The 72089-nt window shown below is 43.4% G+C and overlaps 3 protein-coding genes across 3 annotated transcripts; 2 read left to right on the plus strand and 1 right to left on the minus strand.

Annotated features, from left to right (window-relative positions):
- Positions 1 to 2751: 2751 nt before the first annotated feature.
- On the minus strand, positions 2752 to 33173 carry LOC311084035 (uncharacterized protein). The gene is made up of 14 exons (XM_084115867.1): positions 33031 to 33173; positions 31889 to 32458; positions 31520 to 31604; positions 30096 to 31146; positions 29931 to 30011; positions 29665 to 29836; positions 28689 to 28778; positions 28558 to 28601; positions 28156 to 28328; positions 25276 to 25346; positions 24949 to 25094; positions 24709 to 24853; positions 21568 to 21717; positions 2752 to 3374 (listed from the first exon to the last, which is right to left on the minus strand). The coding sequence occupies exons 2-14, from the start codon at positions 32297 to 32299 to the stop codon at positions 3099 to 3101; spliced, it is 2895 nt and encodes a 964-aa protein (XP_083971993.1). The 5' UTR covers positions 32300 to 32458; positions 33031 to 33173; the 3' UTR covers positions 2752 to 3098.
- Positions 33174 to 40938: 7765 nt separating this feature from the next.
- LOC311082631 (uncharacterized protein) lies at positions 40939 to 55720 on the plus strand. The gene is made up of 2 exons (XM_084113576.1): positions 40939 to 41192; positions 53659 to 55720. The coding sequence occupies exons 1-2, from the start codon at positions 40991 to 40993 to the stop codon at positions 54984 to 54986; spliced, it is 1530 nt and encodes a 509-aa protein (XP_083969702.1). The 5' UTR covers positions 40939 to 40990; the 3' UTR covers positions 54987 to 55720.
- A 3867-nt stretch (positions 55721 to 59587) lies between these two features.
- Positions 59588 to 64355, plus strand: sapcd2 (suppressor APC domain containing 2; the record flags this gene model as incomplete). Its single annotated transcript, XM_084115552.1, has 3 exons — positions 59588 to 60304; positions 63885 to 64017; positions 64352 to 64355. The coding sequence occupies exons 1-3, from the start codon at positions 59683 to 59685 to the stop codon at positions 64353 to 64355; spliced, it is 759 nt and encodes a 252-aa protein (XP_083971678.1). The 5' UTR covers positions 59588 to 59682.
- Between the last annotated feature and the right edge of the window lie 7734 nt (positions 64356 to 72089).

The following is a 72089-nucleotide window of genomic DNA, read 5'->3' on the forward strand; positions in this document are numbered from 1 at the left end:
CACACATACACACACACACACACACACTTTGGCACTTAAGACAGCAGCCCGAAAAATGCAGCATTGCTGGAAGAAAACAAAACTAGAGGTTTTTCGCATTTCATGGAAAGAAAGCATTATTGCATACAGAAACGCCTTAAAACCTGCTAGATCTGAGAGCGACGAGGAGCGATGAGGAACGATGAGGAACGATTAGGAGCGATGAGGAACGATTAGGAGCGATGAGGAACGACGAGTAGCGACGAGGAGCGACGAGGAACGACGAGGAACGATGAGGAGCGATGAGGAGCGATTAGGAGCGATGAGGAGCGATGAGGAACGACGAGGAGCGACGAGGAACGACGAGGAGCGACGAGGAGCGATGAGGAACGACGAGGAGCGACGAGGAGCGACGAGGAACGACGACGAGCGATGAGGAACAATGAGGAACAATGAGGAACAATGAGGAACAATGAGGAGCGATGAGGAACAACGACGAGCGACGATGAACAATGAGGAACGATGAGGAACAATGAGGAACGATTAGGAACGATGAGGAGCGATGAGGAACAATGAGGAGCGATGAGGAGCGACGAGGAGCGATGAGGAGCGACGAGGAGCGATGAGGAACGATTAGGAACGATGAGGAGCGATGAGGAACAATGAGGAGCGATGAGGAACAATGAGGAGCGATGAGGAAAGATGAGGAGCGACGAGGAGCGATGAGGAACGATTAGGAACGATGAGGAGCGATGAGGAACAATGAGGAGCGATGAGGAACAATGAGGAGCGATGAGGAAAGATGAGGAGCGACGAGGAGCGATGAGGAGCGACGAGGAGCGATGAGGAACGATTAGGAACGATGAGGAGCGATGAGGAACAATGAGGAGCGATGAGCGATGAGGAACGATTAGGAACGATGAGGAGCGATGAGGAACGCTGAGGAACAATGAGGAGCGATGAGCGATGAGGAACGATTAGGAACAACGAGGAGCGATGAGGAACGATGAGGAACAACGACGAGCGACGATGAACAATGAGGAACGATGAGGAACAATGAGGAACGATTAGGAACGATGAGGAGCGATGAGGAACAATGAGGAGCGATGAGGAGCGACGAGGAGCGATGAGGAGCGACGAGGAGCGATGAGGAACGATTAGGAACGATGAGGAGCGATGAGGAACAATGAGGAGCGATGAGGAACAATGAGGAGCGATGAGGAAAGATGAGGAGCGACGAGGAGCGATGAGGAACGATTAGGAACGATGAGGAGCGATGAGGAACAATGAGGAGCGATGAGGAACAATGAGGAGCGATGAGGAAAGATGAGGAGCGACGAGGAGCGATGAGGAGCGACGAGGAGCGATGAGGAACGATTAGGAACGATGAGGAGCGATGAGGAACAATGAGGAGCGATGAGGAACAATGAGGAACGATTAGGAACGATGAGGAGCGATGAGGAACAATGAGGAATGATTAGGAATGATGAGGAGCGATGAGGAACAATGAGGAATGATTAGGAACGATGAGGAGCGATGAGGAGCGACGAGGAACAATGAGGAACGATTAGGAACGATGAGGAGCGATGAGGAACAATGAGGAATGATTAGGAACGATGAGGAGCGATGAGGAGCGACGAGGAACGATTAGGAACGATGAGGAGCGATGAGGAACGATTAGGAACGATGAGGAGCGATGAGGAACAATGAGGAGCGATGAGGAACAATGAGGAACGATTAGGAACAATGAGGAACAATGAGGAACGCTGTGTTTGGAAACACAAGAATGCTGGGTAGAAGGAGAATGAGCGAGGAGAAACCAGAGAGAGAGTTAAGGCATCATCCGCTGAGCGCGAGCAATGACACAAAGAGGATTTCAGAGGAATGATGTCAGGAATTTTTGTGGCAGACGAAGCGAGAAGGAAAGATGGAGGTGAGTGCTGTTAGGACCCTTAATGAAGAAAAGCCTCCGCTTGCCTTTTTAATTACTCAACCAGGCCTGACGAGAGACCACAAAACCCTTCAGCCAGACAGACGTGCAGGAACAAAAACACTGAACAACTCAAGCTCACTCTCTCACACACACACACACACACACACATCACGCTCCACGGCTCTGGCACTGAGCTTCTGCTCGCATCACACTCACACACACACACACACACACATACACACTCACACACACACACACACACACACACACACGCACACACACGCACACACATACACACTCACACACACACACACACACACACACTCACACACACACACACTCACACACACTCACACTCACACACACACACATACACATACACATACACACTCACACACATACACACACATAGCTTCAGCTGTAGTATGTGGAAGCTATAAAACAGGTTTCATGCTTAATTTATGCAGCATTTCTCTAACACTATGTGTAATGTATGTTCATGTAGGTTTCTTGAACATAAGTTTATTCAGCGGCTCCTCAAGTACAAAATCATTAGTCTAGTCATATTCAGGATCACACATCAGCACTTGCAGAAGTCTGGGTCTATCTGAGGGGTGTTCACTCATTTTCTGACTCACTGACACTTTGATTGTTTTTTCCTCACAATCTGTTTATGTGTCAACAGGTGCGTTTATCTGATACAGGCTTTTCAGATCTTTATCACATCCTGAGCCTAAAGGCACCATCCATCACACAGATCCTCAGCTTCTGCTCTTAATCACGGGTTCTAGTTTAAATGGAAGGATATGAGATTTTCACAAACACTCAAGAGCCATTCAGCAGTGGCACTATCAGAGATCTCTTTATCACCATGATTCAAACATCTCTTCTTCACTGTTTACAGTGGTTCTGCTGACCACACGTTAAACTCTTACTGAAGTGTGATAGTTATTGTCCTTCATTTAAACATCTTGAGCAACATCTCCCTCTTGTGGACAGTGTGAAGAGGGTCAAATAATAAGAGCTTTGTGCAAAAATACTGTATATTTAAAAAGACTACAGTTGTTCCTATTTTTACCTTGGAAGAGATAGACTTTAAAAATATATTAAATGATGTCAAACTTTAAAGGGTTCAAGTGCTTCAAGCATGTCTTGACAGTTTGTGGGTAACAGTTTCCAAAAGTTTTCAAATCTCCTTGTTCCTCCGAGGAATGACGATCTTGCGATATGTGCGTCTCTCTGAGATGTTGCGTCGGACCTTCACAACGGGCTGAGGAGGCGTCTCTAACTCCAGAGATGGACTGGAGTGCGATCTCTTCATCCCAGGGTCTTCCTCGTCCTCCGCGTCCATCACTCCTGTCCACAATCCCTGATCCAGCTCCATCAGCCGGTCTCCCACCGGTGAGTCCGACAGCGTCTGCCAGGCCTCCAGCACTCTCAGGTACACCTCGTAACGAGACTTCTGTGAAACACACACAACAGAGACACCTCGTAACGAGACTTCTGTGAAACACACACACACAACAGAGACACCTCGTAACGAGACTTCTGTGAAACACACACACACAACAGATACACCTCGTAACGAGACTTCTGTGAAACACACACACACAACAGATACACCTCGTAACGAGACTTCTGTGAAACACACACACACACAACAGAGACACCTCGTAACGAGACTTCTGTGAAACACACACAACAGATACACCTCGTAACGAGACTTCTGTGAAACACACACACACAACAGAGACACCTCGTAACGAGACTTCTGTGAAACACACACAACAGATACACCTCGTAACGAGACTTCTGTGAAACACACACACACACAACAGAGACACCTCGTAACGAGACTTCTGTGAAACACACACACACAACAGAGACACCTCGTAACGAGACTTCTGTGAAACACACACACACAACAGATACACCTCGTAACGAGACTTCTGTGAAACACACACACACAACAGAGACACCTCGTAACGAGACTTCTGTGAAACACACACACACACAACAGAGACACCTCGTAACGAGACTTCTGTGAAACACACACAACAGATACACCTCGTAACGAGACTTCTGTGAAACACACACACACAACAGATACACCTCGTAACGAGACTTCTGTGAAACACACACACACACAACAGAGACACCTCGTAACGAGACTTCTGTGAAACACACACACACAACAGATACACCTCGTAACGAGACTTCTGTGAAACACACACACACAACAGATACACCTCGTAACGAGACTTCTGTGAAACACACACACACACAACAGAGACACCTCGTAACGAGACTTCTGTGAAACACACACAACAGATACACCTCGTAACGAGACTTCTGTGAAACACACACACACAACAGATACACCTCGTAACGAGACTTCTGTGAAACACACACACACACAACAGAGACACCTCGTAACGAGACTTCTGTGAAACACAAACAGAGACACCTCGTAACGAGACTTCTGTGAAACACACACACACAACAGAGACACCTCGTAACGAGACTTCTGTGAAACACACACAACAGATACACCTCGTAACGAGACTTCTGTGAAACACACACACACAACAGAGACACCTCGTAACGAGACTTCTGTGAAACACACACACACAACAGAGACACCTCGTAACGAGACTTCTGTGAAACACACACACACAACAGAGACACCTCGTAACGAGACTTCTGTGAAACACACACACACACAACAGAGACACCTCGCAACGAGACTTCTGTGAAACACACACACACAACAGATACACCTCGTAACGAGACTTCTGTGAAACACACACACACAACAGAGACACCTCGTAACGAGACTTCTGTGACACACACACACACAACAGGTACACCTCGTAACGAGACTTCTGTGAAACACACACACACACAACAGATACACCTCGTAACGAGACTTCTGTGAAACACACACAACAGAGACACCTCGTAACGAGACTTCTGTGAAACACACACACAACAGATACATCTCGTAACGAGACTTCTGTGAAACACACACAACAGATACACCTCGTAACGAGACTTCTGTGAAACACACACAACAGAGACACCTCGTAACGAGACTTCTGTGAAACACACACACACAACAGATACATCTCGTAACGAGACTTCTGTGAAACACACACACACAACAGAGACACATCGTAACGAGACTTCTGTGACACACACACACACACAACAGGTACACCTCGTAACGAGACTTCTGTGAAACACACACACACAAGAGATACACCTCGTAACGAGACTTCTGTGAAACACACACACACAAGAGATACACCTCGTAACGAGACTTCTGTGAAACACACACACACAACAGAGACACCTCGTAACGAGACTTCTGTGAAACACACACACACAACAGGTACACCTCGTAACGAGACTTCTGTGAAACACACACACAACAGGTACACCTCGTAACGAGACTTCTGTGAAACACACACAACAGAGACACCTCGTAACGAGACTTTCTGTGAAACACACACACACACAACAGGTACACCTCGTAACGAGACTTCTGTGAAACACACACAACAGATACACCTCGTAACGAGACTTCTGTGAAACACAAACAGAGACACCTCGTAACGAGACTTCTGTGAAACACACACACACAACAGAGACACCTCGTAACGAGACTTCTGTGAAACACACACAACAGATACACCTCGTAACGAGACTTCTGTGAAACACACACAACAGAGACACCTCGTAACGAGACTTCTGTGAAACACACACACACAACAGAGACACCTCTTAACGAGACTTCTGTGAAACACACACAACAGAGACACCTCGTAACGAGACTTCTGTGAAACACACACACACAACAGATACACCTCGTAACGAGACTTCTGTGAAACACACACACACAACAGAGACACCTCTTAACGAGACTTCTGTGAAACACACACAACAGAGACACCTCGTAACGAGACTTCTGTGAAACACACACACACAACAGGTACACCTCGTAACGAGACTTCTGTGAAACAAACACAACAGAGACACCTCGTAACGAGACTTCTGTGAAACACACACAACAGATACACCTCGTAACGAGACTTCTGTGAAACACAAACAGAGACACCTCGTAACGAGACTTCTGTGAAACACACACACACAACAGAGACACCTCGTAACAAGACTTCTGTGAAACACACACACACACACAACAGAGACACCTCGTAACGAGACTTCTGTGAAACACACAACAGAGACACCTCGTAACGAGACTTCTGTGAAACACACACAACAGAGACACCTCGTAACGAGACTTCTGTGAAACACACACACACACAACAGAGACACCTCGTAACGAGACTTCTGTGAAACAAACACACACACAACAGATACACCTCGTAACGAGACTTCTGTGAAACACAAACAGAGACACCTCGTAACGAGACTTCTGTGAAACACAAACAGAGACACCATGTAACGAACTTCTGTGAAACACACACACACAACAGAGACACCTCGTAACGAGACTTCTGTGAAACACACACACACAACAGAGACACCTCGTAACGAGACTTCTGTGAAACACACACAACAGATACACCTCGTAACGAGACTTCTGTGAAACACACACACACACAACAGGTACACCTCGTAACGAGACTTCTGTGAAACACACACACACACAACAGAGACACCTCGTAACGAGACTTCTGTGAAACAAACACACACACAACAGATACACCTCGTAACGAGACTTCTGTGAAACACAAACAGAGACACCTCGTAACGAGACTTCTGTGAAACACACACACACAACAGAGACACCTCGTAACGAGACTTCTGTGAAACACACACACACAACAGAGACACCTCGTAACGAGACTTCTGTGAAACACACACACACACAACAGAGACACCTCGTAACGAGACTTCTGTGAAACACACACAACAGAGACACCTCGTAACGAGACTTCTGTGAAACACACACACACAACAGATACACCTCGTAACGAGACTTCTGTGAAACACACACACACAACAGAGACACCTCGTAACGAGACTTCTGTGAAACACACACACACACAACAGGTACACCTCGTAACGAGACTTCTGTGAAACACACACAACAGATACACCTCGTAACGAGACTTCTGTGAAACACAAACAGAGACACCTCGTAACGAGACTTCTGTGAAACACACACACACAACAGAGACACCTCGTAACGAGACTTCTGTGAAACACACACAACAGATACACCTCGTAACGAGACTTCTGTGAAACACACACAACAGAGACACCTCGTAACGAGACTTCTGTGAAACACACACACACAACAGAGACACCTCTTAACGAGACTTCTGTGAAACACACACAACAGAGACACCTCGTAACGAGACTTCTGTGAAACACACACACACAACAGATACACCTCGTAACGAGACTTCTGTGAAACACACACACACAACAGAGACACCTCTTAACGAGACTTCTGTGAAACACACACAACAGAGACACCTCGTAACGAGACTTCTGTGAAACACACACACACAACAGGTACACCTCGTAACGAGACTTCTGTGAAACAAACACAACAGAGACACCTCGTAACGAGACTTCTGTGAAACACACACAACAGATACACCTTGTAACGAGACTTCTGTGAAACACAAACAGAGACACCTCGTAACGAGACTTCTGTGAAACACACACACACAACAGAGACACCTCGTAACAAGACTTCTGTGAAACACACACACACACACAACAGAGACACCTCGTAACGAGACTTCTGTGAAACACACAACAGAGACACCTCGTAACGAGACTTCTGTGAAACACACACAACAGAGACACCTCGTAACGAGACTTCTGTGAAACACACACACACACAACAGAGACACCTCGTAACGAGACTTCTGTGAAACAAACACACACACAACAGATACACCTCGTAACGAGACTTCTGTGAAACACACACAACAGATACACCTCGTAACGAGACTTCTGTGAAACAAACACACACACAACAGAGACACCTCGTAACGAGACTTCTGTGAAACACACAACAGAGACACCTCGTAACGAGACTTCTGTGAAACACACACAACAGAGACACCTCGTAACGAGACTTCTGTGAAACAAACACACACACAACAGAGACACCTCGTAACGAGACTTCTGTGAAACACACAACAGAGACACCTCGTAACGAGACTTCTGTGAAACACACACAACAGAGACACCTCGTAACGAGACTTCTGTGAAACACACACACACACAACAGAGACACCTCGTAACGAGACTTCTGTGAAACAAACACACACACAACAGATACACCTCGTAACGAGACTTCTGTGAAACACAAACAGAGACACCTCGTAACGAGACTTCTGTGAAACACAAACAGAGACACCATGTAACGAACTTCTGTGAAACACACACACACAACAGAGACACCTCGTAACGAGACTTCTGTGAAACACACACACACAACAGAGACACCTCGTAACGAGACTTCTGTGAAACACACACAACAGATACACCTCGTAACGAGACTTCTGTGAAACACACACACACACAACAGGTACACCTCGTAACGAGACTTCTGTGAAACACACACACACACAACAGAGACACCTCGTAACGAGACTTCTGTGAAACAAACACACACACAACAGATACACCTCGTAACGAGACTTCTGTGAAACACAAACAGAGACACCTCGTAACGAGACTTCTGTGAAACACACACACACAACAGAGACACCTCGTAACGAGACTTCTGTGAAACACACACACACAACAGAGACACCTCGTAACGAGACTTCTGTGAAACACACACACACACACAACAGAGACACCTCGTAACGAGACTTCTGTGAAACACACACAACAGAGACACCTCGTAACGAGACTTCTGTGAAACACACACACACAACAGATACACCTCGTAACGAGACTTCTGTGAAACACACACACACAACAGAGACACCTCGTAACGAGACTTCTGTGAAACACACACAACAGAGACACCTCGTAACGAGACTTCTGTGAAACACACACACACAACAGATACACCTCGTAACGAGACTTCTGTGAAACACACACACACAACAGAGACACCTCGTAACGAGACTTCTGTGAAACACACACACACAACAGAGACACCTCGTAACGAGACTTCTGTGAAACACACACACACACAACAGGTACACCTCGTAACGAGACTTCTGTGAAACACACACACACACAACAGATACACCTCGTAACGAGACTTCTGTGAAACACACACAACAGAGACACCTCGTAACGAGACTTCTGTGAAACACACACACACACAACAGAGACACCTCGTAACGAGACTTCTGTGAAACACACACAACAGATACACCTCGTAACGAGACTTCTGTGAAACACACACACACAACAGATACATCTCGTAACGAGACTTCTGTGAAACACACACACACAACAGAGACACATCGTAACGAGACTTCTGTGAAACACACACACACAACAGAGACACCTCGTAACGAGACTTCTGTGACACACACACACACAACAGGTACACCTCGTAACGAGACTTCTGTGAAACACACACACACAAGAGATACACCTCGTAACGAGACTTCTGTGAAACACACACACACACAACAGGTACACCTCGTAACGAGACTTCTGTGAAACACACACAACAGATACACCTCGTAACGAGACTTCTGTGAAACACACACACACAACAGGTACACCTCGTAACGAGACTTCTGTGAAACACACACAACAGAGACACCTCGTAACGAGACTTCTGTGAAACACACACACACAACAGGTACACCTCGTAACGAGACTTCTGTGAAACACACACACACAAGAGATACACCTCGTAACGAGACTTCTGTGAAACACACACACACACAACAGGTACACCTCGTAACGAGACTTCTGTGAAACACACACAACAGATACACCTCGTAACGAGACTTCTGTGAAACACACACACACACAACAGGTACACCTCGTAACGAGACTTCTGTGAAACACACACAACAGAGACACCTCGTAACGAGACTTCTGTGAAACACACACACACAACAGGTACACCTCGTAACGAGACTTCTGTGAAACACACACACAACAGGTACACCTCGTAACGGGACTTCTGTGAAACACACACAACAGAGACACCTCGTAACGAGACTTTCTGTGAAACACACACACACACAACAGAGACACCTCGTAACGAGACTTCTGTGAAACACACACACACACAACAGGTACACCTCGTAACGAGACTTCTGTGAAACACAAACAGAGACACCTCGTAACGAGACTTCTGTGAAACACACACAACAGATACACCTCGTAACGAGACTTCTGTGAAACACACACAACAGAGACACCTCGTAACGAGACTTCTGTGAAACACACACACACAACAGAGACACCTCTTAACGAGACTTCTGTGAAACACACACAACAGAGACACCTCGTAACGAGACTTCTGTGAAACACACACACACAACAGATACACCTCGTAACGAGACTTCTGTGAAACACACACACACAACAGGTACACCTCGTAACGAGACTTCTGTGAAACAAACACAACAGAGACACCTCGTAACGAGACTTCTGTGAAACACACACAACAGATACACCTCGTAACGAGACTTCTGTGAAACACAAACAGAGACACCATGTAACGAGACTTCTGTGAAACACACACACACAACAGAGACACCTCGTAACAAGACTTCTGTGAAACACACACACACACAACAGAGACACCTCGTAACGAGACTTCTGTGAAACACACAACAGAGACACCTCGTAACGAGACTTCTGTGAAACAAACACACACACAACAGATACACCTCGTAACGAGACTTCTGTGAAACACAAACAGAGACACCATGTAACGAACTTCTGTGAAACACACACACACAACAGATACACCTCGTAACGAGACTTCTGTGAAACACACACACACAACAGATACACCTCGTAACGAGACTTCTGTGAAACACACACACACACAACAGAGACACCTCGTAACGAGACTTCTGTGAAACACACACACACAACAGAGACACCTCGTAACGAGACTTCTGTGAAACACACACAACAGATACACCTCGTAACGAGACTTCTGTGAAACACACACACACACAACAGGTACACCTCGTAACGAGACTTCTGTGAAACACACACACACACAACAGAGACACCTCGTAACGAGACTTCTGTGAAACAAACACACACACAACAGATACACCTCGTAACGAGACTTCTGTGAAACACAAACAGAGACACCTCGTAATGAGACTTCTGTGAAACACACACAACAGAGACACCTCGTAACGAGACTTCTGTGAAACACACACAACAGATACACCTCGTAACGAGACTTCTGTGAAACACACACACACAACAGAGACACCTCGTAACGAGACTTCTGTGAAACACACACACACAACAGAGACACCTCGTAACGAGACTTCTGTGAAACACACACAACAGAGACACCTCGTAACGAGACTTCTGTGAAACACACACAACAGAGACACCTCGTAACGAGACTTCTGTGAAACACACACACACAACAGAGACACCTCGTAACGAGATTTCTGTGAAACACACACACACAACAGAGACACCTCGTAACGAGATTTCTGTGAAACACACACAACAGAGACACCTCGTAACGAGACTTCTGTGAAACACACACAACAGATACACCTCGTAACGAGACTTCTGTGAAACACACACACACACAACAGAGACACCTCGTAACGAGACTTCTGTGAAACACACACACACAACAGAGACACCTCGTAACGAGACTTCTGTGACACACACACACACAACAGATACACCTCGTAACGAGACTTCTGTGAAACACACACACACAACAGATACACCTCGTAACGAGACTTCTGTGAAACACACACACACAACAGATACACCTCGTAACGAGACTTCTGTGAAACACACACACACACAACAGAGACACCTCGTAACGAGACTTCTGTGAAACACACACAACAGATACACCTCGTAACGAGACTTCTGTGAAACACACACACACAACAGATACACCTCGTAACGAGACTTCTGTGAAACACACACACACAACAGAGACACCTCGTAACGAGACTTCTGTGACACACACACACACAACAGGTACACCTCGTAACGAGACTTCTGTGAAACACACACAACAGAGACACCTCGCAACGAGACTTCTGTGAAACACACACAACAGAGACACCTCGTAACGAGACTTCTGTGAAACACACACACACAACAGAGACACCTCGTAACGAGACTTCTGTGAAACACACACACACACAACAGAGACACCTCGTAACGAGACTTCTGTGAAACACACACACACAACAGAGACACCTCGTAACGAGACTTCTGTGAAACACACACACACACAACAGAGACACCTCGTAACGAGACTTCTGTGAAACACACACAACAGAGACACCTCGTAACGAGACTTCTGTGAAACACACACACACAACAGATACACCTCGTAACGAGACTTCTGTGAAACACACACAACAGAGACACCTCGTAACGAGACTTCTGTGAAACACACACACACAACAGATACACCTCGTAACGAGACTTCTGTGAAACACACACAACAGAGACACCTCGTAACGAGACTTCTGTGAAACACACACACACAACAGAGACACCTCGTAACGAGACTTCTGTGACACACACACACACAACAGGTACACCTCGTAACGAGACTTCTGTGAAACACACACACACAACAGATACACCTCGTAACGAGACTTCTGTGAAACACACACACACAACAGAGACACCTCGTAACGAGACTTCTGTGAAACACACACAACAGAGACACCTCGTAACGAGACTTCTGTGAAACACACACAACAGATACACCTCGTAACGAGACTTCTGTGAAACACACACACACACAACAGAGACACCTCGTAACGAGACTTCTGTGAAACACACACAACAGATACACCTCGTAACGAGACTTCTGTGAAACACACACACACAACAGATACACCTCGTAACGAGACTTCTGTGAAACACACACACACAACAGAGACACCTCGTAACGAGACTTCTGTGACACACACACACACACAACAGGTACACCTCGTAACGAGACTTCTGTGAAACACACACACAACAGATACACCTCGTAACGAGACTTCTGTGAAACACACACACACACAACAGATACACCTCGTAACGAGACTTCTGTGAAACACACACACACACAACAGATACACCTCGTAACGAGACTTCTGTGAAACACACACAACAGAGACACCTCGTAACGAGACTTCTGTGAAACACACACACACAACAGAGACACCACGTAACGAGACTTCTGTGAAACACACACACACACAACAGAGACACCTCGTAACGAGACTTCTGTGAAACACACACAACAGATACACCTCGTAACGAGACTTCTGTGAAACACACACACACAACAGAGACACCACGTAACGAGACTTCTGTGAAACACACACACACACAACAGAGACACCTCGTAACGAGACTTCTGTGAAACACACACAACAGAGACACCTCGTAACGAGACTTCTGTGAAACACACACACACAACAGGTACACCTCGTAACGAGACTTCTGTGAAACACACACAACAGATACACCTCGTAACGAGACTTCTGTGAAACACACACACACAACAGATACACCTCGTAACGAGACTTCTGTGAAACACACACAACAGATACACCTCGTAACGAGACTTCTGTGAAACACACACACACAACAGATACACCTCGTAACGAGACTTCTGTGAAACACACACAACAGAGACACCTCGTAACGAGACTTCTGTGAAACACACACACACAACAGGTACACCTCGTAACGAGACTTCTGTGAAACACACACAACAGAGACACCTCGTAACGAGACTTCTGTGAAACACACACACACAACAGATACACCTCGTAACGAGACTTCTGTGAAACACACACACACAACAGAGACACCTCGTAACGAGACTTCTGTGAAACACACACACACAACAGGTACACCTCGTAACGAGACTTCTGTGAAACACACACACACACAACAGATACACCTCGTAACGAGACTTCTGTGAAACACACACAACAGAGACACCTCGTAACAAGACTTCTGTGAAACACACACACACAACAGATACACCTCGTAACGAGACTTCTGTGAAACACACACAACAGAGACACCTCGTAACGAGACTTCTGTGAAACACACACACACAACAGATACACCTCGTAACGAGACTTCTGTGAAACACACACAACAGATACACCTCGTAACGAGACTTCTGTGAAACACACACAACAGAGACACCGCGTAACGAGACTTCTGTGAAACACACACACACAACAGATACACCTCGTAACGAGACTTCTGTGAAACACACACAACAGATACACCTCGTAACGAGACTTCTGTGAAACACACACACACAACAGAGACACCTCGTAACGAGACTTCTGTGACACACACACACACAACAGGTACACCTCGTAACGAGACTTCTGTGAAACACACACAACAGAGACACCTCGTAACGAGACTTCTGTGAAACACACACACACAACAGATACACCTCGTAACGAGACTTCTGTGAAACACACACAACAGAGACACCTCGTAACGAGACTTCTGTGAAACACACACACACAACAGAGACACCTCGTAACGAGACTTCTGTGAAACACACACACACACAACAGATACACCTCGTAACGAGACTTCTGTGAAACACACACACACAACAGATACACCTCGTAACGAGACTTCTGTGAAACACACACACACAACAGATACACCTCGTAACGAGACTTCTGTGAAACACACACAACAGATACACCTCGTAACGAGACTTCTGTGAAACACACACACACAACAGAGACACCTCGTAACGAGACTTCTGTGAAACACACACAACAGAGACACCTCGTAACGAGACTTCTGTGAAACACACACACACAACAGGTACACCTCGTAACGAGACTTCTGTGAAACACACACAACAGAGACACCTCGTAACGAGACTTCTGTGACACACACACACACAACAGGTACACCTCGTAACCAGACTTCTGTGAAACACACACAACAGAGACACCGCGTAACGAGACTTCTGTGAAACACACACACACAACAGATACACCTCGTAACGAGACTTCTGTGACACACACACACACAACAGAGACACCTCGTAACGAGACTTCTGTGACACACACACACAACAGGTACACCTCGTAACGAGACTTCTGTGAAACACACAACAACATGAAGCAGCCACTTTACTCACTGCAAAGTGTCTTAGTATTTTTGTCTTGTTTCCAGTCCAAATATCAAAAAATTCTTAAATCAAGAAGCATTTACTAAAGTAATAAAATGCCATACAATATTATGTCTTGCTCTCTGGGGAAATAAATCAAAATTACTTATAACAAATAAAATTATCTGCCAATGGGGTAAGAGAAAAAAAAATGTTCTTTCAGTTTGAATTAAGATTATTTTTCTAACCCCACTGGCAGATAATTTTGCTTTTTTAAGCAACAAATCACTTTATTTTCATTTATATCCCCAGAAAACAAGACATAGGCTAATTTACTCATCTAGTAAATGCATCTTGATTTTTTGATATATGGACTGGAAACAAGACAAAAATACTAAGTAAGAAAAAGCATGTTTCGCAGGGGAATTAAACCCTTGAGGATCTCTAAACATCATCTGAGGCCTTCTGTATAAAACTTCATAAAACTGTACAAACACCAGATCTGGCAGAAAACATCACAGGTAACTAAAGATGGCACGTGTATATACAGCTCTAAAGCTTTATTCCACATCCCTGAAATGACCATTAAAGGAACTTGCAATGCTGTTTTTAATATCTGTGTGTCCAGACATATGATACTTCTGCTTTCAACAGCACTAAAAACTAGCAAAACAAGAGGTAATAGCGACCCTAAATGTCTGATATGAGACAGACAAAGTCAAAGAAAAAGTTAATCGTAATGTTTTTCTTTTTAGCATGCAGGTTCATTCTGTTCATCAGGAATGGCTTCCATATGTTTTATTAACAGCTCATGTTAGTCTTGTGTGTTTACCATGGTAAACTGAACCCAAAACACCATTCTGTGTTTTGGGTGACTGTGGATCATACCAACTTACTAACTTGTATTAACTGTGACGAGTCTCCAGAGTGCACTTCAGCGTCGCCCTGTAATAACTTCTCATCATTAAATCAGCAGCCAGGAGCAAGTGCTGATCGGCCACACCTGTGCTTCATTAAGAAGATAGAATATAAGCAGAGCAAGAGAATGAAAGGGTGAGCTAGTTCTCCACTGCAGGAAATGCTAATAATGTGTTCTCTTTGTCTCTGCTTCTCCAGATTCAAGTGAGGATTAACTGATCAGCTCTGGCCTTCTAACGCTGGAGAGCCAAAGACCTTTTCTGCACCTTTATTACTTCATCAACCTTTGAGCACCGTAATTCCCACATTAAGATATTACTTTTTGTTCAATAAAAACCCTCCAGGGCGTGTGCACTGCAAGTTAGTTTGGTCTGTGTCCCCATTCAGCCCGGCACAGTGGTGGAGAATGCGGGCAAATTTTTGCTGAATGAGGTCACACTTTTAATGCTGATGACACCTCTGTTTACCTTACTGCAGAAACCACACTCTCTTTCATAATGGAGGAAATTATCCGCCGGCTTACTGATGTCAGCATTCGCCAACAGCAGTTTGTAGAACAACTCTCCGGCCGACAAGAACGCATGGAGCCTGCGCTTCAGCAATTAAGCCTGGGAACCGCAGGCTGTGTACCCCTTCCAGAACCCCGTGTCCAGGCCCAGCAGCTGTTCACAAAGTTAACAGAGCATGATGATGTTGAAGCTTATTTGCATACGTTTGAAATAATAGCTGCTCGAGAAGGATGGGATGAGGATGAGTGGGCCCGCATTTTAGCACCTCTTCTCATCGGGGAAGCACAGCGAGCCTACTATTCACTCCAGGCCCCCTCAAATGAGTCTTATGTGGATTTAAAACAGGAAATCCTGGCATGAGTGGGGCTTTCCCCAGTGTGTGCTGCACAACACTTCCATGAATGGGTGTATGACCTGCAACTACCTGCACGAGTTCAAGCCGCCCAGCTGTCACGATTAGCTCAACTTTGGCTTCTCTCTGGGAATCTCACGGCTGGCCAGGTAGCTGTAAGGGTGGTCATGGACCACCTACTTCGTGCATTACCTTGAGTTCATCGGAAAGCGGTTAGTATGAGGAATCCCACAACCCTTGCAGACCTCGTGGATGCGGTGGAGCTGGTGGAAGCAGCCCAAGCTCGGGACGCTGGAGAAAGAGCAGCCACGTTTCCCCGGAGGTTGCCCCCAGAACGGCGATCACCAGAGGGCATCTCAAGACCAGTAAAAAGGCCGGCAGCATCCATACCATTGGATGAACCCATGCCAACCGACCCACACCCACCCGATGCCAAAGTATGGCTAGCAGGTTGCATTGTCCACCGAGCAATACTGTTGGAGGCGCCTGAACGGCAAGTGCGAGTCGAAGGGAAGATTGTGAATGCAATTCTGGATTCAGGCAGCTCGGTGAGCCTGGTACAACCTCAAATCATCAAGGCCCGGCCAGGCAGGAAATCGTCTATCCCCATCACCTGCATGCACGGGGACACGCGTTATGTGCCTGCCGAAACGGTTACCATCTCTGCTGGATCGAAGTCCTAGCTGGTGGAGGTAGGAGTGGTAAAGGACCTCCCGGTCCCTGTATTGCTTGGAAGGGATTTGCCGGGGTTTGACCACCTGCTAGCAACCACCATACAACCAGCTAGTCGGAACAGGAGTCACCGAAAACAAAGGACCCACCGTCGGCCAACCAGTCCTGCAGGCCACCGACAGTGAGAGAAATGTTGAGTTCAAGTCCTTTCTTGAAAGAAATTATATCTGCGAGGATTTTCAGTCAGGATTTAGACCGTACCATAGTACTGAGACTGCTCTCATTAGAGTTACAAATGATTTGCTCTTATCATCCGATCGTGGTTGTATCTCTCTATTAGTGTTACTTGATCTTAGTGCTGCATTTGAGACCATTGACCACAACATTCTTTTAAATAGACTCGAACATTATGTTGGCATTAGTGGAATTGCATTAGCATGGTTTAAATCATACTTATCTGACCGTTATCAGCTTGTAGCAGTAAATGAAGAGATGTCTCATCGATCACAAGTTCAGTATGGTGTACCACAGGGCTCAGTACTAGGACCGTTGCTGTTCACTCTGTACATGCTATCCTTAGGAGATATCATTAGTAAACATGGAATTATCTTCCACTGTTATGCTGACGATACTCAGCTCTATATTTCTTCACACCCTGACAAAACTTACCAATTCACAAAATTAACGGAATGCATAGCTGATATAAAAAATTGGATGACTAGTAATTTCCTACTTCTAAATTCAGAAAAAACAGAGATTCTAATTATTGGACAAAAAACTTCCTCACGTAATAATCTAGAATACTGTCTAACACTTGATGGCTGCTCTGTTAAGTCTTCGTCGTCGGTTAGGAACCTGTGTGTGCTCTTTGATACCAATCTTTCATTTGAAAGTCACGTGTCTAGTGTCTGTAAACCGCATTTTTCCATCTTAAAAATATATCTAAATTACGTCATATGCTCTCATTGACAAATGCAGAACAATTAGTTCATGCGTTCATGACATCAAGGCTAGATTATTGTAATGCTATTATGGGTGGTTGCCCTGCACGCTTAATAAACAAACTACAGCTGGTCCAAAATGCAGCAGCTCGAGTTCTTACCAGAACCAGGAAGTATGACCATATTAGCCCAGTTCTGTCAACACTGCACTGGCTCCCTATTAAACATCGCATAAATTTTAAAATATTGATGATTACTTACAAAGCACTAAATGGTTTAGCTCCGCAGTGCTTGAGCGAGCTCTTAACGCATTATAGTCCTTCACGTCTATTGCGATCTCAAAATTCCGGCCAGTTGATAATATCTAGAATATCAAAATCGACTGCTGGCGGCAGATCCTTCTCCTATTTAGCACCAAAACTTTGGAACAGTCTTCCTACCATTGTCCAGGAAGCAGACACACTCTGTCAGTTCAAAGCTAGATTAAAGACACTTCTCTTTGACCTAGCATTCACATAATACATTATAGACTTCTATAATTCAATGTTAGGCTGCATAGATTAGGTCAGCCGGAACCGGGAACACTTCCCATAAATCCTGATGTACTCGTTACATCATAAGAAGAATGGCATCTACGTTAATTTTAGTGTCTTTGTTTATCCCGAGGTTTTCCCGCAGCCTGCCGGATCCAGGCCGTATCCAGATCCGACGAAGGACCTTCGCCTGGACCCGATGACAACGCAGTGCTGAAGTGCCAACTAGTCTCTCCCTATGGAGGATCCCTTTACCACTCTACAGATAAAGCGTTGTCGGGAAAATTCGTTTCGCGTACCTACCCCGAAGTGACAAAATAAAATTCTGTATCAATTTATAAGGAAAGACCAGTACTTTGTTTAGGCTTGGTTTGTAGGGAATTACAAACCTGCGCACATATATTCAAACGCACATAACTATAGAACCAATTCTTAATGCGCATGTGAACGCCATCAGTGTTTCTCACAGGTTCGCGTTTAAAGTCTGTGTAGAGAGAATGGTGTCGTCTTAGCGGCCCCTAATTTAATAACAAATGATCGTTGCGATGGAAGCGAATCGATCAAAACTAACTTTAGCTGGAAAATAACTTTATTAAAGAACCGCTATAAAGCCAAAACAATCTCTGTTACCTTAAATTATACGCTTATCTCTGTAAAGCTGCTTTGAAACAATCTACATTGTTAAAAGCGCTATATAAATGAAGATGACTTGACTTGACAAAATTCACCTCCTAATCTGTATACTGATTTCTTCCAACAGATCACTGAAGGGGGCTTGTTTGGACGCGAACAGCGAGAGGATGATAGGCTACGGAATTGTTGGTCACAGGTTAGGGAGGTGGAGGGAGAGCCCCAACATCCAGCCCCCCCATCCCTACCCACACTTCATAGTGAAAAATGGCCTGCTTTACTGTGTCGCCCAACGGCGGGGGGAGGAGAAACACCTGTTGGTAGTGCCGAAGTCCAAGACTGAAATCGTGTTGGAGCTAGCCCACTCACACCTGATAGCAGGGCACCTAGGGGTGAAGAACACAATTCAGCGTGTTTGAGATCGGTTCCATTGGCCTGGCCTGGACGCTGAGGTGAAGCAGTTCTGCCAAAGCTGCCCAACTTGTCAAAGAACATCACCACTACGACCTCCCCCCAAGCCCACTTATCCCGTTGCCAATTATCGAGGTGCCCTTTCAGCATATCGGGATGGACCTGGTGGGACCGCTGCCGAAGTCTGCCCGGGGCCACGAGCACATACTCGTCATCGTGGATTATGTAACCCGGTACCCTGAAGCTGTACCCCTTCGTAAGGCTACATCGAAAAACATTGCCAAGGAACTGTTTCTTCTGTTCAACCGGGTGGGCATTCCGGCCGAGATCCTGACCGACCAGGGCACTCCGTTCATGTCCAAGCTCATGAAAGACCTATGCCAGGTACTGCGAGTCAAACAGCTCCGTACTTCAGTCTACCACCCCAAAACGGACGGACTAGTTGAGCGTTTCAACCAGACTCTAAAGCAGATGTTACGGCGGTTGGTAGCTGAGGACGGACGTGACTGGGATCTCATGATCCCGTACATGCTCTTTGGTATCCGTGAAGTCCCTCAAGCCTCCACAGGGTTTACCCCCTTTGAGTTGTTGTTTGGGCGGCAACCGCTAGGTCTCCTCGACGTAGCCCGGGATGCATGGGAACGTCAGCCCTCCCCACATCAAACAGTGATAGAGCAGGTACGAGATATGAGACAGAAGATTGACCGAGTCATGCCATTAGTGCGAGAACATCTAGCCTCGGCCCAGCGTGCACAACAACGCCTCTATAACCGACCCGCTCAAGCTCGGGAATTCCAGCCAGGAGATCGGATCCTCGTCCTGGTTCCGTGTGCTGCTTCTAAATTCCCGGCGTCCTGGCAGGGACCCAACACAATAATTGAGTGGGTTGGGCCAGTGACGTATAGAGTTCGTCAGCCGGGAAGGAGGAAAGCAGATTGGATTGTGACAAGTCTCCAGAGGGCACTTCAGCGTCGCCCTGTAATAACTTCTCATCATTCAATCACATAACAAAAACTAGTTTGGGACTCTATTTAATAGCCTTACCTGTTTATTCATCAGTGTTACAATTTCTTACAATTTATGTGTACAATTAAAGTGGGACGGTACTTTTATGTGTGTTAACCATTTTTGAGAAATACCTTTGATTTTGTATTTCTTTGTCTTGTTTTTAAGCAAAATAACGGAGAGTTCACCCACAAAATAACCAAACTTCTCTTCAATTCAAGCTGTTTTGATGGTCATCTTGAGCCTGTGTGAGACTGTGTTTGAGAGAGAGAGTGAGAGTGTGTGTGTGTGTGTGTGTGTGTGTGTGTGTGTGTGTGTGTGTGTGTGTGTGTGTGTGTGTGAGTGAGTGTGAGTGTGTGTCTGCACCTCGTACTGCAGGTACTCCTCTCTCTGCCGGAGCTCCTCCTGTTCTCTGGCTCTGCTCTTCCGGCTCTCGGACCCGAACTCCTCCTGGAGAACACCCAGATCCCGTTGGAAGCTCAGCAACATGGACCCGTGCGACTGGATCTGCTTCTCCTTGGGAAGAAAGTGAAACCTTTAGTGAAACTAAAGAAATGAATGAAGAAGGAAGCTAGGTTAGAGATGAAGAGCTACGGTCAGAAGTAAACATCAGTGTGAAAGAGACGTGTGTGTGTGTGTGTGTGGACAAATCACTGCGAGCATCGACAGCATCGACAGCCAATCAAAATCACCCAACTTTAAGTGCGCACTACAGTTATGCTCACTGAACATTCATAGAACGCAACTGCAGTGCGCTTAAAATAAACAAACAATCGTACCCTCCTTGGTGGTGTGCTTGCTAATATAGTTATTGTTCTTAGAGTGAGCGGGCCTTAAAGGGACAGTGCACCCAAAAATGACCATTCTGTCATCATTTACTCTCCGTCATGTCATTCCAAACCCAGAAGATTTTCTTTCATCTTCAGAACAGAAATGAAGATATTTCATCTATTCATCATATAAAGCCACTGTGTCTCTTCAGAAGACTTGAACTAAACTGCTCCATTCATATGGATTTTTTTTTACCATCTCTTTATGAACATTTTGAACTATCACAGATTTTCAATGGAGGGACAGAAATCTCAATTTCATCAAGAATATCTTCATCGTTTGTGTTCTGAAGATTAACAAAAGTCGTACGGGTTTGGAATGAATAATTGATGACAGAATTTAAATTTTTGGGTGAACTATTCGTTTAAGATATTTTGGGCCTTGGTGTAAGTGTAAGCTGTAGTCGGCGCCGATAGCCTCGTGGGCAGCGCAGATATATCGTGCCGTTGGGCTTCAGGCTACCCGAGTAGCGATTGGTCGGTCATGAACGATAAACGAATCTTTAATATGACTCAGGACTACCGAGTTGTCTCAGAGAGTGATTCGTTAATTTTGTGTTGACTTCGCATGTGCAGCATCCTGGGTTCTGTACTGGAAACAGAAATGATTAGTTCGTCTCTCGAGTGTTCGGTTCCGACTCGGAGTCTTTCGTTCTTCCCGTCAGTCACATAGAGGCTAAGCTGTCAGTACCGGAAAGAGAAATGATTAGTTCGTCTCTCAATTGTTCGGGTCTCCTTCTTCTGATTCTTTCGTTCTTTTGTCACATGACGTGATGTGACAGCGCTGGACACATAAATGAGTTAATAATTCCCAAACTTTCTCATAAACAAGCGCACAGAGGTGGACGAAGTACACAACTTCCTTACTTGAGTGAAAGTATAGATACTACTGGTCAAATATTACTCCGTTACAAGTAAAAGTTGTAAAGACCTATTTTTACTTAAGTAAAAGTACAGAAGTACTTGTTTTTAAAAATACTTAAGTATCAAAAGTAAAAAGTAAATGTCAATGCATTGTTTTATTATTGTTGCATTGTTGTATGTAATACTTAAAGTACCGTATGGCTCTAAATCTACGCCTGCCTTCCTACCCTCATATCAATATCACATTTATTTCTAGAGCACAGTTCCAGTAGTGGGATTGAATGTGAGATTGAATAAGTGCACTCAATAACGTCCACAATGGTTTCGGACACCCAAATGGCTGTTCCCTCAAATATTGCCCTATTTAAAGTTTTTTGGCTTTTAGTATGAATATGTTAGCCTTACTGTTATCTATAAGCTAGTGTGCTCCAAAAAAGTGACAAAAGTCGCATTTAGAAGACCAAACCCAACGTTGAAAATGAAAATCAGGTTTATGTCAGAATCCAATGTCAGATTGACATTGATCTCCAACGTTGGACAGACGTTGTATTGTGGTTGAAAATGAAAATCGGGTTGACGTCAGAAACCAACATCAGTCGGGTTCTGACGTCAACCCGACTTTTATTTTCAATCAATATCCAACGTCAATCTGACGTCGGGTTCTGATGTCAATCAGATGCAGGGTTCTGTCGTCAACCCCACTTTCATTTCCAACCAAAATGCAACCCCTGCAACCAAAATCATCCACTGACTGATGTTACTTTCTACTCAAGGACCTTGACAGAATTGTAGTGGAGTAAAAAGTACGATATTTGTCTTTCAAATGTAGTGAAGTTAAAGTAAAAAGTTTCCAGAAAAAATAATACTCAAGTAAAGTACAAATACTCAAAAAGTGTACTTAAGTACAGTACTCAAGTAAATGTACTTTGTTACTGTCCACCTCTGCAAGCGCATTATCAGTTTTTTTTTTTAACAGTTAGGCCTAACTTTTAGTCTTAAATTCAAGTTCTTTTCCATATGAATGTGGTACTAAAGAGTTGGTAATGCTTTAAACTTTATCTATGATGGGGAAAATCACTTTGTTAAAGATACCTATATATAGCTAATAACAACATGCAGTTACATGACATAAAACCGAACAACTCGAACCCGAAGACTCGAAACGTGAACTTGTCAATTCTGTATCCGGTACAGACTGCATAGCTCAGTTTATGAGGATCACAGGATGAACGAACGACTCAGATCAGGAGGTGAGGTAAACTAACAGACTGCATAGCCTGAAGACCCAGATAAATGAATTAATCGTTTCTGTTTCTCATAATTTGGCCTTTTCCTTGCATTGCAATTTTTTTCTTATTCTAAATGCGATAAACATTTGATGTGTTTGGGGAATTTGGCTATTAACATATCATTTTAAATACATTCTGCTGAAATGAACGAAATTACTCGAAAAAAGATTTGTTCATTTTGAGGAACGAGATTCAAAGATCCGAGTCAGTAAAATTATCCGAACTTCCCCCATCACACCCCCTCTCTCACACCCCTCTCCCCACCTCCCTCCCCCTCTCACCACCTCCCTCCCCTTCTCTCACACCCCCCCTCCCCCTCTCTCTCTCACACACCCCCATCCCCCCCCCCCCTCTCACACACCCTCTCTCCCCCCTCACACCCCCTCACTCTGCCCCCCATCCTTCTAACCTAACCCTAATGTGGCTTAATTTCGTTGTGTTGTAAACTTATGTTTGCTTTTTAAATTTTGTTGTGTTGTGCACTACTGGGCCACCGTACCACCCAGACGTAAGAGAACAGTTACCAGCGTGAGGTTGGACTGTGTCGCAGGTAAGATGGGCCGGCAGAACCTCTTCTGGGACCCGACTGCAGCAGGGAACGGTGGAGAGGAGTGAAGCGCCGACACCAGGTTTATCCGGCCGATCCACGAGTTCATCTGCTCCGTGGACCTGAAGGACACACGATCATCACTCAGATCTGACTGTTAATGCTTCTGAAGAGAATCTGCACACACACTCACACAGCCTCAAACGCACACACTCACGCAGCCTCGAAGAGGAAGACTCTCCAGTCGGCCGTCTGCAGGCGAAACACGTGCGGGCGTTTGGTGTAGTTCAGGGCTCGCTCGGCCAGAGCGTGATGAACACTGACCACCTCCTCCGAGCTCTGGCAGTCCTTCCCGTAATCATCCTGGACACACACACACACACTGATCAACAATCTAGCTTTCACTGCTATTAGTATTGATGCTTTGGCAAGGTTGTATAAAAAGCAGACATCCCACTAAAGCACTGCAAAACATGACGACGTGTGTCATCTGTTTGTATTGACATATTCCTCATATCTACCATCATCAGTCTCTGGCGATTACCTTCTGCAGGTAAAGCACCATTCCCTTCAGCATGGCATAGAACGTCTTCCAGCTTCGCTTCCCCCACGGAGCTGCAAATCAGTTCAATTAGTGATCAGCGTGTTAAATGTGCTCTAGGGTGGTCAAGATGGTCAACTCATTGACTAGACAAAAAATGGCTAGTTAGTTTGAGTTTTTGTCTAGCGTTTCCAGCGGTGGTGATGAATTGTTGGACTGTCTGACTGTCAGCGGCTCGGTGAACATGGTGAAATTGTGTTTCTAAATACATCCACTGCCACTATAAGTTCATACTATCAAACAACATCATTTCTGTCTGGCTTCAGAGCAGTAATGCTTTTAGTATGCTTTTTTTTTTTTTGAGGACTGAAAGTTTTGTGGAATAAAATAATATAGTTAATTATTCTTTGTATTTGTTGAAAATCGATCAGTTAAGCTACCAAAGCAAAGAGATCAAAGGTGAAAACTAGCAGGGCTGGCCTCCAATAGTCGACTAGAAGAGGTTTGGTTGACCAAAATGTTATTAGTTGGTTAGTCACAGAAAAAAACTCCACAGGAAGTGGCGAAATCACACAGGCTGTGACGGACAGATCGTTAACGGCAACCCTAGCCTCAAATATGGCTTATCACTTGAAACATGTAAGTAGCAGCAACTTTACAAATACTCTGTCATTTTTGGTCATACATATAAGAGTAATGCAAACTGTAAAGGGTCTACTTTTATTTCTGTAAACTCACAATAACAACAAAAAGTTGTGCTTTTGTAAAATAAAGAAAACAGGATGCGTTTTCTGCTGTCCCGGTTTTAGTGACCCGAAACTCAGTGTAGCCTATACTTGCCTCACAGACATGAGAAATATACTGTATCTATAGAAAGCTTTATATGTCTTTTAAATGAACCAATTCAAATGGAAAATAAATATTCTCAGATTATGTAATCCGTATGAAACCTGCATGTAGGCGTGTCCACTAATGCGGAGATGATGAGTCAGCATCGTCAACTTAATCTCTGCAGCCGAACACACAGAAAACATTATCAATTAATTATTCAAATGTTTTGACAGTCTCCTATTCATAGGTAATCATTACGTTTGCTGGTGCGCTGTGGCAAGCTTTAAGCGTGTGTTTCAGTGCTGATTAGGCTATGTATTATATAGGCAATTAAAAGCTCAATATGATTTATGGCTTATTAATATAAACGAGCGATTAGTTGAATAATCGCTTAAATGGACGACTACTAGTCAACTAGTAAAATATTTAGTCGAGGGCAGCTAGACGCTAGGGACATGTCTTTACCAATATCCAGTTAGTGATTACTGAATTGTCCCTAGCTATAATAATGATCAAACAATTAAAATATACTCATATGGAACCACTGTTGTTGTAATTGTGGCCGCATCTGAAATGGGTCGTACCATTGACATTACCTGAGAAGTCACAGTAAATAAATGTCCCCCAGCAATGTCAAAATCAAACCGACGCACTGGAAAGAAATGCGTCTGAACGTTGTCTGGTGAACATGGCATCTTCGGAGCTGTTTACACTGGCCACTTCATGCGTTTTCTCAGATCGAATAGCTGTCTGATTATCAAAACGATTCCATTTACACCTGGTCACATAAATGTGTTTTTGCAAAACGGATATAAATCCGATCTTCAATTCCCGCGCTATATGCAGATTTAATGGAGTGCACGTCACCGAAAGCAACAGATATGAGCTGACCCAGACCTCCTCCTTAAGTGGTTTGAGCGATCGGATTCAAATCCGTCTCGGATGCGTGTCGGTGGGCATTTACACCTGGGCCCGTATCCCTAAAGAATTTTTGTGCAAAAAGTGGCTCCTAGCGGCCAAATTCTAAGAAAATTCTCAGAGTCATGACGTTTTCTTAGAATTTCCCCTAAAAGTGACACGAATATCCCAGTTAATATAAAAGCTATTCCTCAAGATTCCTAGCGCTTAAAAGGGCTCCTAAGGCGAGATCTGCTAAGAGCAGGGAAGAGGACTTTTAGTGGCTTAGGAGTTCCCCTAAGCAGCTGCACAAAATGGCCAACAGAGGAGGCAGGAGAGATGTCCTGCAAACACTGGATGACAGGGAATTATTGAGACGCTACAGATTGGACTGAGCCGTGTTACCCTCGTTAAGACCACACTGAGTTGTAACGTTGCAATTTCTACTTCATTAAGGACAGCCCCTTGAGATAGGCCATCTTGTTTTCAATGGGGTCCATATGTGAGTGAAAGTACAAAATATGCCAGCTAGGATATTAATATGAGCAAATAAGACACGAATCATTATTTGAACAGGGTGTAATGAGCTTAAGTTTTCACATATTTTAGATTCTAATGTTAGGCTATAACCCCTACAGCTTACTATTCATTTTCCAGATATTTTCTTGAATGTGAAATATTATTTACAATTACAGTCTGCATAAGATTAGAGTGTATAATTATGTTTATTGATTTGAGGGTACATCCTTTGCTCATTATCACCAAAAGTTCATTTTCATCAAACTTGTAGGATCAACCAATCACGGCTTTTGAAATGATGACTCGTACCTAACAACGGGGTCAACCACACCTCCTCACTAAGATAGGATTTTCCATCCATTCCTTGCTCAGAGTTCACTGAAAATGTTCTGGAATCACTTCTAAGCTAAAACTCCTGGCAAGGAATTTTTAGGTTAAGTTAGGAGCTCTCTGAGAGGATTCTCAGAATCTTTAGGGATACGGGCCCTGGTCTTTTCATGATCGGATAGCTTTCCGATCACAGAAAACTAATGAAGTGGCCAGGTGTGAACAGCCCCTTTAAGACCGACTACTGCATATATGTAGCTTTGGTCATATCTGTACATGTGACTTGACTTTATCCACACTGTGACTCACTGCGTTTGCCATCAATGTCTGCATGTGCTTTACGCTTTAAAAAGCCTTTCTGGAAGACCGTGGCCTTCCTATCGTGAGGGAGATCCTGGAAGGGGTTACTCTTCGATCGCAGGTGCCCGTCCTGGTCCAAGTCCTGCTCGAGCATCAGGGATTTGGCCAGAACCTCATCCTCTCTGGGAACAGAGATAATACAATACAATACATTGTTTATTTATAAAGCACAATTTAAAAACAACCAAAGTTGACCAAAGTGCTGTCAAAAAAAATAAAAAATCTAAGAATAAAACGCAAGCTGTAAAATAGGTGTAACACACAAAAGTAAAATCATAAAACAGCAAGTCAAGATATAAAGCAGATAAAGCAGCAGATCAGAAGTCAGATGCGCACTGCAGGTTTACTCACACGGCCCACTGAAGCGGATCGCTCTTGATGGAGCTGTAGAGACTCTGAAAGAGACAGAAGAAACCGAATCACTACTGACCACCACAGCAGTGAAGCTTATGATGCAACACATGAAGCTTTGGCAAACATACCTTCAGACAGTCCTTGCTGAAATTCTCGCCTCCATTCATGCCGTTCAGATTTGACACAAACTCAGCCATGGACATGGACTTCCCGACATTCTGACGACACAAGTAAAGGATTACTCTTACAAAGATCAAGTGACATCACAAGTGCACTACTCGTTCAAATGTTTGGGGTCTAAACTATCCCTTTTTCTATGTGGGTAACACGTGACACTCACCACTGCACACCTCTGCTTGCTTAGTTGGGGACACTTATTACTCTTAATATTATTGATCAGCCTGCCTTTACAGCATTGTATGAGAACTGAACTGAGCTGAACGATGACATTACTGTTTTCTCTAGAGCTGCTGTATCGATAAATGAACTAAGAGTGCATTTACACGACAATGATGTACTGAAAACGGGAACGTTTTTTCCTCTGTACAGATGAAAACATTATCAAAATTATTCCCGTTCAGACAGATCAGCGAAAAACGGCTAAAAACGCTGTATTATTCATGCCAGACAAGTAATTGGCGATGTCACTTTGTAAAGAAAGACTATGTGCACATACACACTCAAATGCATATGCCTAGAGACTAAACACATAATGCACATGTGCACGCCGTCACTGTTTTCACAGATTCACGTTTTTAAAGTTTACACGCAGATGATAACAGTATCGCTTTCAAAACTCGCTTTCAAAAACTTGCACTTTGAGACCTATTTAAGTGTGCGTTCTCAAATGGCCAGAACGCATTAAAAGTTTTCTGTTTTCAGTTGAAAATGGTGTCGTGTAAGCAGCCCCTAAGTTAATAACTAATGATTTTTACAACAGAAATAAATCAACCAAAAACTTTTGCTGGACAATGACTTTCTTCTAGAGCTGCTGTACAGCCCAAACTAATCTTTGTTGCATTATTTTCCTGTCATCACTGTAAAGCTGCTTTGAAACAATCTGTATTGTAAAAAAGCGCTATAAATGAAGGAGACGTGACTCACCTGTCCGTGTAGGTCTGAGTTGAGCAGCATTACGGCACAGGTGAGCGTGAGCACGGATCCTGCTGAGGAGAATCCCTCAGGATTACACTGCTGGAAACGAGAGGAGAAGCTATGCAGGACTCTCTCACGCTCCTGAGTCTCACCCGTCAGAACAACCACCTTCAGAAACGACCTAAGAATCAGGATGAGCCCAAAAACAGTTGAGCGATCTCTTGACGGAGATGCATGTCCTCACTGGTCAGATTTATTGGGAATGAGAAGCCTACCGCAGCGCTTGCTCCAGAGTCTGGCTGGTAAAGTCGAAGAACTTGAGGTACTCTTCCCCAACAGCACGACTGAACTCGTTGCTATCAAAAGAACAGGCAAATGAGAAGACTTGGTCGAGACACAGATAGTTTCATACACTTCATCAATGCCAGGTAAAGACTTACTCTTTGTCCAGATGCCTGACCACATCTGTGCGCTGAAACCCGTCCAGCCTGTAGAGCCTCTCAGCCAAGCGTTGAGCCTCGGCCCGGTTCCCCACCTCAGCACTGCCGTTCATGCAACGACCCACGGGGTTAGTATCCGGATCCTCCGCTGATGTCATACGCTGCTCTGATGTCATATCCTCCGCTGATGTCATACGCTGCTCTGATATCATATCCTCCGCTGATGTCATACACTGCTCTGATGTCATATCCTCCGCTGATGTCATACGCTGCACTGATGTCATATCCTCCGCTGATGTCATACGCTGCACTGATGTCATATCCTCCGCTGATGTCATACGCTGCTCTGATGTCATATCCTCTTCCGCTGCATGTGTCCGGTCACTGGACTCTGATCCTGGCGTCTGCTGGCAGGGTTTCTGCTCATCGGAACACCGGACCCGCTCCGGGGATTCCCGCTCGCCTGGCTCTCTCGGCTCAGGCTCTTGTGCTTCTGCTGGAAGCCCGTTTTCAGGCTCAACCTTTTGCTCTGAGTTTACCAGCTGTTCTCTATATTTCGCTCGGTCTAAGCCATGAATGTCATTACTCTGGCTCATCTCTGTCGCTGTAACGGATGTGCTCATCTTGTCTGGCTCTTGTGTCAGTGTTGATTCCTTGAGGTCCACCGAACCGTTGGTGAGGTCCGACAGCGGCTCGGGTGGATCTGTTATGGTGTTCTGTGACTGATCCGACTGGACCGCTGGAGGACTGGACTCTTCCTTCTCCACAACCTCCGGTTCTTCAATCGGATCCTGAGGACCGGTTCTTGCATCTGCTGATTCTCCGTTGGCTTCGGTCTCAGTCCACTCTCCTGTTTCCTCTTCACTGCCTGAATCTGTGCTTTCCTCATGGGTGAACAGCATTCTGGGAAGGACTAACATGCCGGGTTCCTCGTGTTCTTGCGACGGTGAGCTCTCTTGAACTGGTCGAATCTCTGAGTCTCTTGTGTCCATAAGGATCTGAGCACCATCAGAAAGATCAAAATGCACTTCAGCCACATCTGCTCTGGAATCTGATGGAAAAAGCAAAGATAAACACTTGCATTACAGATTTCAGAAGAACACTTCAGTGTTCTCAGAGTATTTGTGGCTTCTTTTTCTAAAAACACAAAAAGGCCTTCCAGAACAACACCCAGTCCAAACCTCTAGGAATGTAAAGGCTGACGGGAAACTGGTGTGCATGTGACCACATTTTAAAGGTTATGCAACGAGACACTTGAAGAGGAAGCCAAATCGACTGAGTTAGCAAACAGCTCGACATTCACAGCTGACAAACACATGGCCATTTCACAACCGTCAAACAATTACAACCTAACCCATTGAACAATATGATTTAAAGCACTTCTATACTGTAAATCACATCAGCTTTAAGCATTGAGACGTTACCTGTGATATCTGCAGAAGATGTGGAGGACTGCTCATGTGAAGCTGCCATCTGTGTTTGTGAATCTGATTTCTGTGCATCACGTGCCTGTCGGGCGAAAAACATCAGAACAGATTCACTTCACCCAAACTTTCAGCATCTTTTGGTCAAATCTAAACCAACTCATTCAAAAAATGTTCCAGCCTTAAATGGTGAACTAAAAAATGAATCTTTTCGTTTCAAAAGCTGTTCCTCTAAGGTACGAATATATTAAACCACATTCTAAAGTGCACACAAATATAAAGAAAGCAGGTCCCCGGTTACTGACACAAGAACATGTCTACCAGAGAAACCACACGGTCCTTCCGCTGCTCGGCTCAAATATACAGTACCTGGGAAGAAGCAAGCCTGACGTCCTCTTCTGACTCGGCTTCAGCCGGCAAATCAAACACGCCATCCTGATTCGGGATATAACTGAGGTCTGCGGACGGCAGATTCAAGGTCCAGTCAAATCCTGGTCCGTCAGCGTAGTCCAGTTCAGGGTGGGATCCAGGAGACGGGGGTTCTGCGGGAGTCTCTGGAGTTTCAGGAGCGTCCCACTGCACAGTGGCATGAGAGAGAGGAGAGACCGGGAACACGGTCGGAGAGAGATCGGACACATCCAGACCCACGAGCCTGTGATCGGACACATCCAGACCCACGCTCTTCATAGAGATGCCCTCGTCCTCCTGCTTCATTCTCTCGATGTACTGCTGGGCCTCCAGGTAAGGCTCAGATTCCTGATAGTCTACGATATTCTCCATAGTCTTCTCATTTAGATGGTCATGATGAGGAGTTTAGGAAGGGCTTGTGTTCAGTCTTTGTCCACAGTGATGAGCAGGGCGTCCATTTTGAGATCGACGTTTAGAAACACTGTTTCCTCCCACGTAGAACAAAATTTTCAACCAACAAGCTCCAAGAGACTGAAAGAGATTTCAGAAAACAAATGACATCTATATCATCATGAGCATTCATTCCATACAACATGTGATCCAACATTTAGAGTATGAAAACGCTCATTTCAGTCTAAGGTGCATCCGTAGAGATAAAAAAATGTCATTAGCCATCATATCCATGCTGCTCTGACACCACAAAACCACCACAACTTACAGCCGTGTGTGTGAGAACGCTGAATCTCTCATTTCTGCTATTTTAATGGAAGGTCTGCAGACCAGCTGCTTGAGTTCAACATTTACACAAAAGAAAATATAAACGGCACATTGCAATGGAAATTTCCTTATTATGAATTTCTCATTATTTATGTCCAAACGACAGGACCAGAGTGAGTGTTTGCAGTACTGAAAATAGTCTGTCAAAACCAGCCACAGAAATGAGCAATGAATTCATTTTTACATGTCATTCATGAAATCCCCCATAAGCTGCATGTCTGGTTTGCGTGTTCGCATTGCCCTTACAAGCAGCACACGATCAATGAGGTGATTTATAGTATCTAATGTGATGATGGTTTCAGAGAAATGTAGAGAATGAAGCTCACCTCAGCCGTGTCCTTCAGTAAAGCCCTCTGAACTCTTTTACAAGACTCACAGGGCGGATGTGCTCTGCTAAGAGTTTTGCTCAAGAAGCACTGAGACACATTTACACTTCCTGACCACAAACAACTTCCACTGACAGAGAGAGAGAGAGAGAGAGAGAGAGAGAGAGAGAGAGAGAAGAGAGAGAGAGAGAGAGAGAGAGAGAGAGAGAGAGAGAGAGAGAGAAGAGAAGAGAGAGAGAGAGAGAGAGAGAGAGAGAGAGAGAGAGAGAGAGAGAGCGAGAGAGAGAGCGAGAGAGAAGAGAGAGAGAGAGAGAGAGAGAGAGAGCGAGAGAGAGAGAGAGTTTATGTGTCTGCTAAGAGTGAGATTAAGACAGACTGTTAAACGGAGAACAGTAAACCGTTTTCTTGCAGCTCAGAATGACTATAATCATTATCTTGAACACAAGCACTCTAACCCTGACAGACTGATGAAACACGAACTGACCCTGATAGAGAGAGAGATCAGCGCATCACTTCCTGCTGCTCCTCACATCACCTCACACTTCCTGTGCTGTAGATCAAGAGCATATGAAAGTGCCAGATTATCATGTTTCTTCCAGTGACATAAACTGAGTCATTATAACACAGATTAATCTTCATATCTGATCATCTGTGAAGGTCAGACTGTGTTTAAACAACAACACTATATTCACTAAAGTTAGAAACGCACAGTTAGTTAAAAAATCAAGTCACCCTCATTTATACAGCGCTTTTAAAATTATAGATTGTTTCACAGCAGCTTTACAGTGATAATAGGAGATTACAGTAACAGAGATTGTTTTGGCTTTACAGCAGCTCTAGAATAAAGTTATTGTCCAGATAAAGTTAGTTTGATTGATTCACTTTTCCGTCGCAAACATCATTAGTTATTAACTTAACCTAACAGAAAACCCTTAATGAACCCCTAACCCTAACTCTTACACAACACCGCTCTACAACAGTGCCTGGAGCTCGAGAAACCTTGAAACAGGTTCCAAGGTGCAAGCCTTGAAAGATTTTGGGAAAAAAAGGTTATCTCTGCGCAAACTTCAAAAACTCAAACCCGCGAAAACGCAGACGGCGTACACATGCGTATTACGTGTTTAGTCTATAGGTATGCGCGTTTGTGAGTGTGAGTGTGTGTCCAGGCGCTGGTCATTCATCAGATCTGGATACGGCCTGGATCCGGCGGACTGCGGTAAACCTCGGGATAAACAGAGACTAATATTAGCATAGATGCCATTCTTCTTATGATGTAACGAGTACATCAGGATTTATGGGAAGTGTTCCCGGTTCTGGCTGGCCTAATCTATGCAGCCTAACATTGAATTATAGAAGTCTATAATGTGTTATGTGAATGCTAGGTCAAAGAGATGTGTCTTTAATCTAGCTTTGAACTGACAGAGTGTGTCTGCTTCCCGGACAATGGTAGGAAGACTGTTCCAAAGTTTAGGTGCTAAATAGGAGAAGGATCTACCGCCAGCAGTCGATTTAGATATTCTAGGTATTATCAACTGGCCGGAATTTTGAGATCGCAATAGACGTGAAGGATTATAATGCGTTAAGAGCTCACTCAAGTGTTGTGGTGCTAAACCATTTAGTGCTTTGTAAGTAATCAGCAATATTTTACAATTTATACGATGTTTAATAGGGAGCCAGTGCAGTGTTGACAGAACCGGGCTAATATGGTCATACTTCCTGGTTCTGGTAAGAACTCGAGCTGCTGCGTTTTGGACCAGCTGTAGTTTGTTTATTAAGCGTGCAGGGCAACCACCCATAATAGCATTACAGTAATCTAGCCTTGAGCTCATGAACGCATGAACTAATTGTTCCGCATTTGTCAATGAGAGCATATGGCGTAATTTAGATATATTTTTAAGATGGAAAAATGCGGTTTTACAGATGCTAGACACGTGACGTTCAAATGAAAGATTGGTATCAAAGAGCACACATACACACATACACACACACACACACACACACACACACACCCAGGTTCCTAACCGACGACGAAGACTTGACAGAGCAGCCATCAAGTGTTAGACAGTATTCTAGATTATTACGCGAGGAAGTTTTTTGTCCAATAATTAGAATCTCTTTATTTCAGAATTTAGTAGTAGGAAATTACTAGTCATCCAGTTTTTTTATATCAGCTGTGCATTCCGTTAATTTAGTGAATTGGTAAGTTTCATCAGGGCGTGAAGAAATATAGAGCTGAGTATCATCAGCATAACAGTGAAAACTAATGCCATGCTAAGGATATCTCCCAAGGGTGTGTGTGTGTGTGAGTGCGTGTGTGTGTGTGTGTGTGTGTGAGGGTAGCATGTACAGAGTGTGTGTGAGTGCGTGTGTGTGTGTGTGTGTGTGTGTGTGTGTGAGGGTAGCATGTACAGAGTGTGTGTGAGTGCGTGTGTGTGTGTGTGTGAGGGTAGCATGTACAGAGTGAACAGCAGCGGTCCTAGTACTGAGCCTTGTGGTACGCCATACTGAACTTGTGATCGATGAGACACCTCTTCATTTACTGCTACAAGCTGATAACGGTCAGATAAGTTTGATTTAAACCATGCTAGTGCAATTCCACTAATGCCAACATAATGTTCGAGTCTATTTAAAATAATGTTGTGGTCAATAGTGTCAAATGCAGCACTAAGATCGAGTAACACTAATAGAGAGATACAACCACGATCGGATAAGAGCAAATCATTTGTGACTCTAATGAGAGCTGTCTCAGTACTATGGTACGGTCTGAATCCGGACTGGAAATCCTCACAGATATCATTTCTTTCTAGAAAGGAACACAGTTGTGAGGATACTGCTTTTTCTAATATCTTTGACAGAAAAGGTAGATTCGAGATCGGCCTGTAATTGACTAATTCTGTAGGATCAAGTTTCGGGAGGGACAGACCAGGGCGGGACGGGAGGGACAGACCAGGGCGGGACGGGCGCAGACAGTCCATCGGGCGGCCAGGGCTCAGGAACAGGAACAGACACCTCCGGCTCAGGAACAGGAACAGACACCTCCGGCTCAGGAACAGGAACAGACACCTCCGGCTCAGGAACAGGAACAGACACCTCCGGCTCAGGAACAGGAACAGACACCACCGGCTCAGGCTCAGGAACAGACACCACCGGCTCAGGCTCTGGAACTGGCACCACCGGAACTGGCACTGGAACTGGCACCACCGACTCAGGCACTGGAACTGGCACCACCGGAACTGGCACTGGAGCTGGCACCAACGGCTCAGGCACTGGAACTGGCACCACTGGAACTGGCACCACCGGCTCAGGCACTGGAACTGGCACCAACGGCTCAGGCACTGGAACTGGCACCAACGGCTCAGGCACTGGAACTGGCACTGGAACTGGCACCAACGGCTCAGGCTCTAGAACTGGCACCACCGGAACTGGCACTGGAACTGGCACCACCGGCTCAGGCACTGGAACAGACATCCCCGGCTCAGGCTCAGGAACAGACACAGGCTCGGCAGGCGTGACGTGAACAGGCTCGGCGGCGGCCATCTTGTCCGAAGACACAGGCTCGGCAGGGGTGACGTGAACAGGCTCTGCGGCGGCCATCTTGTCCAAAGACACAGGCTCGGCAGGTGTGACGTGAACAGGCTCGGCGTCGGCCATCTTGTCTGAAGACACAGGCTCGGCTGGCGTGACGTGAACAGGCCCGGCGGAGGCCATCCTGTCCGAAGACACAGGCTCTGGATCGGCAGACATGCCAGGTCGCTGGGGTGGCGCCGGCAGGGCGAGCAGCTCGGGCGGGGCCGGCAGGGCGAGCAGCTCGGGCGGGGCCGGCAGGACGAGCAGCTCGGGCGGGGCCGGCAGGACGAGCAGCTCGGGCGGGGCCGGCAGGGCGAGCAGCTCGGGCGGGGCCGGCAGGACGAGCAGCTCGGGCGGGGCTGGCAGGGCGAGCAGCTTGGGCGGGGCCGGCAGGGCAAGGTACCAGGGCGACGCGTCAGGGATGGCAGTCACCTCCGGGATGGCCTCTGGGCTAGGAGCCGCCGGACAGGTCATTGAGGAGGCCCTTCTCCTCCTCCTCCGTCTCCGGACCACCGGAACTGGGACCACCGGATTCGGGACCACCGGAACTGGGACCACCGGACTCGGGATCACCGGAACTGGGTCCACCGGAACTGGGTCCACCGGATTAGCCACGGAGGAGTTCCTCCTTCTCCTCCGTTTCGGAACCACCGGAACTGGGACCACCGGAATTGGGTCCACCGGAACTGGGATCATCGGAACAGGAACCACCGGAACAGAGACCACTCCCCTGGCGATCCTCTCCCGATGACGAATGAAACCCTCCACCATCGCCTCAAAACTGACCCGATCAAAAGCTCTACAGATCAGCCAGTCCATCGGTTCATCCAGCGCATAATTAAACAGATCCCTGCAAGCCTCCTCGTCCAGGTTCAGCCCTTCAGCAGCGCGACGGAACCTCTGCCCGAACTCCCTCACCTCCATCCCCTGCTGACGGAGGGAGACCAACTCCTGAAATCGGAGAATCCGCTCCCATTGCGGACAGGAGACTGGTTGTGCCTCTCTTCTCCGCTGAGTCCTCATAATGGTCGGTTCGTTCTGTCACGGTAGGGAGGAGTGAAAAAGGTGCGAGGACTCAGGTGCAGGAGAATGAGTATTTATTAACAATAAAGAAAAACAAACACAAAACAAAACCCACGAGGGGGGAAAACATAACTATTAAATACAACACAAAACCAGAACATGAAACTTACTGCAGGATCACGGGGAACAAGAAACATTAGACAACGAACCGACACAGACTGCAAACAAGAGGGGACTAATAAAGGGAAACTAATCAAGGGGGAACAGGTGGGAGAACTCAAACAATAATCAGATAACAAGGGGGAGGGACCAGACAATGACATGAGCACATGGCTCAAAATAACAAAACACCCATGTGCAGCACAAGACAGGACAGGCATGTGACAGTTTTGTTCTAATAGGGTTGAAAAATAAGCAGATCTAGCAGCTTTTAAGGCCTCTCTGTAAGTAATCGAGCTCTCCTTCCATGAAATGCGAAATACCTCTAGTTTTGTTTTCTTCCAGTTGCGCTCCATCTCTCTGGCTGCTCTCTTAAGGGCCGAGTGTGCTCGCTGTACCACGGCGTTGGACTATTTTCTTTAATCTTCTTTAAGCACAACTGTGTCTAAAGTGCTGGAAAAGAGAGAGTTAAAAGTTTCTTTTGCAATATCTAGTTCTTATAAGCTATCTTGGATGCTGAGATGATGAAACTGATCAGGAAGATTATTAATAAAGCAATCTTTAGTGGCAGAAGTGATAGGTCTAACATATTTATAACACGGAGTCGGCTTTGCAGCCTTGGCTAAATGAAGTTTACACGAGACTAGATAATGATCTGAGATGTCATCGCTCTGCTGCAGAAAACGGCATCAACATCTATTCCATGTGATAATATTAGATCTAGAGTATGATTACGACAATGAGTAGGTCCTGACACCTGTTGTCTAACTCCAATAGAGTTCAGAATGTCTTTAAATGCCAATCCCAATGCATCTTTTTCATTATCTACATGTATATTAAAATCACCAACAATTAGGACTTTATCTGCAGCCAGAACTAACTCAGATAGAAAATCAGCAAATTCTTTGATAAAGTCTGTATGGTGCCCTGGTGGCCTGTGTACAGTAGCCAGCACAAAAAAAAAGCACAATATTAATGTGTTTTCAGGCAATAGCATTTAAATGGACAGTCTAATGCATCATGGATCATTATTTAAGTGTTTTCTTTTAATCTTCTCGAAACCGCAGATCATTAATAAGAAGCTGATAAAATCTATGAGCTGCAAGACTTGATGCGCAAAAGAGAGCATTTCTTCACATGCACAGCTTCACACACACACACACACACACACACACACACACACACACACACCCACACCCACACCCACCCACACACACACACACACTCACACACACACACACACACACTCACACACACACACACACTCACCCACCCACACACACACACACACACACACTCACATACACACACACACACACACACACACACACACACACACACACTCACACTCACACTGTCTCAGTTCTGCACGGAATTTGTTACAGTTTTAGGAATTAAAAACCTATGCGCCTTTTCAGGAAAGTGATCATATGATTGGCTGATGGCAAAAGCGGAAACACACCTGACACCCGAGGCCCCGCCCACCCAACGGCGTCACTCCTCAGTCAGCGGGTCAAACCATGACACATGTAAACGGGGATCTGCGGCTTCTTTGGACAATAAGCACAATCACGTTTAGATTTCTCAACCGATTTCAATGGTTTATGATCTGCGTGGAGAACAAAAAGGTTCTCCAATTATTAAGATTCTCGCTAGTTAGAGCTTGAAAATTATTATTTGTAATTATGAATTGTGATAACTCACGCGTGTCGAGCATAGTTTTGGTTTGTTTTTCTGGTTTAATAATTGCAGAAACGTCCGAAAAGTAATATAATTTAATGTACATGAAATTACCATAATGTATTTCGATGTGGAAATGTCTTAAACACCGTCATATTAGCGTTTTCTCTTGTTTCTTTAGCCTTTTCTCTTGAATCTCGTCACATGCAGGGCAATTTCAACTGAATGTGAAGATAATTTGCAGCTCAAAACCGCATTTATCTTAAGGCTATTTAAATGTATTTAATTTATTTCTATATAGTTTTCCTCCTAACCTTATGCTTGCAGTTTAACACACAAGTGTTTATTTTATTTTTAATACCTAAGCAATAAATGTCTTTATAGAAATTGTATAATATAGTGAAAAACAAATACAATTTCTCTTCATTTTAAATGAAGATTTAAAAATGTGTTTTATTGGGGTCTAAAAAGTTAAACTTTAGACTTTATTGTAATTGTATAATAGTACAATGAAATTATGTCTAGTGAATCTAAGGCATTAAGAGCTTAAACGATTCTCTATCCTGTGGGCTCCTCTAGTGGGCAACATCAATATCACAGCTTAAACCCCTAATTATAAGATAGTCCTTATAAATCCAGTAAAACATGTTACAACTATATAACATTTATGTGATATGGTGGAAAAAAAATAGTACAACTACAGTACAGTATAAATTGCATTAAATATAAGCGTAATATAAGGTCAGGTGTAATAGTTCAATATACAGTATGGCAGTTTTATTCTATTGCAGCTTATTATTTATATTATTATAAGCCTTAAAATACAATTGAGTAGGATATTAAGTATGAGTATGATATTAAATATAATAACTGAATAAAATGGTATATATAGCATAAATTGTATAATAATATAGTCAGTAAAATAAAAATAGTAAATAAAATAGTGAGTTGTAAATAGTAAAATAATTTAAAAGTATAAGTTGTACAGTAATAATAGGCAGTAGAGGTGCAGTCTCTGACAGGCTTTCTTCAGCCTTCCTTGAGGTTTGTGTTGGCCTGGTTCCACTGGCTAAAATGGGGGAAAATATATTTATAAATGAGCCACGATTAGATGACAAGCAATCCTAACACCTGCTGTTAGTAGAGATGAGTCGGTTTAGCTCTATCTGTAATTCTGTCCTGTCAGTCCTCTGATCACTGCATTATACTTACTTTCCATTTACATTAGTTCATAATATAAATTATAATATAAGCTCAGACTTCATAAGAATCATGTGAACATTATATTATCGCTTATAACGTCTCGCTAGATATTAATAGTTTGACTTGGTTGGCCAACTAGCTGTCAAAATAGTAAGGCACTTTTTCTTCACTTCACTTATGAGAGTTACGGCCAAGTTGCCCGGACAAATATGGCGGCGCCATTGAGGTGTAGTTCTCCTCCAGGCCTGAGGGGGCAGTGGTGAGTTTGGTGGCGCTCGCGGCGGCTCTCCGGTCACTGCAGCAGCAGCAGCTCCTTGTGTTTGTTGAAATGGCGAAGTTTGGCGATTTAAAAGCTTTTCTTGAATCTTCATTAAATGAAATCTTTCGAGTGACTGTCAGTGACATCCTGGATTCAGTGGAACAAACTGTCAGTGAATATCAGCATAAGATTCAGAGAATTGAGTCCGAAAACGATGATCTAAGAAAACGACTTTGTGCAAAAGAGAAAAGGACAAATCATATCAAAACAGGTTTGTGAAACTCGGAAAATGATGTCCGAGGAAATGTTATATATAAACTGCGTTGTTGTTTGGCTTGTGCAAATGATTATGCTGTTTATAAAAACCGTGTAACGTTACTCGTTCAATGGTTATCTTTTCATAAACGCTTCTGATGTATAAATGTAAAAAATATAACGTACGACAATAGGGTGAAATGTTATTTTCTAAAAACAAATCCATTCAGTGAAACATCCTAAAGTTGTCATTGTTGCAAAACATAACAAGCATTTAGTTCCCGTTCATCGGTCTCTCAGCACTGCGATAGCGTCGCTATGGGAACACCTCTGGTGTGACGAATATCTGCAGCCCTTATACGCTGATTTCACGCAGCCGTTATTTTGAAATCGAAAGCGAGGCTCCGGTGGGAAGAAAACCGGAAGTGTCGCCTTTAATCACAGGAGAGTCGTGAATGCGATGGCGTATTGTTGTGTTTAATGATGTTGTGTCAATTCTAAAACTGTACATACATTTCTTTCATACTTTAGACTATATACAGTGAAATTCATTTATAAATAAAATATTTTTTTATATAATTCAGAAAGTAAAAAAAGAAGCAGGAATGAACTATATACATATCCTATATTAGATATTAACATCCAATAGTGTAAATCGCGGCAGCAGCTTCAGGTTGGTAGTCCAAAGGCATTGTTGTTTATCTTTACTTCCGGGGTTCTTCCCACCGGAGCCTCACTTTCGGTTTCAAAATGGCGGCTGCGTGAAATCAGCGTTTAGAGCAAGTGCGCACTGCGATCATCTTTATAATATTGTGTTTGAACCTCCGTTTTTGCAGTAGCTCTGTATATCTCTATGGGATCGCTGTCCAGGAGTAATTAGCTTGTGAAGTGGATTTACTTATTTTAGAGTAAACGAAAGTTATCATGAGCATTGTAATGTTTAAAGCAGATGTCTTAAAGGTCAGTAGACCGGGAAGATTTTAAAACGAGCCGTTCATTCATAAATATGTAATAGGGCTGGGCGATATATCGCATGACATTGTTAGGCGCATCTCGTCAGTAAAGCCGGTTCCTTGATTAGTAGTAAATCGCCATCACCTGCTTTCAGATGGAGCGGCATTTACAACACAGAGCCGTAGTTCACTGACAAGCTGAGCCATATCGCATTAATTATCGCAGGCGATACGTCCGGTTAGTCCGGTTAGACGAGATGCGCCTAACAATGTCATGCGATATATCGCCCAGCCCTAATATGTAAGATCGCAGTGAAAATACAAACCAGAAAACAAAAGACAACGAGCACAGCGCTGAAAAGGGGCGGGGCTACATAAGGTATATACCATCACGCCAACTTATTGGCCAGTGGCGCTTAGCTTCGCCCCCGAAAATACGTCACGCATGCTTCATATCAGCGTGCTACACACCATTTCAGAAGATTTTATTTCTTCAGGAAGCAAATTTTCGGTTGCCCGTTGGAAAAAGATTCTCGTGTTCTAAGCCAACTATTTAGAGCAGTATATTACTCCTCTCAGGCGGACGCGATGAGTTTCCGTAAGTTTGTGGATGCATGCAACAGGTTCACGGGCTCATGATGACAGGTAAGATGCTCCAGACTGCGACCACAACGTTGCCGAGCAGCGAATGAAATGAAAGTGGCACGAAAATGCGCTACTCATTTATGCTTCACGGACCGCTTTTTAGTTCGGACCAATAATAGACGGCGCAGCGCCACAAACTTGCCAGTCGATCTCGATCACGCGACACTGTTACTAAGAGATCCACTCTGGAGACCCAGTGAAGAAATCCATTGAATTCGCCTCAGAATTAATAACATCATCGCTGCGAGATCCAGTGAGAAACATTCCGATTCGGCGCAGAGTTCTCTGTTATAAACCATAGATATCAGATCAAACAGCGCAGACGAGGAAACCAGGAGAGACACTTACAGAAGGCTTTCAGTCCACAAATCAAATCCGAGGCCGGGAGTGAGCGAACGGAAATTCCCTTTCTCTCTCTCTCTCTCTCCCCGGATTACATGCGTTTATTCAATGCGGTCGATACATGCGGTGGTTTATTCAAATCTGATTCCCGCTCTGGAAGCTCGTATTAAATCGATTATTTCGGCTGCAGGCTAGGTGACGCGTGGTGTCATGCGATGTAGATGTAAGCTAGGGGTTTTAATGGGCGAGTTGATGGATATTCCTCTTTTGCTCTTCCCTCCCCTGGATCAAGTCTCTCTCGTGTTTATTAAACAGCGCAAGAGGCATTTATGCAGGCACGGGTACTTTATTTGGTGCTTGCGCTTCCAACTCTTGTTTCGTGTGACTTCTTTAGGCGCAGACTCTAAGGACTTCTGCCGCGGACATTTTGTCCTGCACTATAGTTTTGGCGCTTCATGCTACCAAGCATTAGTCTGCCCAACGAATTGCTATTTTGTTCCGCTCCGCTGCTGCTTTGAGCTGGAACAATGAGTGTGTGAGTTCACATATTAAGAGTAGTTCCACTAATGCCATAGTGGATGCAGAGTGCGCAGACGGCTTCTCCTATCTCTCTCTCTATTTTCTGCACTTCATAATGCAGGCACATGCATCTGATTTTGCGCTTACGCTTCTAACTCTTTAACCGCTCTCCTCGCTTTAGCTTTCGGAGTCTGAAAAGATAGCCCTAAGGCCATGCGTGCAGGGTCTATGTCGGCATCCAAGCTCCAAATTCTGCTGTTGGCGCTGGCTTGCCTGATCAAGTGATCTGACTGTTCCCTGTTTAACCCTCTGTGGTCTAAGGGGTTTTTGGGGTCCTTGAGATGTTCTGACATGCCCTGACATTTGTGCTTTTTTCAGTTGCTTATAAACATATTAATGGCAAAGGTGTAATTACACTCTATTTAGCACAAACAGGGCGACCATAATATGTGAGCAACGTGCATGTTATATTTTTGAGATAATAATGGTTATGCATGGTTATTGAAAAAACTAAAAACTAAAGTTTCTGAAATAAGGCCACAAAACACATACTAAATATGTGTCAATAAGACTTTTGACTTTTGAAAATCATCCTCGCTAATCATTCACATAACACAATACATTGATTTAAATCTTGTAAAACACTTTTTGTTTGGAAAAGCAATATGCGCAAAGGGCGTCAACGATTGAACACCATCATGCATATTTAGTGATTCACACCTCAGGAGACAATGGGGCCCACATACTTAATGAGCCATTCATTCAGGTGTGTCACCTATAGCCACAAGAAAGAATGCAAGAGCATTGGTTCACAGTTGGAAGCATCTCAATTTTTTTTTTTTTTCACAAATTGTGCTTGCAAATTGTATAATATCCAAGGAAAACATGTCTAGTAATTGTGCAGTTAATTCTCATACTGTATTTTCAGTTTTGGAATATGTATCCTCTCCCCAAATTTGTCAATAATAAAACACAAAAAGGCTTATATTTACCTTTTAAAATTTGTTTACATCTACCTTGTAAATATATATTTTTTTATTAAAAAGGTTACAATTACAACAACAATTCAAGTGTAATCTTTCTTTGTAAAAACTAAAGTATACATTTTATCATACATATTTCAAAGTTAAGGATTCATTACTTTGAACATAGCCTACATTGACAAAACATACTATATTTAACATATTAGCAAAAATTGGCAAACAAAAGCTTATTTGAGGTGGCAGATATTTTACAGTAAAAATGTGTAATCTATCCAAAACTAGTCAACAAAATGTTGTCTTTCATATGTCTGTAACATAGGTCTTTCGTTTTTATTATAAGGAATATAAATGTTAATTTGCAGTTTAATACGTTGCTTATACAAATACATTTTATTTCAACATATTTCAGTTGATTTCTACTCATCTCAGTATAGCAATACAGTTTGCTAAAAGCAGATCATTCATTCACACACAGAAACACGAGTGTGCGAGTTGTGGTAAACAGCGCATCTCTGCCGTTCATTCATTCACACAGAAACGCGATTCACTTGAGAATGAAAAAAACTTACTACAGTATTCCATCCGTTGCTCCTCGAAATACCAGCACTTCTGAGGTACATTTTCCATTATTATTATTATTCCTCACAACGCTGTGAGACGGTGTAAACAAGTACAATGATCTGAATAAACTTGATGTGTTTTCTTGAGCTAATATGGGGGCGTTCACAGTTTGCACGGATCGCTTCGTCATTTGCGTTTGAATAGCGCGCGCTCTCCGTGGGCGGAGTCACATTAAAAATAATTAGCTGAGATGAGAACGACTGACATCTCGCTCTTTTCATAAAGATTACATAAACAGAGAATATTTGTTTTTTATAAAAATTACTTCATTTAAAAGAAGAGAATTCAAGCTTCATGCCTGTGTGTCTGTATGTCTGTTTGACTGAGTATTCGCTGAGTTATGGTTCATTTTCGGACGCGTTTCAGAATGGACTTCACTGACAGAGAGGAGGCAGAACTCGCATCATGTTTATTTTTCTTTATTTGGCGAAAAGCACAACACTTTGTTTTTATTGTGAGTATACACAAAAATAATACACACTTAACAGGATCGATTGATGTATGACACAAGCATATAAGATAAAAAATAATAATTATTATTATTTTTATTTTTTTGCACTGATACGGAAAAAAACGAGCGTGATAGCCGACCCCAGGGGGTTAAGAGGGTTTTCCCGCCACTCAGGTGTCTCTGGGCCTAATGCGGGAGGATCAGTCTGTTGCATGGTTACAACATCCAGTTTCTATGGTGACCACCTGTTTCGGCAGGATTTTTCCCACAGTAATGCTCTCTGAGAAATCTTAACGTTAAACAAGAAATGCTGTCACTTCTAAGATGTATCCTGGTTGGCATCCGATTGGACTTGCCACGTGAATATTGCGCTTGGAATAAGCAATTTCAAGATGCTGACGTTGAAGTCCATTTTGTTCTCAATCTGAACCAGAGATTGGTTGGTGACCATCGATCTAAGGAGGCGTACTTCCACATCGGCGTACTTCCAACAAGGTTTACTTTTGGAACAAAGCTTACCAGTACGGCATTCTCCCGTCCGGACTGGCTCTGGCTCCTCGAACTTTCATAAAGTGTATGGATGCGACTCTGGCCCCTTTGCGGCTCCAGGGTGTCCAAATTTTTTAATTGCCTGGATGATTGGCTGATATTAGCTCATTCACAGGGTTCAGCAGTAGCTCATTGAGATTTCATACTCAATCATTTAGGACCATCCATTCATAACTCATAAGAGTATTGCTGCCAAGTCAGCATACAACTTTCTAGGCATAGTCTCCAGCACGCATTCAGTCATTCAATGCTGTCTATCCAGTTCGGAATGGGACATAAAGTCCACGTAGTTATGCCCCAGACTGATGGGGCATTTCAGTGGTGGATCAAGATCTGAAGATCTCGCCTCACTACCACCCTCTGCATGTGATTACAGCGCAGAGGCTCAAAGGAGTCCAGCTAAGAGCGTTTTGTCATCGGAAAATGATCCCGACACATCCCTCGTGGGCTGGGAGGCAGTCTATCAGGGCTGCCCGACCTTGGGAGTTGGAAAGAGGTGCATCGTGGCTGGCACATAAACTGTTTGGAGATGCTGGCAGTGTTTCTGGCACTCTAACGGTTCTTGCCCTATTTAAGGGGTTGTCATATACTGGTCAGGATGGTCAACATGATTTTGTCTTGTACTTAGATGTCTTGTCTTGTGCAGGCTGGCGATGCGTGTCCTTCTTTGGGTGCAGACCAAGAATGCTACACCATCAAGTGGCGAGCTTCATATGGCAGCAGTTCAGCAAAGCGGTAGTGGATTTGTTGCATTGAGCATGTCTATGAATTGCCCACTCTGGTTCTCCCTGTCTCCTCCGTCACCTCTGGTACCCCTTTTCCACCAGCATGAACCGGGTGCTAGTTCAGAGCCAGAGCTATTGCCGGTTCAGAGTTGGTTCGACTGACAAGTCTTCTAAGAACCAGTTTGCCTTTCCACAGGCCAGAGAGCCTCTCATGTTTCCCAGCAACGCTAGCGCGGCAGAGCCAAACACAAACACACCAGGCTTGTTCGAGATGTATCGGCTTATCGCAGACCGATCGGCGCAAGTCATCAAAGCACAGAAGCATCCAGAAGCACAAGGAGTCGTATGCTCTCCAAACACTCCCACGACTCCGCAGCTCTGATGCATCTCGAACAAGCCTTCCATCAACAATGGCGGTCGTTGCATTACTATTGCTAGAGCTGCTATTAGCTCGATTAGCTAGTATTTATAAAATAGCGTTCACAAGTTTCTGTTCGTCTTGTTGGTCATGGTAACCCAGCCCCTGACGCAAGCAGTTCATACTTCTAGACCAGCAATGTTCTGGTGCTACTTACGAACCACTTTTCCTGGTTCATAGCTGGTGCTTTGGGTGTCGAAAGACAAAGAACTGATTTGAAACTAGGCTCTGGCTCTGAGCCAGCACTCTAACTGCCTTGGTGGAAAGGGGTATGGGAGTGGATGCTCTGGCTCAGGAGTGGCCCAGAACAGACATTATGCCTTCTCGCCGATCAGACAGCTCTCAGCACTTTTGCTACGGGTACGGGAGGACGAAGTGAAACATCTGTTCTTTAGGGCTGGTCCAAATACCATTTTTTTGAGCCTCGACGCTTCGGTAGTAATCAACACAGAATATTCGAAGCTTGAGAGGGAAATAAAAAATAATAATAAACGAGGCTCAGACATCCATTTCGTAACAGACGTGTGTTTATTTGAGCACTTACGTCAATGAAGCGACGCACTAATGCCTGTAAACCATTGAAATAAATAAACCAATAACCAGTAAATAATGGTTACTTAATATAATAAAGTTAAATATATTTTTAATTTTTTTTATATTTCCACACAAAGATGCATGATATAGCCTAAGCCTACCGCCCTGCGCTTTGAGAGGGATCAGGGATGTGGGACACGAGCAGGAAAGAGACCATCTCTTTTTCTACTTGTAAAAGGTCTGAAGAGTGAATTTTAACTTCCTTAATGTCAAGACCATTTAGGCCATGTTCAGGCCCGGAGTGGGTAATCGGGAGAATCGGGAGAATTCCCGGTGGGCCGCTTCACTTTTGGGCCGGTCGAGGATTTTATTTTTATTTTTTTACATTTCAATGTCACTTTAGTTACATTATAGGCTACACACGTTCCGCATTCTGACACCGCAGCGCGCAGCCTCTGCATGGGTTGTACCATGTGAAGGGAGTTCTTCCCCTACCCTCCCATAGAGTTGGTTGGGTCCATAGCCCGTCTATTCCAAAACGTTTTCTCAGGTAGGCTACCGCGGCACCGCCGGCGCCTACCGATAGCTGGGCCGGCCCTACCGTAACGGTACGCATCAGGGAGGATGGATGGGAGGAAGAGGCCAGGAGATATGGAAGCTTGTTTCCGCCACAGAATAAAACATTTTAAAAGATAATTGCGACTTTTTATCTCACAATTTCGAGTTTACATCTAAGAGTTTACAGTCAGAACTGCGTGAAATAAAGTCGCAATTGCGTGCTATTAAGTCAGAATTGCGAGATATAAAGTCAGAATTTGCGTGATATAAAGTTGCAATTGGGTGTTATAAAGTCAAAATTGCGAGATATAAAGTCATAATTGTGTGAAATAAGTCGCAATTGCTTCTTATAAAGTCAGAATTGCAAGATATAAAGTCAGAACTGCGTGAAATAAAGTAGCAATTGCTTTTAAAGTCAGAACTGCAAGATATAGAGTCAGAATTGTGTGATATAAAGTCGCAATTGCGAGAAATAAAGTCAGAATTGCAAAATATAAAGTCAGAATTGTGTGAAATAAAGTCGCAATTGCTTCTTATAAAGTGAATTATTATTTAACCTTTTCATTATTTGTTAACCCATGGTATTAATATAAACTACACAATAGTACGAGCTGAACAGTTGCTTCATTTATCCGATTTAGAAAAAGTGCTAATTTGGAATTCCACCATGGAAAAAGTGGGCCGGTCTTGGGCCTGAAACTCCCGGGCTGAAAAGTGGCCCCACTCCGCCCCTGGCCATGTTTGATTTTGCACTGCCAGAGAAATCGAAAGTAAAATCACCCGCGTGGGTGAAACACGCTTTACAAATAAACTTGACTTGCCTTACCATAATAACAAGCACAAGCTGTGTTAAAAAGAATTTGACGTGCAAGTAAAAAGTTAGGCTACCTGTCCTACAGTGTTTTTTTAGTAAAGAATGTGAATGTGAATATGATAGGGCTAATTAAAAGCTAACCAAAGAAACATTTATAATGTTTCATTCCATGTCCAGTGGATTAACTAATGGAATATTGTTAAATTCGCTGATAATCAGGAGACCAGATCACAGAATACAAAGCCGATAAAGCTTAAATTTATGGGCTCGCGCACAACTCTCTCATTCGTCATGAATCCAAATGTTTCCATGGCTGCGATGAAACATTTAATTGCTCACCTATTGTTTATTTTGTAAACAAAGCTTTGTGCTTCACTCGTGCAGGGTTCCCGCGGGGTCTTAAAAAGTCTTAAAAAGTCTAAAATTCTGAACTTCAAATTTAAGGCCTTAAAAAGTCTTAAAAACGGCCAGATTTTCATCCGCGGTCTTAAATTTCATTTAGTCAGGTCTTAAAAGGGGTTTAGCCTCGTTTATTTCCAGAAACGCTGGCCGCAGAAAGTTATTACAAAGTAGCAAAAAAGTATCGAGTCGTAGCCTACAAAGCGGAGCTCTAGTGCAGGGTCTCCAACACGTCGCTCGCGGCCTGATTGGAGGTCGCTCGCCAAGAGGCCGTTCACATATCGCGTCTTTTGCGCGCTCAAGTTCGTTCAAATGTAGGCGTAAGCGTGCTCATAATAGAAGCGACGCGCTCGTTTTTTCCAGGCGCTGTCTGAAAGCTCAGTCAACAGGAATGATGGGGGTGCACCCAAACACTACGGGTGGTGTTCTCTTCTCCGTAAATAAATCTTGTAGCAGAGCTACAGCAAGCGTTTCTCGGTGGTGGAAATCCATTAGCTACTACAACTTTTTTGTCATTGTGGAGACGCAGGGCATGGTTGCATAGCAACGACAGACGCCACGGGAAAATCGGACCTAATTTTACTATTAATAATAAAAGATAAGCTAAAGTGCATTGTAAATGTCAGTAATTTATCTTTTTGGACTCATTCTTTTTATAAAAAAAATATTTAAAGTCTGAAATATGTGAGGTTTATCTTTTTATAAAACCTTTTTTGTCAAACCTTTATTTTAACTTGTACATGTTAGTATATAACATGCAAGACACAAATATTCATTTTTAATGGAAATTTATTTGTTATTTGCTGGTTTTCGACATAAGACATGGTGAATTGATTTCATTGTGTAGTATTTGTTCTTTTTGAACAGGATTCTGTGATAACCATGATCATTTTTGTCACTATAATCATGAAATTAAATGTTCATGCCATTTCATCTCTAGTCATGATCAACTATGATCAACTAAGATCAACTAATTATGTGTTTTTTACAGTATAATATGCAAAGTACAATTTTCTATAAAAAAAATATTTGATTCTGTTCTTTTCTCTGACACGCGTTGTTGGGTGTGGAAGGTTACTAATGTGATTTATCTGTAAATTAAATTAATGCTTTTTCAATTACTGAATTCATTGAAATAAAATTAATTCTTTGATTTGAATATTTATTTGGTAATGCGTCGTGTAGGTCTTAAATTTCAGTCTTTATGGTCTTAAAATGTCTTAAAAAAGTCTTAAATTTGACTTACTGAAACCTGCAAGAACCCTGTCGTGTCTTAATATTCATGTAAAACAGTTAAACAGCATTCACATACAAAAAAAAAGGTTTTTGTGGACCAGCACCGGTGCTACTCAGCCGCGGTGGTGCGGTTGTCAAGTTTACCGGCACAGCTCTAAATAACTAGTAAAAAGGCTAATAAATTTTGTTTCTATTATTCTTTTTTCCAAGTTCTATTTTCCACAATGTCAAAGTAACGCAGCTTAACCCAAAAAACAAGCTCATGCAGTTGTGCGCTCTAGACCGAGAATACTCCAGTTGCAGGGAACACTTTAGTAGGCTAAGAAGAAGCAAATATATTATATAACAAGGTTGGGTTCCTTCAACTGTCCATCCTAATAAAAGATAATTGTAAAAAAAAGAGTATTGTATTTCGGCAGATTTTCTAGTGTAAACATTTTCAAGCGTGAATGAGAACCGTTTCGAGGGGGTGCCAGGTGTGTAGAAAAAACCTAAAAAATCCCCTGAATACTTGAATCCAAAAATTGAAAATCGAATACCAACCCATCGAACGAATATTCGGGTCCAGTCCTACGTTTTTTTTTTACCCCGTTCGGGCCTGCTCATAAATGGTTCTCCGATCTGGTCAGTCTGTCCTCAGGCCCGACCTGCTGATTTGGCACCCCTGTCCTAATGATGGAAATATGAATATGAATGACCCCTGAACGAAGCACCTTAAAGTATTTTTGACTTACTTTAAGTACGAGGCGCCTGTATGCTTTTTGCCTCTTGGTCAAGCAGCGCGGCCTGGAACCCAATTCATTGCCCTGTAGGTTCAATACTGTAGTTAATACAGAGTCGTCTTCTGCAGGGGCAGCCCCCACCACTCTATATAACAGCTATATAACAGCTATATCTGCTGAGCATTGCCCATGGGAGTGATGGACCTCCTCTTGGCCTTTGCCTGGTAAGGGCGTTGAAGATCTACAGTGAGGAAAATAAGTATTTGAACACCCTGCTATTTTGCAAGTTCTCCCACTTGGAAATCATGGAGGGGTCTGAAATTGTCATCGTAGGTGCATGTCCACTGTGAGAGACATAATCTAAAAAAAAAAATCCAGAAATCACAATATATGATTTTTTAACTATTTATTTGTATGATACAGCTGCAAATAAGTATTTGAACACCTGTCTATCAGCTAGAATTCTGACCCTCAAAGACCTGTTAGTCTGCCTTTAAAATGTCCACCTCCACTCCATTTATTATCCTAAATTAGATGCACCTGTTTGAGGTCGTTAGCTGCATAAAGACACCTGTCCACCCCATACAATCAGTAAGAATCCAACTACTAACATGGCCAAGACCAAAGAGCTGTCCAAAGACACTAGAGACAAAATTGTACACCTCCACAAGGCTGGAAAGGGCTACGGGAAATTGCCAAGCAGCTTGGTGAAAAAAGGTCCACTGTTGGAGCAATCATTAGAAAATGGAAGAAGCTAAACATGACTGTCAATCTCCCTCGGACTGGGGCTCCATGCAAGATCTCACCTCATGGGGTCTCAATGATCCTAAGAAAGGTGAGAAATCAGCCCAGAACTACACGGGAGGAGCTGGTCAATGACCTGAAAAGAGCTGGGACCACCGTTTCCAAGGTTACTGTTGGTAATACACTAAGACGTCATGGTTTGAAATCATGCATGGCACGGAAGGTTCCCCTGCTTAAACCAGCACATGTCAAGGCCCGTCTTAAGTTTGCCAATGACCATTTGGATGATCCAGAGGAGTCATGGGAGAAAGTCATGTGGTCAGATGAGACCAAAATAGAACTTTTTGGTCATAATTCCACTAAACGTGTTTGGAGGAAGAAGAATGATGAGTACCATCCCAAGAACACCATGCCTATTGTGAAGCATGGGGGTGGTAGCATCATGCTTTGGGGTGTTTTTCTGCACATGGGACAGGGCGACTGCACTGTATTAAGGAGAGGATGACCGGGGCCATGTATTGCGAGATTTTGGGGAACAACCTTCTCTCAGTTAGAGCATTGAAGATGGGTCGAGGCTGGGTCTTCCAACATGACAATGACCCGAAGCACACAGCCAGGATAACCAAGGAGTGGCTCTGTAAGAAGCATATCAAGGTTCTGGCGTGGCCTAGCCAGTCTCCAGACCTAAACCCAATAGAGAATCTTTGGAGGGAGCTCAAACTCCGTGTTTCTCAGTGACAGCCCAGAAACCTGACTGATCTAGAGAAGATCTGTGTGGAGGAGTGGGCCAAAATCCCTCCTGCAGTGTGTGCAAACCTGGTGAAAAACTACAGGAAACGTTTGACCTCTGTAATTGCAAACAAAGGCTACTGTACCAAATATTAACATTGATTTTCTCAGGTGTTCAAATACTTATTTGCAGCTGTATCATACAAATAAATAGTTAAAAAATCATACATTGTGATTTCTGGATTTTTTTTTTTTAGATTATGTCTCTCACAGTGGACATGCACCTACGATGACAATTTCAGACCCCTCCATGATTTCTAAGTGGGAGAACTTGCAAAATATCAGGGTGTTCAAATACTTATTTTCCTCACTGTATGTCTACCACACAGTCCAGTGGCATAGATCTGACTAACTGTGCATTTGGGGCTGGACGTGAGGATGGCTCCTGGCTTCCAAGTTTTATCTACTTGAATGCAGACTCTTTCCTCTGTCTTTCAGCTAGCCAGTAACGAGATGTTTTTGTGTGTGTGTGTTTTGCAGAAGATGAAGACTGTGTTTTTCAGCTTGACTTTTCAAGAAAGGATTTCAGCGAAGATGTGTTTTCATCTGCTCATATGAGTGAATATACTGATCAAACTAAGATCGCTGGAGATTCACTGAGCAGCCGAACGAAATCACAAACTCCAGATATGAAATCACCACAGATAAACAAGGATTGTGTGACAGCAGCACTTCTGTGTGTGAAGGCCGACCCGGAAACGGAGGACGGATGTGCTGTTGACCTCTCCAATCCTCACGCTTCTCCTGAACACACCGATCAAGAGATCAAGACAGAGAATACAGAGGAGAACTCTGACTGTGATCGCCAGCATATATTCACTCGTCCGTTAGAGCCGGAGCTCAGCGACTGCGATGTGAAGGTGACAGTGGTGTCCGACACGCACCTATATCCCGATACACACCTGTATCCCGACGGCCCGGAGTCATCGGAGCCGGAGCTCAGCCTCATCTCTGATGAAGAGTCTAATCCAGACGGACTGTCTGACGAGGGATTCTCGGGATCGTTCCACGTGACGGAGTGTCCGCCGGTCCCGAAGCCGGATCTCTGCTGCGCTCAGTGTAACCGGAGCTTCAAGCACGAGGCGTCGCTTCACATCCACCTGAGATCCCACAGCTCTGAGAAGACACACACCTGTGCTCAGTGCGGGAAGGGCTTCGACCGTGCCGACCTCCTGAAGAACCACCAGCGCACACACACTGGAGAGAGGCCGTTCACCTGTGAGCTGTGCGGGAAGAGCTACGGGCACCAGGGTCAGCTGACCATCCACCGGCGGGTCCACACGGGCGAGCGGCCCTACGCCTGTCCTCACTGCGGAAAACGCTTCAGCGAACACAACCAGCTGAAGGTGCACCTGCGCACACACACTGGCGAGAGGCCATTCCCCTGCTCCGTCTGCGGTAAGCGCTTCACCAACGCCGGGAACCTGCGCAGCCACCAGCGCACACACACCGGGGAGAAGCCGTACGCCTGCGAGCTCTGCGGGAAGAGGTTCAGTGGGACCGGAGACCTGAAGACTCACACCCGGATACACACCGGAGAGAAGCCGTACCGCTGCCAGCTGTGCAGCAAGAGCTTTAGCCAGGCCGGACACCTGACCATCCACCGGCGCATGCACACGGGCGAGAGGCCGTACCCCTGTGCAGACTGCGGGAAGAGCTTCACCGTGGCCAGCAGCCTGAAGCTGCACCAGCTCGTACACACCGGGGAGAAACGGCACGCCTGCGGTCACTGCGGGAGGAGCTTCAGCCGCGCCGGACACCTGAAGAGACACCAGCTGACCCACAGCAGAGAGAACCAGCACACCTGACCCACACTGGGGAAAAGCGGCACACCTGTCCCACACCGGGCAGAAGCAGCACACCTGACCTCACCACGCCGGACACCTGAAGAGACACGTGCTCGTGCACACCAAACAAGAGCTACAACGACAAGAGCTACAGCGACCACTCGTCCCTGAAGAAGCACCTGAAGCTGCACACGCCGGCCGAGAGCGACCGAGCCCCGGAGTAACGGGACCGAGCCCCGGAGTAACGGGACCGAGCCCCTGAGTAATGGGACCGAGCCTCTGAGTAACGGGACTGGTCCGTTCCTTCGACTCTAAGAACGAACCCTGATCATTATGTTCGCTACAGTGAGTAGATCCAGTAGATATCAGTGTGTCTACGGCAGCGCACCAGTGTACCTCCAAGACCTCATCAATAGGCAAAACCCAACCCGACATCTCCGTTCCTCTGATAGCCACCAACTCCAGGTCCCCAAGTCCAAACTCCGCACTATGGGAGATAGGGCCTTCCAGGTGGGTGCGCCTCGACTGTGGAATACCCTCCCCAACCACCTAAGGGCGCCACAATCTATTGAGGTTTTTAAAAAATAATTTAAAGATTCACTTATTTTGTATTGCATTTTCTTAATGTAATTTTGTTTCTTGCTGTTTTTGACTGTTTTTATGTTCAGTGTTTTTACCTGTGCACCTGTAGCACTTTGAGATGTGTTCTTCACGTGTAAAGTGCAATACAAATAAAACATTATTATTATTATTATTATTATTATTATTATTATTATTATTATCCTTCGATGATGATGTTCAGCTCTAATAACACTGTTGGATCATGTCACTTCTACTCCATTAACATGTTTGTGCTGAAGGACGAGATATTGCACACATACTGTACTGGTTTACGAAAGCCCTGAACCGCGACATTAAAAAAAAATCTAAAATTATGTGAATAAAGTAGATTAAAGCTGCAGTCAGCAAGTCTGGCAGATTGGGTTGACTTAGCCAAAATTTTGAATGTTTACAACTCTTATGCCCCTCCCCCACTACCAGCGAGCACCCTCCCATCGAGGTCGTGCTCGTCAGTGCGTGTGTACCTGATTTTCTGTGAACGCGTCCGTCTCTTCAGCATCGATCAACACCATGGACTCGGAGGTAGGCTGCCCTGGCTAATCTATCCATAGATGGCAATAACCGAGGAATTGGAAGCTTGTTAGTAGATTTTCTCTCCGCCATCACGCTTCGTGCAATCTTCAGGCGAACTTCAGGCGTGTCGTGTCCATGTGATAATAGCCGCTTTCCGACTGGAGGAACCTTTTCACAGAACTATTGGCTAAAGTACCCGGATGTCGGCGTGTTCGCACCGCAGGAACTAGGAACGATTTTAGTTCTAGGAACTCCATTTGGAGTAACTAATTTAGGTCCTACTTCAGAGTAGGGTCTAAACCAGCACTATAGGAACTACCCGTGACGTTAGTGTACGCTGATTGACCGAACGCACGCGGAGCACCAGCACCCGCCATTTTTAAAACAGCTAGAATGTAAACACACAGATTATAGTCTATATTTACTCCAGAAACTAACTATACAAACATGGAAAACAGTGATAGATGTGTCTCTAAACCTTTATGCTGAAGAGAAAATCCAACGCAACTTTGAGGGGACCAAGCCAAACATGATTATGTTTATCTGCCCAGCTAGCAACACTGGACACCAACCACACGGCATAGGCGAATAACCTTTTTTTCATATACTGTCTACTTTCTATAACAGTTCTACCTAATAACATATTAAACAGTACTGTTAGACAGATCGCTAACTAATAAACACAGAGAATGCGAGCATTGTTTGCTCTGGCGTTCTCAGCGCCGTCAAAATAAAAGTCACCGTGCTTGCGTCACTCCCTTACCCCTCCTACCAGTTCCTATGACCACTTGGCCAATGCGAACGCAAACAGCAAAACCGAGTTTGGGGGAGAGTAGTTCATAGAACTGTTTAGAAGTGGACAGTTCCTAGAACTCATTTCCTGTAACTACTTGGTCGGAAAGCAGCTATTGTTACGTGCACGAGGGAGGGGGATCTGTGGCGCGTGCACGACCTGTGATTGACAGTCAGATCTCACACCCCCCTGCGCTGATTGGACACGATGATCCGGGAGCAGTGGATTTTTGCAAAACAAATAACACGCTCCAGGTGGAATTAGAAGCTCGTTTTTTTCTAAAACCACCTTATTTATGTTGTTCTGTCGGATTATAGTGTCGATTTCACTGAATATGATTAAAAAAAAATTTGCAGACGGCAGCTTTAAATATAGAACGTATTCGGAAGATTATTCTTTAAATATTTCGACTTTATTCTCTAAATATTTCGATTTTAATCTCGAAATACTTTATTCTTGTCATTTTAGTCTTTTTTTTTTTTTTTACGTTGTGGTTCAGGGCTTCCGTAGATGTTTTATATGATGAGTCTTTATTGCTTTGGCGGAGTGTCTTCTGTCTGTGACTGTTTGAATTGTTCATTATAAATTAATACTGTCTTCCTGTATGACCTGGTTTGTTAAATATCAAAAAGTTATGATATAAGCACATCTTAGATGAAATGCAATTTAATTTATGAATATTGTATAATATCTTCTCTATGTACAGCATTGTGCATTTAATGTTAATTTCAACTATTCTTGAATGTTTACTCAAAGCTTCAGTGATAAAATAAAGCTTTCTAAATAGTTGTTGCATGTTGTTTGGATGTTACATTGATAATAGTTTGAGCTCGTGATCATCACTGAGACCCGTGTGTTTTAAGCGCCTCAGCGGCCTCTAGCGGCCACTCGTGGAACAGCAGCACCAGTTTATCACCACAATAGAGCCAGTTTGGTCACTACATCGTTAAACAATTTAAAACAAAATCGTCTGGCTTTTAGCAATGATTATTTCCAAATATTATGTATGATTTATATAATTACTATACCTATAATCCAACTTTCCAACTCTCACTTGCACTCATATAACAAGATGTTTTCTTTGAGCTTTCCTCTTTTTTTTTTTTGCTGTAAATGTGCTCAAAATCTTCATATATGTATGTATATATATTCTTATATATTATATGTGTTTGTGTAAATATATAAAAATATATTTATATATAAAAAATCCTAAGAAAGATTAATATTAATTGATTTTAGATGCAGCTTCAAATGTTCTTGGCAGATCAAGACACAATATAAAAATAAAATTCAAAGTGGTGAGTATTAACCACAACCTTTTATTATCTTTACAACCGTTATGCTTTACATTGGACTACTTTTATTAATTAGGGTGAAGCAGACGATGAAGACACTGAGACCGTTGCTGAGGTGATGCTCTGGGCTTTTTATTATGGCACGTATTTGAATGTGTGGCATAAAAGAGAGACTGACACTTATCTCTCTTATTGTAGGCCTCGACCTCAATGCGCTTCAGAAGAAATGTGAACAAGGTGTTGATTTAAAACATTACAGTCAGTCCTGTGTTTGTAGGAAGTCATGCCACTTTTTGTGATTTGATTAACCTCCAGAAAACTTGTAATGATTATGTTTGTGGTGGAAACAGACTCGGTCAGGGCCTAGAACTATAGTGAGGAGTAAACTAATAAAACACATTAAACCGGAGATCAAACAGATCTCAGTATGTGAACTTATTTAACCAAGTAACACTTTAGTATGAACACTATGAATATTTATTAATGCAACTTTCTCTTGCTCTCTTTCTCCCTCCCTTGCCACAAAACCAATAACAGTTTGAGATCTACAGTCTGAATGTGCTTTTATTATGGGTAATATAGTATGTTTTCAGCGGGAGAAGCTGGTTTAGTGGTGGTTCTTGCTGCTTGCTGACAGTGCCAGTATTGTGAAGAATCGCATCGGTGATGCCGCTCTGGTGACGCTGAAGCCGGCTGAAACGTGCCTTTTAGAGGCCAAAGGTCATCTGGATCCTGACCCTTTACTGAGGTCAGGATACGAGGTTATACCTCCGGCATCATAACCCGTCTCTCACCAACAGCCGTCATAGAACAGAAAAGGGGAAAATTGTGTAGGTTTTGCCGTCACAATTAAATACACTTTAAAGTGTTTTATACTGGACCGAATTGAACTTGCCCTCCTCAAAGCGCTGACACAACACACGCTCACAGAAAATGTGTACATCATGATCCTGCACCGAGACATGTGGCATCCAAGCAGGTAATAAGAACAAGCTTCAATAAAATAAGAGTTCTGTATAAAGAAAATGAAAAACAGAAAATATCTGTTTATTCTATACATTAGTGTTTAAACCATTGAAAAAGAAAGCCCATCTGCATTCCATTGTGTGTGTTTTTTAATGAAAACGGAATGGATGAGAAAACAAATATCAGTGATATAGTGACGATGGCGTTTGGTATTGGATTATAAAGAAATGTTCTGAAGTTTAGTTTTCTCTGTGCTTTTTCAAAAATATGCGGGAAATTTGACTGGCTTTTACTGATATTCAAACACTTCTCCAGCAAAACTCAAACTATTGTTGCTGTTGTTTCAGCCAATAACGTTGAAGCAACTCTCCCTTTAGCCAATGAGCGTGTCGCTGGCGCGCAGGGCGGAGCCTCAGAGACTCGGTGTGCGCAGGAGAGAGAGAGAGACGGATGAGAAAATAAAACACAAACTGCCGATAGGAAAGAGAAGATATTAGCGGAGTCGCTTTTCTGTCAATAAAATAACTTAATGGCCTTAATACAAACAGATCCGAACCGCCAAGGGAACGGACTAACCAACACTCTTCAAAGTGGCGTCAGAAAAGACTGTCCCGTGTATAAACCCGCGAACACGCAGCCGAGGGACCCGGAGTTCAGCACACACGGGCTCCCAAAAGCGTTCCTTCACAGCCTGAGAACTCTATTCGACATCCTCGACGACGGAGGACGGGGTTTCGTCCAGCTGTCGGAGATCGAGAGCCGGTGGCGCGGCGCGGAGGAGCGCGATGTCCCTGCGGGGGTTCTGGAGGGTCTGAGGCGGGTCGCGTCGCGGCACGGGTGCCTGAGCTTCGAGCGCTTCGTCGCGGGACTCCGATACTCGATGTTCAACCCCGAAAACAACAGCACAACTCAGGCTAATAACCCCCGTCAACAGCAGAACCCCCCGGAGAGATCCGGGACCAGGCGGCCGCTGGAGTGCAGAGTTCGGCCGCTCGGACCGAGTAACGGGATAAACACAGTCCACACTCGGAACAGACCCGACAAACACAGCTATTCTTCCCGTTACTCGGTCAGATCCGATCCGGTCCACACCGAACATCACGGCCGATCCACGGAACCTGCTTCGGAATCTCCTGATGGACTAAACACAGGTGAGAGATGATTGACATCAGCTCACTTTCACTGTATCAGAGAGTGTATTCAGCGAACAGGTGATGATCACAGTAAAGACCGGGCAAAGATGGTTAGATGGTGTGTGTAGGGTGTGTGAGAGCTGTCAGTCCTTTTCAATCCTTCACAATGACAGGAATGTTTGGCATGTTTAGTGACAAACCCTTTACTAACAGCAGGAACTGCAAACACAGATCAGTCACACACACCATCAGTGTACTCAATTCAATAATATTTTGTGTTACCTTGTATTTCTCAATTTTTCATATTAGGGATCCATTTTTGTGACAAAAGTCATTTATATCTGCAGTCTGCACTTAATGCATAAAAATCTGCTGCAAACTAGATTATTTTTGTGACAAAAAGCTCTCATTTAAATGACAGAAAACCTTGAAGAAACTAGAGGAACTGGAATATGTGATGATGAGGATGAGGATGATGAGGATGAGGATGATGAGCTCAAGACTGAATCTGGCTCATAGATATGAAGGGCAGGGAAGCTCCATCTACTCCTGGGAAACACAATTCACAATAGAGTTTTAGGAATCGTCTTTATGTACCAGTGAACATTTGTCATGTTAAGCCTTTAAAGCATTTCAATCCTCTTAGAATCTGAACCTTGTTCCTATACAACCAACTTTTCCTTTTGTAAATAAAATCTGCAGCTCACCAGGACAATTCAGGATCTGAAAACACAGTGTGTAATCTTGTGTAGTTTGAGTAAAGCTAAAAAAGAGCTATAATAACTGGTTATTTCTGTTAACATTCCCATTCAAAAACAGCAGACTGAAAAAAGAGTTAGTCTATTTTACACTTCTCAGAATCCCCAGGAAAAGATGCAGACACGACACCATCTACTGTAATGTAATATTTGCTGAATCTACTGTTTGCTTCAGGAGGCTAGCAGTGCCATGCTAACCAGATCAACCTTAACACTGCAAATAAAACTACAAATGTGACTAAATAATAACACTTACACAATTCATTTCTGATCTAGTCGTCACTTTGCAACAGTCGGCAAAACTTGTTTTTCTTGCGTGAATCAACAAACCCAGTCAGTAAAGGATTCTGGGTTACGGGTCGAGTCAGGTTCATGTAACTCCCAACATTCCTGGCTCTTACTGAACTGAAAGACCTTTTGTCTTTGATTCATAATGAAACTGTGATGCAGAGTTGAGACTTATGAGGTTAACAAGTTTAACTGAACTGAGCTGCTTTTATTCTGATGTTTTAATTCTATAGCTAATGAAGTATGTCATATTAAAGGACGGTATTTTACACTTAAAGCCCTGTTCACAGATCGTTTCTGATGAAATAGAACGGTTAAGATTAAAATTTGGACAGATGCTGCTGTCCCGAGAATTTTAGGTTTATTTCGCTTCTCCCCCCCACCTACAGAATGGCAGCCTATGGGCACTGGAACAATCCTTCATAAAACACATTAAACTTTCGATTACAAAGACGTGAAACTCACCGAGTGGTCAGGGATGTTCACTGATATGCTCACACAAAAATCACTGCAAAAGATGCTTTCCAACAGGTTTTATCGTAGTTTTTGTCCAACTCCATTGACTTGTATTGGGTGACCTGTGTGAGGTACAGTATTACTCCGCCGCTTCTTCTTCTGCTTCTTCTGTGTATTCAATTAAATGCCAGTGGTTTGCTTGCAATTGGCAAAGGTGCATTATCGCCACCAACTGGGCTGGAGTGTCTATTATTCAAGCTCTCAACGGAAGAATCTACGGGTGTGAGACGTTTGGAAAAATAGATCCACAGTTTTACAACGAATGGTAAAACACCTGTTGGAAAGCATCTTTTGCAGCGATTTTTTTGTGAGCATATCAGTGAACACTAGAGCTTAAATCGGGCCCAAAAAATCAAGCCCGACCCAACCCGAGCCCGAGCACGTTGTGTCCGAGCCCGGCCCGACCCGACACGTTCACTGTAATTATGAGCCCGAGCCCGATTTAAACCCGACCATTTTTAATATGTGGGCCGTTATAACCAGGGGCGGTGCCAGAATTTTTTTTAAGCAGGTGCTGCTGTGCTCATTTAGGCTACAGGAGGGAGCTGCGCAGTTATATATATTATATAAATACTATTAATAAATGAGCAAAAATTGGCCACGCAATATTCAATATTCAATTATTTTAATTATCACAATTAAAGTTTTAATTTTATTAAATTGAACAAGCACAACATTCAGCATTCAATCAAATATTCTTAAATATTCATTATTATTAATAATGTTACTTCAACATATTGTTATTTCAACATAATATGTGTGAGCAACAAGCAAGATGTGCATTTGTAAATTCGGTGACAGCGTGTTTTACGAGTTTCAAATGGTGTGACCGTGGCGTGCCGGCGACTTCATGTCATGATTATAATATCTGCTATATTGCTTTTTATGTATTAAAACCAGGCAATTGGTTGATGGAAAATGTATTAAAATTAAGACACAATTTATACTAAACGAAATTTACTTTAAAGAAAAGCTTTCTTCAAAACAAAACTTAACAAACTTGAAACTATGTGCTTATTTAATGGCTAAAACACGTACTACAGACTCTCTTTTTGTACAAATTGCAGCACATTCATTTAATTCTGAATTTTGCACATGTAAGTTGAAAGGCATTTGTTTGTAGTAAAACATATCTGTAACATTTATCAAGTTCATAATTGTGCGTGCATTCATTAATTATTATCTTAATGAATAGACCTAATGCGACAAGGAAGAAGCATGCAAACTGCGTTGTTTGTTTATTCAGAAATAGTTGAATGGATCGGAAAACAAAGTAACAAAAGCGGATATTGAGGCCTGAGGCTGACTACTATAATAATTTCTGTCATGGCAAGACTGCTTGTCTGTTCATCGTGGAAGTCCCCGTTTTTTTTGTTTTTTTTGTTTGCTGTCAGGTGCGCATTAAATGCACGAGACAAAGCCAACACATTATGTTGTCACTCCCCACGACTAGTTTAAAATGTGTCCATACCTCCAATTTTCCTCCAAACTTGCTCAGAGTTAATTCTCCTGTTTTAATTTTTTTCTTTGCTTCTTCAAGATCCATGTCGCACTTAGAATAGCAACAGAATAGCCTACAGCACGCACAGCAGGTGTGATGCGTCACGCGTGCGAGACTGCGAGTGGACTAGACGCTGCGCATGACACGTGACGTGCTTTATCAAGGGCCCGACCCGACCCGAGTGGCGGGAAATATCGTCCGGGTCGGGTCGGGTCGAGTCCGGGCTCGGGCTCGGGCAGAGAATTAAAGCTCTAGTGAACACCCCTGACCACTCGGTGAGTTTCACGTCTTTGTAATCGAAAGTTTAATGCGTTTTATGAAGGATTGTTCCAGTGCACATAGGCTGCCATTCTGTAGGTGGGGGGGGAGAAGCGAAATAAACCTAAAATTCTCGGGACAGCAGCATCTGTCCAAATTTTAATCTTAACCGTTCTATTTCATCAGAAACGATCTGTGAACAGGGCTTTAAGTGTAAAATACCGAACTTGTCCTTTAAGACTGAATTGTCCTGATGTGTGTGTGTGTTCTGGGTCAGTTCTGCTGCGCTCACACAGTGAATCGATGACGGGCTTCAGGAGCTCGCGCCGGCACACCAGAGATCACCAGCGCCGACACACCATCACTAACGGAGTGGATTACGGGATGGTAATGAATATCTCTTTTATAATGTTTGTGAACATTTGCTTTATTTACCACAGGTATCATAGGTAGGCTTAGGGGGCGGGGTCAGGGGTAGGCTTAGGGGGCGGGGTCAGGGGTAGGTCATTCGTACGAATTCATGCGAATTGAGCAACTCGTAAAATATGTACGAATTGTCGTGAGATAGGGTTGGTATTTTACATTATTTCTGAATGCAATAAGGAAATGCGGAAAAGGAAAAGTCATTTGGGTAAATCAGATTCAGCCTATTGGCATTTATTAGGGCTGGGAGAAAAAAGCACTTCGCCTAGCTATCGCGTGTTTTTGTTTTTGTTTTTTCTTTATTTTTGTCCTTGCTTGTAGATGAGGTTGGCAGAAGTTAGCCACTTTCGTTCCAGTAGAGGATGAAATGTGTCGTTAGTGTTGAGTGGCGTAATATCCCAATTGTGCGCGTGGAAGAGACGTGAGACTGAACGCACTGAAAGCCCTCGCTAGTCGCGCTGCTCATGCGATGAGAGAGAAGACAGTAGAGCTGCACGATTCATCTTTAAAATACTGTGATCTTCATTCAAACACACACACAATCTTTCAGTTCGTCTGTCTATTAAACTTTGACAAAATCATATTGCAACATTCAGATCTGTGTTGGCGCTGACCCGGAGAGAGTCGTCATGAAACCGCTTCACTAACAGTCTTTTCAACCTCATAGTATCATTATTTCTGTGATTCAATAATTCAAATGATCATAGAAATACTGGGATAAAAGTTTAAAGTTCAAATATGAACACTAATGTCTACTATAGCGATCAAAATCAGCTTTTGATAGAAACTTGGTGCTCAAAATAACGCATTTATCGATTACATTATTTCGCCACTAAGTGGCGACAAGTGACTGTTAAAAAATGTGTTTATTGAATAATTTATTGGAGAGAATGTAGTATTGTATGATGCTTCTGAAATAAAAATCAGAAAGATATGATGATTTGTTTTTGTAAATATTACTCCTCTTATACATCATGTACAGTCTGTATAAGTGTATGATTTAACTTTCCCGATGGTCTAGTGTTAAAAAAATTGCAATATATTTCAATATCCAAATGCAATACTTGTAGAATCGCAATTCTTAAAAAAATCGCAATACATGTCGTATCGGCACCCAAGTATCGTGATAATATCGAATCAGGAGATGGGTGTCTCGTCCCAGCCCTAACATTTATCATAGACAGGTTTAGAGTAAGGAAATTAAATCACCCATAATGTAAAGAATTTCGAATGTTGCCTTCTGGGCGATATCTGAGAGCGCAAAACGATTCAAGGTTTGTTCTGTATCGGTGCTCTCCATATTTATATTACTGATTATGATCTATGGTCTTTTGTGCTATGTGTATTATGTGTGCACGAATATTTGAGCTGTAATTATTATTCGAAAAATAAAATACCATTCGAATTTGACTATGTTGCTTTGCTGGCCTAAATGCAGTGATAAACTTCTCTTAGCACACCGTTATCTTTGTGTCTCTGAAACGTCTGTCAGCGCAGCGCGTTTTCTCTCTCGAGCATAATATGACTATCATTGTTTTTCTCAACATGAAACACTAGAAACACGATATCCATATGCTGACTTGAGTGTATACTGTATGTACGTTCTGTACGATAATTGGTGCAGTTTGCTTTATAAGCGTTTTTTTCCGTAGCGCTGCTTGAGCTTAAATGCTTTTGTTCTTTATATTTTTTGTTTACACATATTGTTTAATGTTAAAAGAAAACCTTAAGATATATGTAAGCTTGTTGTCTATCTTGCTTAACCGTAAGCTTATTCAGAAATGGTGACAAACGTTAAAAAAAATTATATATTTCTCGTTAAAGTCATTTAAGTAAATTAATATTCGATATTTATGAGCCCAAATATTTAAGTGCAGTATTTTTGAAAAATGCCCATCCCTAGTAATATGTATCATCTGCAAAACTAGTTTCTCCTGAGGGGGACAATAAAAGTAAACAAAACAACCAATCACACTTCAGTTTGAGGGCATTAGCATAATGTGAGCTAATTATGTTATCAATCACATAAAGTGACCTGTCATTTATGGTTGGACAATATGACCAAAATCCAGGGGTGTGAAGTAATGGATTACAAATACGCACATTACTGTAATTAAGTAGTTTTATATTAGAAATGTTACTTTTTTGAGCAGTTTAATTCATTTTATTTTACTTGAGTACATTTTAAGGGATGTATCTGTACTTTTACTCTGCTATTTTCCCTCTGTTTGTGGTCATTACATGCTTGTTTTAATTGTATTTTTATCCATCAATGTGATTGTACAGGGGGAGAGTAATCTGTCTCGTGACTTTTGTCAAATTAAATTGTGTGTAGAAAACTTTAACCCCTAACGGCTGTTAATCGTGGCTTCTGTGAAAGCACATTGTTCAAGCATCAGTTCAGCAGAGATAAGAGATATTTTCCTATGTTGAGGTACTTTTCACATGCAGCTGGTATCGGTGTATCGATACTGCAGAAAAGGAGAATTGGAAACGTTTCTGATATTTCAGTATCGATACATTCGGAAATATAAAAAAAAAATTGTTGGTATGATCAAATGCACACTTTTAGGTTAACCGTAGTTTAAACGAAGGGGTGCTAGGTCGGGTTAGCTTACCCAGCACAGGTGGTGTGCCCTATCTGGAGTCAGTGTTTCCTGTGACAAGTCATCTGCAACGTGCAGCAGTGCCAATTCAAAGAGCGTGTAGTAAATATCTGTATGTTTCAAAAGAACCCTAACCATGCATAGTCTGTTGACACATGAGGCTTACACATCCATTCAAGATTTCCTTTAAATCGGTAAAATAAAATTTTACTAGTGCAGACTTTTGCTTTTCTGTGAGCACACGTTTTCATCTACTTCATCTACATCTTAAGTTTATGTCTTATGCTGACTAGGAACTTTGTAGAAGAGTCTTGCATTGTGATCATGCTGTGGGCCTTCTGGTTTTTGAGTTTGCAGTTCTTAAGAAGGTTATTCCAAGTACAGAACAGCGCGCGTCACTCAGCTCGCTCTGCTACTCCGGTTATCTCTGTATGTATATTTTAGGCAACGAAATATGTTATAAAACACCATACTAACTCTTTTCGTTTTCATTTAAAGAAATCTTAAACATTATAGCCACACAAATGTGGTTCAGGCATCGCGTATTGATTATATTCACTGCATATAACGTTTGCCTATTTATAACGAAACGAAATATAAAACACAAACCTGCCTCTTTTCGTTTAAATATAATATAAAAATATTAAACATTTTAATATGGTCCAGGCAATATGTGCATTTGTACTAAACAACAGATGTTGCAGTAAACAACATTACAGATCATCTTCGTTGTATTAAAATTTAAAATGACAAAACTCAACCCAGTCTCTTTTTGTTAAATTTCAGATTTATCAATATTAGCCATTATAAAAGTATAAGTAAAAGGTACAAGAAGCTATACAAATAAAGCAAACAATTCAGTCAAACATACAAAGTCAGCGCTCTAGTCTAACCATACAACGGTAAAGTTAAATAGCTTATAAAGTTATGAAAATTCCCCTCAGCCAAAACGATTGGCCAGGGAACAAATTATAGATTCACAAGACCAAAAAACGCCCGTTAGATATACACAAGACGAATTATATCTCATGTTTAACCACTACAGAGACGCCAGAGTCTGCGGCAAACGTCAGAACGACTAGCCGAGGAAAGGCTGTACCAGGCGGGGTACATGAGCGCCGAGCGTCCGCTGATCGCCTGGATCTCACAACCTGGATAAAATTTTCATAAATCTTTATAAATAAACCACAGATTTGAGCTTTAAACAACTACATTCTCGCCTGAAAAACTCTTAAAACTACTTTTCATGATACAGAAACAGTAGTATTATATTTCAACTGTGTTAAAAAATGGCGCTTCTTATGTTGTCATTCTCCTTGGCGCAGCCTATGCTCGTTATCAGCTGTCAATCAAGCTGTCAATCAAAGTTAACCACGCCCTTATTTGTCATACATTTTATATCTAAATACGATCTAAACTAATGAGTTAGAAAAAAATTCACCGCCCTCACAGTTGTCAGGCACTCGGAACCTATCGAAACATACAATAAAAGTCCATGGGACCAACCTGTAAAAACATGAATTTATGCTGTGAAAACGGACATTTTAACATGGGGTCTATGGACATTTGCTCCCTTTTGGGACCTCCCTCTAGCGGATTTTCAATGTATTGCAGTTTTTCGCACTTCCGGGTAGGCTTCATTTTTCAGATTAGAATGTTGCCCCTTGATTCAGACTCTAAAGTCTGAGAATCCTATTATGATGGCTTGTTCCAGCTGCTGGTAGTTGGGCTGGATGTGATCCAGAGGAGACAGAGTCTGTCTTGGTGTGTCACACCGGTCGAAGACTGCAGGTGAAAATCAATGCCCTGTAGATTGGCAGGGACGTCGTGGTCTCCTGCAAGCTCTGGTGTGAATGCAGGGATGTTTCTGACCATTTGCTTGAGGTCTTTGAGTGTCACTTCGTCTGCCGTTTCAGGGTTTGTCTGAATTATTCCTTTTCCTCCTGCGGCTGCAGAGGCTCTCAGGACCCTGGCTGGTGAAGTGTTAAGCTCTTCCCCCTTTGTGCAGGGCTGGGGAAGCTTACGCTGCTGATGTGAAGTTCAGCAGGGTACATCTTTCTTGTGGAGTCCATTTGCAGTTGGTTGGACTGTTTCAGTTCTCTTTGGACCACACTGAGTTCATCTATAATGTTGCAGCATTGCTGAGTCAGTGTTCGGACTTCAGCTCTGGCTGCACGTCGATGGCTTTAGCATCTCTCTCTTTGAGTTCAACCAGTTCTTTAAGTGAAACACCTGTTGACAGGTGCTTAGCAGCTGTCAGAGCCTCCTGAAGACAGGTGATCTCCTTCAGTTGCTCCACTCTGTCAGGGTCTTTGCATCTGTCCTGCGCCTTCTCACGCTGAGCGGGGTTGGTTCTCTTTGGCAATCTGTGGCTGGCAGCATTAGTTCATTTACCTCCTGTTTGAGGCCTACGGGAAAAGCGTGTTGTCAAACTATTAGTCAAATACTAATGGTTCTTTTCACATGTTGTACTAGTAACAAATAGATCAAAACCAAAATAAAATAATAAGATGAAATCAGAAAGGGAAAGGAAGAAAGGAGTGTTTTACCCATTTAATTTTAGCTAGGAGATATAGCTAAACAGGTATCACTTATGGCAGGGTTTCTCAAACTCGGTCCTGAAGGGCCACTGTCCTGCAGAGTTTAGCTCCAACCCTGATCAAACACACTTAGCTGTGAGTTTCTAGTGATCCTGAAGACATTGATTAGCTTGCTCAGGTGTGTTTGATCAGTGTTGGAGCTAAACTCTGCAGAACAGCGGCCCTCCAGGACAGAGTTTGAGAAACCCTGGCTTATGGGTTATGCTGCGGTTAGACTAAGCTAGCAGGGACACACCAAACATCTCAAGGTCAAAAGAAGAAGAAACAATGAGAAGTGTTTCCAGTTCTATCTGGGCTCTACAGTGTGTTTTAGTGTTGTCTAAAGACCCAGTACTTCGGTACCAAGTCGGTACTGAAAAAATTTAACCGTTACGGTACCAGCTTTTCTTAAGTACCGGTGGTACCGAAGTACTGGGTTAATCCGGTTCTTGATGCGCTGTCCGAAAAGGTGCACAGTTGCGTCCTCTTCATAAAAACACTGAGACATGGTGACCGGCTAATGCGTTGGCTCTGAATCCACTTGATGACAAGAAAGGAGGAAAGAGCCACATATGGAAATATTTTCGATTAGGCTAATGTCACGTTGCCATAAGGGGCCGTTCACACACCGTGTTTTTTGCGCGTGCAAATTCGTAATACTAAGATATCACGCCTTAAAAGACACCTCGTATTAAAAGGTATTAGATGGTTCGTTAATTGCCATTACTTGATTACACCTTTGATAAAACATTTGCGATTGGTTTGTGTGGTGGCAAACAAAATTCTAACACTGAATAAGAGACAAACGATTATTTTATCGATTAGTCGACTAATCTAACGACTAATTGGAATTAATTATCCTGTCTGTTATTCGCATATCTCTCGAACCGTTAGTCCGATGGATTTCAAACTCGACAGGTGTCTTGCTACGAGCACGAGTAAGTGCAGTGCCAAGTTTGACATTGTTTGGATGAGAAATGCAAAAGATATTTGATATTGATAAAGATATTGAACATGGTTTAAATCATACTTATCTGACTGTTATCAGTTTTTATTACATGGCTTGGTTGAATTCCAATGTAGAATGTGGTCTGTTATTTCTTGATAACAGACCACTGTGAAGTATAACACACCGTTGCCATGAAAAACAGAGCGTTGCTATGGACGCGGAACGGACTATTTTCTTTAGCGGAAGCAATACAATCGTTTTTAAATCAATAAACTCCTTTTTAAATCAATAATTTGTCAAATTATTTATTTATTTTGTAGGTAGCCATGTAATAAGTGGGATAATTCAAGCTGATTCAAGCTCCGCTTCGCGTCGGGGTCCCGTTCAGCCTGTCGGGGTTGTTATTCGCTATAACAACCTCCTCGCTATACATTATACGTAGCAGTAAATGAAGAGATGTCTTATCAATCACAAGTTCAGTATGGCGTACCACAAGGCTCAGTACTAGGACCGTTGCTGTTCACTCTGTACATGCTACCCTTAGGAGATATCATTAGGAAGCATGGCATTAGTTTTCACTGTTATGCTGATGATACTCGGCTCTATATTTCTTCACACCCAGACAAAACTTACCAATTCACAAAATTAACGGAATGTATAGCTGATATAAAAAATTGGATGACTAGTAATTTACACGCATCACACACATGACCAGCGTCGGCCAATAGTGAGCCTGCGTGTGACGTACAACACAGACGCGCTGCGCTAAAAGACTACGTGAAATAACTCGAGGCCCAGAGAGACGGAAATGAATAGTGGAACAAAGTCGTTATTTTTGGGGGGGTTTTGCGCACAAAAAGTATTCTTGTTGCTTTATAAACTTAAGATTGAGCCACTGTAGTCACTTGGACTATATTAACGATGTCTTTAATACATTTTCTGGGCCAGCAAGTTATAATGTCTTAGAAGCCGATGGAGGGGTGAGCCAGCTCTCAGATTTAATCAAAAATACCTTCATTTGTGTTCCGAAGATGAATGAAGGTCTTACGGGGTTGGAACAACATGAGGGAGAGTAATTACTGACAGAATTTTCATTTTTGGGTGAACTAACCCTTTAAGGCCTGAGAAAGGTCCCACCTCTCAGGATTGGTTCGACCAATAAGAAAGGTGGAATTTCCAAGCGGGTAATTCCTCTGTTGAGAGGATTTATGACTCAAGTGTGGTTAGACATGGGCCTTGCCGTTTGTCTTTTATATTCGGATAGATATAACAAACACGCACTGCATTTTATGAGAAGGCGATGTACACTAAAGTGTGAGTCATTAAATGAGGATTAATTAGATAAGAGACACGATATAAGTGAGGTTACATTAACTAGTAGTTCTCTCATAAAACATGCATGAAATAAATACAAATGCAAGAGACAGTATACAAGATGTAATATTATCACACACAATGTCCTGGGATGCATGTTCATTTATAGATCAGTTTGTCTATAAACTGACCACATGACCACATTTTTAACAGGAATAAAACCATCTTATCTGATGATAGTCATGGTTCTTGCCCTAGTTGGGGGGATGGGACCATAGATCCCAGAGTGAGTTTTAAAGATTATTTGTTAAATATAACAAATAATTGGGTCTGATTTGTCTCAGTCGTTACAATCTCTACTGACAGTTTCTGACATTTATATTGCGTGAGATTGTCCTGTTTTGTTGTTGCCAGAGCAGGAGCTCTTGAAGCTCCGCCCTCTTCTGGAAAGGGGGCTGGGAGCACCATCTCATTTGCATTTGAAAGGGACACAAAAACAGTGTGTTTTTGCTCACCCCCAAAATTTTTAACATGCTATAAAAAATGATCTGCGGGGTATTTTGAGCTAAAACGTCACATACACACTCTGGGGACATCAGAGACTTATGCAT

This window comes from Abramis brama, assembly GCF_963993115.1.
Source record: "Abramis brama genome assembly, chromosome: 5".
Lineage (NCBI taxonomy): Eukaryota > Metazoa > Chordata > Actinopteri > Cypriniformes > Leuciscidae > Abramis > Abramis brama.

What these genes read in the sequence shown, in the direction of transcription:
- LOC311084035 (XM_084115867.1), bottom strand. Translation starts at nt 32,299, where the DNA reads ATGGAGAATATCGTAGACTATCAGGAATCTGAGCCTTACCTGGAGGCC. An exon ending in ACTCAGACCTACACGGACAG is followed by an intron (nt 28,779 to 29,664) that starts GTGAGTCACGTC and finishes TTGTGTCGTCAG; the next exon opens with AATGTCGGGAAGTCCATGTC. An exon ending in GATCCGCTTCAGTGGGCCGT is followed by an intron (nt 28,329 to 28,557) that starts GTGAGTAAACCT and finishes CTCTGTTCCCAG; the next exon opens with AGAGGATGAGGTTCTGGCCA.
- LOC311082631 (XM_084113576.1), top strand. Translation starts at nt 40,991, where the DNA reads ATGGCGAAGTTTGGCGATTTAAAAGCTTTTCTTGAATCTTCATTAAAT. An exon ending in GACAAATCATATCAAAACAG is followed by an intron (nt 41,193 to 53,658) that starts GTTTGTGAAACT and finishes TGTGTTTTGCAG; the next exon opens with AAGATGAAGACTGTGTTTTT.